The sequence below is a fragment of the Musa acuminata genome, chromosome BXJ2-2 (assembly GCF_036884655.1).
Source record: "Musa acuminata AAA Group cultivar baxijiao chromosome BXJ2-2, Cavendish_Baxijiao_AAA, whole genome shotgun sequence".
Lineage (NCBI taxonomy): Eukaryota > Viridiplantae > Streptophyta > Magnoliopsida > Zingiberales > Musaceae > Musa > Musa acuminata.
The window spans coordinates 12238856-12310944 of record NC_088339.1 but is presented as its reverse complement, the minus strand read 5'-3'; the positions used below and the strand labels follow the sequence as shown (position 1 = coordinate 12310944).

Below are 72089 nucleotides of genomic sequence, written 5' to 3'. Positions count from 1 at the left end.
CAGGAGAGTCCTAATTGAGAGGGACATTCTGTTAGGACTCTAGCTAGGAGAGTCCTAATTAAGAGGGGCATTCATGTAGGAGGTTTTTTCTTAGAGAAGAATTAGGAGTTGTAAGGGAATAGGAGTCTTGAGTAGGAGTCCTATTAGGAGTTAGGGTTTAGAAGCTCTATAAATAGCCATGTATTCCTTCTCTTTTCTTAAACAATAGATGAATATTTTCTGCAGCCTTTGAGCAGCAACTTGGAGGGAGGAACCCCCTATAGAGTTCCAAGGAGGCCGATCCCCTAAAGAGATCAACCCCAAGTTTAGAATCTACAAGGGTTCTAACACCTGGTATCAGAGCAACGTTCTTGGCATCTCACTGCCCTTCCACTGCCATCCATCAGCCCTCCACAACTGCCCAAAGCAATTCCCACAATTGCTTAAAAGATCGTCGCCGAATTCTGCCATCATCTCCACCACCGCGGATCATCCTTTGATCTCCCCGTGAATTGCAACAGGTTCTGGTTTCCTACCTTACTACTGCTGCAATTTAGTTATCCTTACTCGAAAATCCAAAAAAAAAAACTGTTCCTATATTGCTGCATAAACCTTTTGTCACAAAGTTTTCATCTCTACGACGAAAGATACATTGCAGAATTCCAGCCGCATAGTACCATCTGTTTGATCTTGCTACTATGCTTTTTCTATCCAAATTTCTATGAAATTTTTATGACATCTTTGAAACTTCCTAACAGCAGATTTCCCTTTGGTTTTTTCAAAAAATTCTCAATATAAACCATTGATCTTTTACGTCAAATCTGCTATACTTGAAAATCTACATTGTAAAATTTTAGCCGCATAGCACTATTTGTTTGATCTTGATACTATATTGTTTCTATCCAAATCTCTACGAAATTTTTATGATAGCTTTGACACTTCCTAACAGTGGATTTCCCTTTGGTTTCATCAAAATATTCTTAATATAAACCACTGATCTTTTACGTCCAATCTGTTATACCTAAAAATCTGTGCTGCAGATAATTTCAGCCGCATATTGTTGTCTTAACCCATCTATTTACAATCTTTTTTGAATGAAATTTCTTATACACTTCATAGATTATCTTGGCTTCCATCTAAGATTGATCTATTAAGAAATTCATCTCTAAAAACGATTTTATGTTACTGCAAATTTTTGTTGTAACCCGCTGAAATTTTTCGACGAGAATTCTGCAATCGCGACTTGCACCAATTTTCTTGATTAAATTAGATATCCTTGCTGTCATATAAACTGTGATTTTTCTATCAATTCCCTTCTCAATTCTCTCAAGTTTTTGGTGGAAATTACATCGAGAAACCGTTGTTTCTTCGACGAAAATTCTACTCTTACAAGATAGCACATGCTTGCTACAACTTCCACTGATTTCTATCAAACCTTTGCTACCATCTACCACAGATCCAAAACATTCATCCATAGCCCTAAAACTCTACCAAACCACACCTTCAAACTGCACCCAAAACAGCCACAAAACAAGCCTAAATCGTAGCCTACATCCATCGATCCACCAATCCTTTCAACCATCACTTCTCTCAACTATACATGCCTTTAACCTGACAACAAAAGAGAGATCTTAACATCATAGATTTGGAGGCATATACTATGGTATATAAGGAGGCAATCAATGCTAAATTCGAAGCCTTGGAGGCGTGAATGGAGGAAAAGATTCGGACGCTCTTTACCGAACTCAGATTGGGCCGACCACTAAGCCCGAAAAAATCATATCACGGAGAGAGCTTTGCCCAATCGCACCAGGCTCAAAGAGATGAGTTCCAAGGGAGGGGAGGCTCTATGATTGAACCCAACTATCCATGCATGAGAGTGGACTTCCCTAGATGGGAAGAAGGAGACCCGATTGGTTGGATCTCGCGCGCGAAGCGATATTTTCAGTACCATAAAATCGCGGATGCATCTATGGTGAAAATTACAGTTATACATCTTGAAGGGGATGCTATATAGTGGTTTGACTGGTTTGAACATACTTATGGAGTCCTTTCATGGCAACAATTCAAAGAAGGACTGCTGATCCGCTTCAGACCAACCGATTACGAGAATATTGATGGACAACTAGCAAAGATCCGACAAACTTCCACCATTCAGGAGTACCAAACCAGGTTTGAAAGGTTATCTAATCAAACTCATGATTGGTCTCAAAAACAGCTATTGAGGACCTTCATTGAGGGCTTGAAGCCATAGATCCTAGGAGAAGTTAAAGCGCGACAACCGTATACGCTTATGGCAGCCATCTCTTTCGCACGACATCAAGAGGAGAAATTGAACCATGAAGCTCGAAGGACTAGGGTCGCTCCTCAACCAGTAATATTGAAGCCCTTAGCCCCCCCTACTGTCGACCAAGTCCCTACACCAAAGAGGTTAACAAGAGAAGAGCTTCGGGAGCGATATGCGAAGGGGTTATGTTGGCATTGTGACGAGCCGTGGAGTCGTGAGCATCACTGTAGTAAAGGAGGACTTCTTATGATCGAACCGATAGAAGAAGAGGTCATTGAACATCCAAAAGAGAGCCTTGAACATGAAGAAGAAGATGCAGAAGAAGAGCCACAACCGACCGAAGTTACGGTACATACACTAGCTGGCTACTCAAACCCGCAAACGATGAAAGTTGGAGGCCTTCTCAAACAACAATCGATCACTATTCTCATCAACACGGGCAGCACTAATAACTTCCTAAATAGTATGGTTGTTGTCCATATAAACTTACCTATTGAGAATTGTAGCAGGTTTGTCGTTAAGGTCGCCAACGGACGGATTTTGAAGTGTGATCATAGGTGCCCGTAGGTGAAACTGTTGCTGTAGGACCAAGAGATAATTGCAGATTTCTTCCTCTTCCCTCTTGATGATCATGAGGCTATACTCAGAATTAAATGGTTGATGACATTAGGTGATATTTCTTAGAATTTTATGCAACTATTTATAAAATTTTACAGTAAGGAGAAACAGGTGATACTACATGGGAAACGTGAGGGCGACGTAACGATGATTTGCACACAACAAATGGAGAAGGTTTTGCATAAAGCATGCAGGGGCTTTTTGGTACAACTTGAGCAGCAAATTAAAGGAGAGCCAATAGAATTTGAAGTTCCAAACCTATTTCCTGTGCTTGCTGAATTTTCAGATATATTTGATGAGCCGCACAACCTACCTCTTACTCGTCGGTATGATCATTGTATAATGAATTTTCCAATCAAATCTCCAGCAAATACTCAGCCATATCGGTATCCACATCTCCAGAATGATGAAATAGAAAGGATTTTAAAAGAGATGCTTGAAACAAGAGTTATTCGGCCAAGTTATAACCTCTACTTTTCACCGGTGCTACTTGTACACAAGAAGGACGGAACATGGCGAATATACGTTGATTACCGAGCTCTCAATGGTATAACCATCAAGAACAAATACCTTATTCCAATAGCAGATGAATTGCTAGATGAAAGGGAGCACAAATCTTCACAAAGCTGGACCTTCGATCCGGGTATTATCAAATACGAGTGTATGAAGAAGTCATACCGAAAACCACCTTTTGAACACACAACGGCCACTACGAATTTTTACTTTCTTCAACAAAAGGTGAAATATCTTGGGCATATCATATCAGAGGACGGTGTGACGGTGGACCCCTTCAAAATTGAAGTAATGCAAAACTTGTCTACCCCAAGGAACATAAAATTGCTACATGGCTTTTTGGGTTTAACAGGCTACTACCGTAAGTTCGTGAAAAACTATGGAAATATCAGTGCACCACTTACTTCCTTACTGGAAAAAGATGTCTTCCAATGGTCGGAAAGAGCCTCCACTGCCTTCGACAAACTTAAGGCAGCCATAACGACGACGCCGGTGCTAGCGCTACCAGATTTCAACCGACCCTTCGTCATTAAAGCCAATGCATCTGGAGACAAAATGGGAGACGTTCTCATGCAAGTTGGTCGACCATTAACATACATTAGCAAGACATTGTCTCCCCCCTATCAAAACATGTTAACATATGATAAGGAGATGTTCGCCATTGTGCACGCAGCAACAAGGTGGAGATCATACTTGATCAGGTGATACTTTCAAATCAAGACCGACCATAAAAGCCTAAAATATCTCTTGGAGCAGAAGATATCTTCCCCCGAGCAGCAAAAATGGGTAACAAAACTTCTTGGATTTGATTATGAAATAACTTACAAAAGGTGGAAAGAGAATATTGTTGCAGATGCGCTTTCGCAGCTACCTGAGCAAGCTGAATTTTCGGTCGTTTTACTTCCAACCAGCGACTTCCTTGAGGATATTAAGATGGAATGGCAGGAAGATTCGGAGACCAGTAAGATACAAAAAAAATTAGAGGAAGCACCAAGCTCCGTGGCTCATTACAATCGGGACTCAAAAGAATTATGCTATAAGGGATGCATTGTGCTTGTGACAAATTCTACTTGCATCTTCAAGAGCAGATTTTGAACAAAGTTATTCCATATGCAGGGTACTAAATTGAAAAGGAGTACGACATATCACCCACAAATCAATAGCCAGACGAAAGTTTTAAATAGGTGCTTGGAGACAGCCCAAAGCCACCCACCAAATATGACTACCCAAAGAGAACTCCAAACCCAACCAAGTGCCATTATTGATCGACGGATCGTGACTCGACGACGACGACCTACTAATGAAGTGCTAATACAGTGGGCGAACCTACCAATAGAAGATGCCACTTGGGAAAACTATGACGACTTGAAGATCAAATTCCCAGAATTCACGAATCATCAGCCTCGAGGACAAGGCTGATTTGAAGAGAGCGGGTCTGTTAGGACTCTAGCTTAGAGAGTCCTAATTGAGAGAGATATTTATGTAAAACTGTTAGGACTCTAGCCAGGAGAGTCCTAATTGTGAGGGACATTCTGTTAGGACTCTAGCTAGGAGAGTCCTAATTGAGAGGGGCATTCATGTAGGAGGTTTTTTCTTAGAGAAGAAATAGGAGTTATAAGGGAATAGGAGTCTTGAGTAGGAGTCATATTAGGAGTTGGTTAGAAGTAAGAGTCTTAAGTAGGAGTCCTATTAGGAGTTAGGGTTTAGAAGCCCTATAAATAGCCATGTATTCCTTCTCTTTTCTTAAGCAATAGATGAATATTTTCTACAGCCTTTGAGCAGCAACTTGGAGGGAGGAACCCCTATAGAGTTCCAAGGAGGCCGATCCCCTAAAGAGATCAACCCCAAGTTTAGAATCTACAAGGGTTCTAACAGAAACTCTCTTAGGATTTAGGATCACTTCTTCCTAGTATTTAGAAGTTTGTCTAAAGGGAGAAGTGAGGTCTAAAAAGAGAGGCTTGTAAGGGTTGTCTCCAAAACCTATAAAAAGGAGAAAGAGTGTAAAAGGGTAGTTAATCTTTATCCAATGAAGGAAGATCGCTAGTGACTGTCGGTGGCCTCGACGGAAGAGGAATCGCGAGTGGATATAGGTCACGATGACCGAAATAATATAAAACTTAGTTTGCATTTCTATTCTTGCTATTTACCTTCACTGCAAACTCCCTTACTTCCTTTATGTCTACTATGCTTATGAATACGCTTTCAAAGTTAAGTGTTCCCTATACGGGCTTTGTCGATACAAGTTTTTATCGAACGAGATTTTCGAACCAACGTGATTTATCCGCTGCACTAATTCACCCCCCTCTTAGTGCCGACTCGATCCTAACAATCTCAGGAGAAGCAAAAGTGCTATCTTGCCTATCTCAAGAAGTAAATTTGTAAACTTGCACAACTCAACATGTTACTAGCTTGTATGTTGTAAAACTTGCATATCTCTAAAACTTGATAATTGCACTTCTCATTTTTGTTGATGAGAAAGGGGGAGAAGATATGAAGATATGAGAATCATACATGGTCGGATGTAATATATTTTGATATTTTGATATCATGATGATTTGAATAATGCATGCAAAACTTATGATAATGATGTATGCAATGCAATGATATGCATATAATGTGTTGTAAATATTCATGATGAAATATTGCTTTGACTTGAATTCTATCAATATGGCATATTAATAGGGGGAGTTAAGGTTAAATCTGTTATCAATTGATTGTCATCATAAAAAAGGGGGAGATTGTTGAATCTTGGATTTTTATGATTAAACTAATTGGTAGTGTTTATCTGATCTGCATTTTAAGTGACGTAGGAAGCTTCGATCAGGGAGAGATAATTAAAAGCAAGAAGAATCATGTTGGGTCAGAGTGGAACATTTCAGAAGATTAGACGTCGAGCCGGAGGATCGGTCGACGTATTGGCAGAAGGCTTCGGGTCATGAGTTCGAGCATTGGGCCAAGAAGAGCGGAATTGTGCCAAGGAAATCGAAGCTGCGGAGGTCAACTGGCTGATAGGGTAATAGGCTACAAGAAAGGATGATGCGCCGAAGAATCAAACGAAGCGTTGATGAACCAATGACATGATGGACAATATTTGATTAGCTTTATAATAATTGTCTAGATCGAAGTAGGTTTTAAACGTAATTGGGTTAGAATTTGGCCAATTCAATTAGGGACTAGTTGGGCCCAAGTATGGACTATGTTGGGCTAAGTGAAAGGCCCAAACAATAACCCAACAGATGGAACCATCGGTGGTATAGCCTCCGAGACTATGTCAACGGTGGTACCGCTAGTCGAGTTGGTGGTACCGCCTAAACTCAGTTTGGGCAGTGGTACCACCCAGACATAGTCTCCCAAGCAGTAGTACCGCAAGATTGGGCGGTGGTACTGCCTAGTGTTAGTGCTACAAGCGGCGGTACCACCCAGCACAGGCGGTGGTACAATCAGGACCCGGGAAACCCAGGATAGGACCCTTTTTGGTTCTATTTTTGAAGCTAATTGGGGTCTATAAATACCCCAGTTATTCCTTCATATTGTTAGGATCGGAGTGGCACTAAGAGGGGGGAGATGAATTAATGCAGTGGATTAAAACTTGTAAGTTTAAAATTGATTTCGTAAATGTGTAGAGATTTCGATTCAATGAAGGATGACTTAGCTAAAATAGCTCGAGTAAAGGAAGTCAAGAGTAGGGAGAAGAAAACCAAACAGTTTGCTACTAAGAAGATAAGTGGTTCAGAAAATTAAACGCACACATTCAAGGAACACCACAATGTAAAGTGGTTCGGTCAAATGACCTACATCCACTTATGAAGCCTTCTTTGATGAGGCTTCCAACTTCCACTAGCAAATCACTTTGAAGGGGAAGGACCAAATACCCCTCTTACAACCTTTTTACAAGTGGTTCACACTCTTACGGGTTTTTCAAAGAGAAAGAGGGAGGTGAACACTTAAGCTATTGGAAACAAGACTTTGCTAAAGCTTTTTCTCAATCTCTAACTTCTCAAAAAGGTGTTATCTCTGCTGAGAATTGAAGGGTATTTATAAGCCCCAAGAGCATTCAAATTTGGGCTTCAAATTTGAATTGCTTTTGGGTTTCCCGGTGCTGGCGGTGCCACTACCTGTTAGTGTCTGACACTGATAGTGTACTAACGGTGCCACCGCCAGACCTCTTAGGTTCTGAGCGGTGCCATTGCCCAGTCCGGCAGTGTACTGGCGATGCCACCGCCGGTCCTCTCGGGTTTTGGGTGGTGCCACCGCCCAGTCTAGCAGTGGACTAACGGTGCCACCGTCGGATCTCCCGGGTTCTAGGCAGTGCCACCGCCCAGTCCGGTAGTGTACTAGCGGTGCCACCGCCGGACCTCTTAGGCTCTAGGCAGTGCCACCACCCAGTCCGATGGTGCCACCGCCTAGTCCGGCGGTGCCACCACCTGGACTATTCCAGTTCACTGGTTGGGCTCCAAACTTGGCCCAAATTAGTCCAAACTCGGGCCCAATTGGCCCCTAACTGGGTTATAGGATTAACCCTTAATCCTAACCCAAATTATATGCAAACTATGAAATTGAGACATAGCCCTAAGCAAATTTTAACCAGCAACATCGAGTTTCCTTCCGGCGAGCTTTCTGGCGAACTTCCAGTGGACTTCCGATACACCCTCAGATTTCTTCCGGCGGACTCCCAGCAAGCTCCCTGTCTTGTAGCAAGTTCAATGAGTCTTTGGTAAGTATTCGAACCTTCTCGATGATCTCGTGAACCTCCAACGATATTTCCGGTGGACTCTCGAAAACTTTGGCAAGTCCCCAATTCTTTCTCGGTTGGTTCCGGCAACACTTCCGATGATTCTTCAGACTTTCGGTGAACTCTCGAACACCCATCGAACTTGACTCCGGTAAACTTGCTTTATGTCTTCATGCTATCATAGTTAATCCTGCACATGTAAAATACACTTCAATCTAGACAATTAATCCTAAGCATCTAATCAAGTTGTCCGGCATGTCATTGGTCCCTCGATGTTTCGTCCAATTCTTCGACGCATCATCCTCTCCTGCGGCCTATTGCCCAATTGGCCAGTTGACTCTGCAACTCCTATATCCTTAGCGTAATGTCCGCTCTTCTTGGCACGATGCCCGAATCCACGACTCGAAGCCTTTTGTCAATATGTCGACCGATCCACCGGCCCAACGTCCAATCTTCTGACATGTTCCTCCGGCCCAACATGATTTTCCTGCTTTAATTGTCTCATCTTGATTGAAGCATCCTGCGTCACTCAAAACACAGATTAAAACATAAATATATATTAATTTATTTCATCATCAAAATTTGAGATTCAACAATATCCCCCTTTTTGATGATTACAACCAATCAACGACGGAGTTAATCTTAACTCTCGGAGTTTAAACAAACTCCCCCTGTCAATATACCATATTGATATAAACTCTTAGATTCAAAAATCCAAGCAACATGTCATGATAAAATTATGATATATAATCAACATACTTTTCCCCCTTTGTCATCAATAAAAAGGAGAAGTACCATAATCAAGTGTTTGTGATATACAAGTTCAACTCATTGCATGAAAAACATAATATCTATTTTTATCATCATGCAAGTTTGCTATCATCATGGATATATATGGTAGTACGATAGCAAGTTTACAATATACAAGCTAGCAAAAATTTTTCAACATTTTAAGATACGCAAGCTAGTAATTTTGAGATGTTCAAGAAAGCAACTCTTGCTTCTTGAAATATAAGTTCTGCTAGATGTGCAAGTTAACTTTTTGCTTCTTGAGATAGGCAAGATATCACTCCTGCTTCTTGAAATATAAGTTTTGTTTGATGTGCAAGTTAACTTTTTGCTACTTGAGATAGGCAAGATAGCACTCCTTGATGATGTTCAAGATAGCAATTTCTTCTCTTTTGATAAGTGTAATTTTTGCTTTTTTTTTCTTGAATTGTGCAAGCTAGCAAATTAGCTTTCTAGTATGTTTTGCTTCCACTGTATCATTGTCAAAAAGAAGGGAATACCCTTTATGTTAATTTCTAAATTATGACAAAGGTAAATAGCATAGATGAAAATTCAAGTCTTAAATGTCAAAATAATTATTTTATCATGAATATTTCATCCTTCCGTGCATCATTATCATACGTTAAAGTATTGCATGTATAATACCAAATCATCATATATATTTTCAAAATATATAAAATCATATGATTCCAAATCATCATTTATATTATTTCAATCATTGTTTCAATCATCACTATAACTCATCATGCACAAAATGTAAAATCATCGAATATGATACAAACATTTATTTTCAAAATATTTATCACTATTTTCATGATAATAAAGTATTCATGATACCGAACATTAAATCAATATTTTTAAGTATTTTTCACTTTATGATTGTTGGTACCAAACATTTATCATTTAAAGCATTCATGATACACATCATATGCAATACATCACATACATCATCATAATAAAAAGTGTATGTATCATTACAAATCATCATAGTATTAATCTGTCAAATTGCATTGCATGATCATAACTTTTCTCATTTTATTATTGTAAATAAAAAAGAATAAGGGAAGAACAAAATAGTGTAAAATATTTTAATTATTTCAAGACATACAAGCCATAAATCCAACGACATCATGTTATGAAAGATAAGACCTCTTGAATTACAAAAAACATGATTTATTTTATCAAATCTTTTCTTTTTATAAAAAATAAAAATTATAGGTTTACAAAGAAGAGATCGTGATTAAAAAAAATCTCAAGTAGTAAATCCAAAAAATCAAGATCATGATTTGAATACAAACTCATTTAAATTCAAATCGTCAAATTTATCAAAATCTCAATATTACTATTAAGAGATTCAAAATGGTATACATAGATTTATCATAATAATCATCAAGATCAATAAGATAGAGAAAAATAATTTTTTAAAAATTTTTTTTTCTTTTTTTAGTTATTTTAATTTATATGATTTTATTTCATTTATGCCAAATAAAAATATGTATCATGTTTAAAACCGAAAGTGAAAGATTTATTATGACAAAGATCAATAAGACACTTTCATTATGGTAAAAATCAATAATCCATAAATCGCAAGATTCATCATGCATAATTTCAAATTATAAAACCATTAAACATGATTTCAAATCAATATGCTCAAGTTTTTTGTACGAAAACATGCATCATACTTAAAACCGAAAATATAACATTTCATCATGATAAAAATTGATAATACATAAATTACTTAAAAATCACCATGAATAATTTCAGTTTCACCGACGAGGTCACCGACGTCAACTAGAGGCCTTCCTTCAATAGGCGAAGGCCAACTGCCCTTTTACAGTTTCACTCCTTTTGACGGGCTCAGGAGACAACCCTTACAGAACCTTTCTCTCCTCTCTTTACAACTCAAGACTTGAAGAACAGAAAGAGGAGAACTTTTGGACTTTACACAAATTTGAGCTCTTAGAATCACAGAAAAGATCAAGAATTCGGTGTAGGTCTCTATCTTTTCAGTGCTGAATGGGTGGGGTATTTATAGGCCCCAACCCAGTTCAAATTTGGAGCTCAAAACGATCAAATCCCGGAATTCCGGGATCAGGCGGTTGCACCTCCTGACTAGAGAGGTTGCACCGCCTGGCAGAGCTCGAAGACTGAGCCTTTGGGCGGTGCTACCTCTGTCAGGGGCGGTTGCACCTCTCTGCCAGAGCTCGAAGACCGAGCTCAGGCGGTTGCACCGCCTGACTGGGGAGGTTGCACCGCCTGGCAGAGCTCGAAACTTGAGCTCTGGCGGTGCTACCTCCTGACAGAGGAGGTTGCACCGCCCAGTCTCGCTCGGAGACTGAGCCCTGGGCGGTTGCACCTCTTGGCTGGGGCGGTTGCACCTCCCAGCTTCGTTGGGAGAACCTCTCCTGGGCGGTGCCACCTCTTTCACTATTTCAGCTCACTTGGTTTGGCTCCAAACTTGGCCCAAACCAGTCCGAACTTGGGCCTAATTAGCCCCTACTTGGGTTATAGGATTAACACCTAATCCTAACCCTAATTAACGTGCTAACTATGATTTTAAAGATATTTTCTAAGCTATTACAAAGTCCACAAGTTAAGACTTCTTCTGGCGAGCTTCCGGCAAACTTCCGGCGGTCTTCCGATGAACTCTCGGAAACCATTCTGCGGACTCCCGGCAAGCTCCTAGACTTCACGATTTGATCTTAGCGAGTTCCAACGAGCTTCTTCGGCAAGCTCCGATCTTTCTCGGCGAGCTCCGCGAACTTCCAACGAACCTTCCGGCGAGCTTCCGAAAATCCTTCGGCAAGCTCCCAACTCATTCTCGGCTAGTTCCGGTAGCATTCCCGATGAACCTTCGGACTTCCGTCGAACTCTCGAACTTACAACAAATCCTTCGCGCTTGACTCCGACACTTTGTTTCGCTTTATGTCTTCATCGTTATCATAGTTAATCCTGCACAATTAAAGCAAAACTTCGATCGAGACAATTAATCCTAAGCAATTAACCAAGTTGTCCGGCATGTCATTGGTCCCTCGACGCTTCGTCTGATTCTTCGGCGCATCGTCCTCTCCTGCGGCCTATTGCCCAATCGGCCAATTGACTCCGCAACTTCGATATCCTTGGCACAATAACCGCTCTTCTTGGCCCGATGCCCGAGTCCACTGCCCGAAGCCTTCTGTCGATACGTCGACCGATCCACCGGCCCGACGTCCAATCTTCTGACATGTTCCTCCGGCACAACATGATTTTCCTGCTTTAATTGTCTCATCCTGATCAAAGCATCCTGCGTCACTCAAAACGCAGATTAAATCATAAACATATATCAAGTAGTTTCATCATCAAAATACGAGATTCAACAATCTCCCCCTTTTTGATGATGACAACTACTTGATGACGGAGCTAATCTTAACTCCCGGAGTTTAAACAAACTCCCCCTATCAATATGCCATATTGATAGAAACTCTTAGATTCAAAAATCTAAGCAACATGTCATCATAAACGGAGTTAACCTTAACTCCGAGAGTTTAAACAAACTCCCCCTATCAATATGCCATATTGATAGAAACTCTTAGATTCAAAAATCCAAGCAACATGTCATCAACATACTTCTCCCCCTTTGTTATCAACAAAAAGGAGAAGTACCACAATCAAGTGTTTGTGATGTAAGTTTTAACTCATTGCATGAAAAACATAATATCTATTGTTACCATCATGCAAGTTTGCTATCATCAAATGGTAAGATATCAACATGCAAAATTGCGATTCAATTTCTTGATATCTTAACATGATATGACATTCATAGCACCTATTCATATGAATGCTGCTTTTGATATCTCATCATAATATGGCATTCATAACATCTATTCATATTCATCAAATATGGCACTCATAGTATCAATTTATATATTTCTCCCCCTTTGTCATCAACAACAAGGAGACCGATATAAGCAAATTTTAAATATAAGTGCGATGCCATAAGTTGGTTTATGTCATTTTCCAACAGTGAGTGATAGGATACCAATTATGCAAACATCTCGAGGAAAGCATGACATGGAGATAGCTTTTATTGCTTCTTCCTTTTTATTTGTTATCTTTTTACATGAAGGAGGAAAGCTATATATGAAGTTCAAATTGATAAGATATTAAAGCACACTTCATTTTTGCAAGGATTAAGATATGTAAGTGAGTCAAATCCTTGTATGTAAAAATATCTTCCTTTTATAAGAGGGAATCATCAAATATGTTTCTCGAAAAATATTTTTCATATGATAAGTGCATTTGCTAGATGATTCCATATGTCAATGATGTGAATTAAACTTGATATGACATATGCTTGTTAAGTTTGGAAGAGGATAATGTATCAAGAAAATCCAATTGTTAGGATCAAGAAAATCCGAAAATAAAATTTGACACTTTCATACATTCGGATAGGGTTTTACTAGAGATATTCAATGACAATCATGAAGGTAAAACATGCTTATTATCATGGAAATTTTTGTATTCAAGCACATGATTTCCAACATGTAATCATGGTAAGTAATTGTGTAAAATTATTATGGCAATCAAGTGATTTGATCATTCAATCAAAAAAGTCCGAAAAATAATTTTAACACGTTTAATCATTCGGACATATTTTTGCCATAGTTTTTCAAATATAATCATGAAGATAAGGTATGCTCATCATCATGGTAGTATGATAGCAAGTTTACCATATTCAAGCTAGCAAAAATTTTCTACATTTTAAGGCCCGCAAGCTAGCAATTTTGAGATGTTCAAGAAAGCAACTCTTGCTTCTTGAAATATAAGTTTTGCTAGCTGTGCAAGTTAACTTTTTGCTTCTTGAGATAGGCAAGATAGCATTCCTTGGTGATGTTCAATATAGCTAAGTTCTACATCATGCAAGCTAGTGAATTTTATAACATTTTAGAACATGCATAATCACCAAAGCATCATAAATTTTAATGATGTGCAAAATTACAAATTTTGCATGATTGCATTTGTGTGTCTTGAGATTTGCAAGATAGCACTTCTTGGTGATGTTCAAGATAACAATTTCTTCTCTTTTGAGAAGTGCAATTTTTGCTTTCTTCTTGAATTGTGCAAGCTAGCTATCTCCCCTTTTGTCATTGTCAAAAAGAAGGGAAAAACCCTTTACATCACTTTTTAAATCATGACAAAGGTTAGTATCAATCTCATTTGTGCATCATTATATTTTCAAATTAAAACATGCACATTTTCAAAACATATAAACTCATTATTATATGCATGATTCCAAATCATCATTCATATTATTTCAATCATTGTTTCACTCATCATTATAGCTTATCATGCATAATATGTAAAACCATCTAACATGATATAAACATTTATTTATTTAATTTTTTTTTTTTTAAACATTCATGATACACATCATACATTATCATAATAAAAAGCATATGCATCATTCCAAATCATAAATATTTCAAATCATCATGGTATTAATTTGTCACATTGCATCCTACCATGCATGATCGAAACTTCTCATTTGCATACATCAATATAAATTCATGAATATCTCATGCATTCATATCATCACTTGAGGAATATTGAAAAGAAATAATTGGGTGATGAGATAAATATTTCATGAGTATAAAGAATTGCATAAAAATCATATCAGGGAATACAAGTCACAATCATTCAAGAGAAAAATCAAGATCATGATTTTAATAAAACTCATTTCAAATTTGAATCATCAAAATCATTTTTATGGCTCACAAAATTTATAACATAAATAGATTCATGATTTCATTGATAATATATTTTTCCCTTTTTAAGTGTTTCATTTTAAGTGGTTGATTTCATGTTAGCATGCCTTTTCATTTATGAAAACATGCATCAATTTTTTTTAAAGCCACTGTTATTATCATGAAAATCGATAATCAAGAATCATCATACATAATTTCAAAAATATATACTCATTAATCATAACTTCAAATTAAACATGATTTCATACACTCAAAATCGAGAAATAACAATGGAAATCAACATGATACACATTATTACTTCTCAACCACATATAGCATGATTTCATAAGGTATTTTTAATCAAAATCATTTTGTTTATCATAAACATGCAATTTTCATGATTATTTTCAAAATTACTAGAATGATAAGCATGATTCCTAATTGTTTGTATTTTCATTATAAAATTATTAAACATGTAATTTTCAAGAAAATTAAAAAAGGAGAAATGCTTTATGAAAAGCATCATGTAATTTCAAAGTAAATTAAAGGCATTTTGATTACCTCAGCGTCGAAAGGCGTAAAGGCGTAGTTTGCCACCTCGCCTTTGTTGATTTTCTCCTCGTCTTCGGAGGAGCTCGATTCATCCCAGTTTTTGTTCTTCTTCTTGCGTTCAAAGCAAGTAGTTCCGTTCTTTTTACTTTTTAATTTTTGTTTCATTTGTAGTTTAAGTTCACCATCACTTGAGCTTATGCTCGAGTGATCTTCAAATGTTCTATGTCCCAAATCCTTCCTGTTCTTTGGAAGGTGGTTCTCAAGTTCTTCACGTGCATTGCACGTCATTTCATATGTGATCAATGAACCAATTAGTTCTTCAAGTGGAAATTGGTTCAAGTTTTTCGATTCTTGAATAGCAGTTACTTTTGAATCCCAAGTTTTAGAAAGTGAGCGCAAAACTTTGTTAACGAGTTCAAAGTCCGAAAAGCTTTTACCAAGTGATTTTAAACCATTGACGACATCCGTAAAACGGGTGTACATGTCAACAACGGTTTCGCTTGGTTTCATATGAAAAAGCTCGAAATCATGCAGTAAAATTTTAACTTTCGAGTCTTTGACTCTACTAGTTCCCTCGTGCGTGATTTCAAGAGTGCGCCAAATATCGAAAGTCGTTTCGCACAAAAAAACCCGATTGAACTCATTTTTGTCCAAAGCGCAAAATAAGGCATTCATAGCCTTTGCGTTTAAAGAAAAATACTTCTTCTCTAAATCAGACCATTCGTTCATCGGTTTAGAGGGAAGTTGAAAATCATTTTCAACGATATTCCATAAATCCAGATTTAGAGAAATCAAGAAAACTCTCATTCGAGTTTTCCAATAAGTGTAGTCCAATCCGTTAAAGAACGGTGGACGAAAGACCGAAAAGCCCTCTTGAAGAGCCATTTCTCTCGGGTGTAAATCTGAAATGAGAAATACCCCGCTCTGATACCAATTGTTAGGATCGAGAGCACTAAGAGGGGGGGGGTGAATTAGTGCAGCGGAAATCATTCAGCGATTAAAAACGAAAGCTGCGTTCGTTCGATAAAAACTATTTTGATGCAAAAGCCAATTCTAAGATTACTTATGATTAAGTGCAGTTTATGTCGAAACACAGTTTGCGTCTAAGCGCAATTTACGCAGTTTGCGTCTAAATGCAATTTGCGTCTAAATGCAGTTTGCGTCTAAATGCAGATTGCGTCTAAGCACAATTTGCATCTAAGCGCAGTTTGCGTCTAAGCTTAGATTGCGTCTAAGCGCAGTTTGCGTCTAAGCGCAGATTGCGTCTAAGCGCAGTTTGCGTCTAAACACAATTTGCGTCTAAGCGCAATTTACGTCTAAACTCAGATTGCGTCTAAGCACAGTTTGCGTCTAAGCGCAGTTTGCGTCTAAACGCAGATTGCGTCTAAGCGCAGAAGGCAGTTTGCAGTTATAAATGGAATCAAAACGTAAACGTAAACTGCAAAGAAACTCGTTCGTAAAAGCGCAGAAGATAGTTTGCAGTTATAAATAGAATCAAAACATAAATGTAAACTGCAATGTAAGGATCGTACAAAAACACCGATTTACGTCTGAATGCAGATTCGAAAAGATCAGAACTTAGAAACTTGTTCGTAAAAGTGCAGAGAGCAGTAGCTATGTAGGAGGTTTGCAGTAATGATAAAGTGCTCAAAATAAAAGCAAACCAGAGATTTAGAGTGGTTCGGTTAGTCTTGACCTACTCCACTTTTAGCTTCCTCCACCGACGAGGTCACCGACGTCAACTAGAGGCCTTCCTTCAATAGGCGAAGGCCAACTGCCCTTTTACAGTTTCACTCCTTTTGACGGGCTCAGGAGACAACCCTTACAGAACCTTTCTCTCCTCTCTTTACAACTCAAGACTTGAAGAACAGAAAGAGAACTTTTGGACTTTACATAAATTTGAGCTCTTAGAATCACAGAAAAGATCAAGAATTCGGTGTAGGTCTCTATCTTTTCAGTGCTGAATGGGTGGGGTATTTATAGGCCCCAACCCAGTTCAAATTTGGAGCTCAAAACGATCAAATCCCGGAATTCCGGGATCAGGCAATTGCACCTCCTGACTGGAGAGGTTGCACCACCTGGCAGAGCTCGAAGACTGAGCCTCTGGGCGGTGCTACCTCTGTCAGGGGCGGTTGCACCTCTCTGCCAGAGCTCGAAGACCGAGCTCAGGCGGTTGCACCGCCTGACTGGGGAGGTTGCACCGCCTGGCAGAGCTCGAAACTTGAGCTCTGGCGGTGCTACCTCCTGACAGAGGAGGTTGCACCGCCCAGTCTCGCTCGGAGACTGAGCCCTGGGCGATTGCACCTCTTGGCTGGGGCGGTTGCACCTCCCAGCTTCGTTGGGAGAACCTCTCCTGGGCGGTGCCACCTCTTTCACTATTTCAGCTCACTTGGTTTGGCTCCAAACTTGGCCCAAACCAGTCCGAACTTGGGCCTAATTGGCCCCTACTTGGGTTATAGGATTAACACCTAATCCTAACCCTAATTAACGTGCTAACTATGATTTTAAAGACATTTTCTAAGCTATTACAAAGTCCGCAAGTCAAGACTTCTTCTGGCGAGCTTCCGGCAAACTTCCGGTGGTCTTCCGATGAACTCTCGGAAACCATTCTGCGGACTCCCGGCAAGCTCCTAGACTTCACGATTTGATCTTAGCGAGTTTCAACGAGCTTCTTCGGCAAGCTCCGATCTTTCTCGGCGAGCTCCGCGAACTTCCAACGAACCTTCCGGCGAGCTTCCGAAAATCCTTCGGCAAGCTCCCAACTCATTCTCGGCTAGTTCCGGTAGCATTCCCGATGAACCTTCGGACTTCCGTCGAACTCTCGAACTTGCAACAAATCCTTCGCGCTTGACTCCGACACTTTGTTTCGCTTTATGTCTTCGTCGTTATCATAGTTAATCCTACACAATTAAAGCAAAACTTCGATCGAGACAATTAATCCTAAGCAATTAACCAAGTTGTCCGGCATGTCATTGGTCCCTCGACGCTTCGTCTGATTCTTCGGCGCATCGTCCTCTCCTGCGGCCTATTGCCCAATCGGCCAATTGACTCCGCAACTTCGATATCTTTGGCACAATAACCGCTCTTCTTGGCCCGATGCCCGAGTCCACTGCCCGAAGCCTTCTGTCGATACGTCGACCGATCCACCGGCCCGACGTCCAATCTTATGACATGTTCCTCCGGCACAACATGATTTTCCTGCTTTAATTGTCTCATCCTGATCAAAGCATCCTACGTCACTCAAAACGCAGATTAAATCATAAACATATATCAAGTAGTTTCATCATCAAAATACGAGATTCAACAATTAAAACATAATTTTAAAATATTTAATATTTTTATTACATAATTTCATCATTATGCATCATCATATTTTTAAATTCGAACATGCACAATTTCAAAATCATACATTTCATTTTTCATGCATGATACAAATAAATAAATCATCATTATGAGCATATCATACATGATATTCAAGCATTCATGATACATCATTTTGGCAACATGATCATAGCTTTTCAATTGATGGTATCTAAATGTCAAAGTTCATTACATCCTATCATGCATGATTATTAACTTCTCATTTATATTTCATGCATAATTTCATTTCATCACATTAGGAACATCAAGAAGAATTAATTAGGTGATGAGATAAATATTTCATGAATACACAGAATTGTATTAAAATCATATCATGAGTGTTTCATGCATTCATATCATCACATGAAGAATATCAAAAAGAATTTTGGTGATGAGATACATAAATAGTGAACATAAATTTTGAATATCAAGAGATATATTATGATTCTTTTTTAATAACTCAAATAGTGAAAAGAAAGAATCATAATAGACAATCTTGATTTATAAAATAAATTTTTAAGTTATAATTTTTAAAAATCAAGATAAAAATCGTGGTTAGATGAAACTCATTCAAATCATCAAAATCATCAAAATCACTTTTAAGATTATCAAATAGATTTATTAAAGTCAATAAGATAGAGAAAAAGAATTTTTAAGAAAAATATTTTTCTCTTTTTAGTTGTTTCAATTTATGTGATTGATTTTATATTAGCATCCTCAAATATTTGTTCTTATGTTAAAACCATGCATCAACATTTAGGATCAAAAAATAAATTTCGTCATGAAAACCATCAAGATCAATAAACCACAAAAATCATCATGTATAACTTTAAAATCTTATACATAAAATCATCAAATCATGGTATCAAAATTTCAATATTTTCATTACAACTTTATGCATCATTAAGTATACAATCGTCAAGCATGACACTTACACTATTTCATATAAGCATGTCTATTTCATTTATGTCAAATCAAAACATGCATCATCATTTTTTTAACCGAAAAAGCCACTTTTATTATCGTGAAAATCAATAATCCATAAATCACAAAAATTATTATGTATTATTTCGAAAGAAAACTCATTAAGCATAATCATTATGCATTACTTCAAATCAAACATAATTTCATTTATTTTCAACATATTCATCATGATAGGACATTCAAGACAAAAAAATCATTAAACATAAAGCATATTCATCAATCATTGTTTCATTGAGCATAAGGTATTTTCAACCAAAATCATTTTGTTATTTGTTGTAGTCATGCATTTTTCTTTTTAGGTGAATCTATCTTTTCATGCTTAGTTTTCCATACAAAAGCCATGCATCATCATTAAGCATGATATTAAACTTCTTAATATTTTCATTAAGACATCAAGCATGGTTTCAATCAAAATTGGAAATCATCAAGATATACATTTTTTCTTCTTAAGAAAAATATACATATGATCATTATATTTAAATCTAACATTTTATTCCATTAAATAAAACATATAATTATTATTATTATTTTTAAAATTACGATCATGATCATATTTTTATATTTTTAATTTTTTAAACATGTAATTTTTATGAAAAATAATTATTCTAAAAAAAGAAAATGCATCATGGAAAACATTAAGTAATTTTAAAATAAATTAAGGGGGTTTCGATTACCTCATCATTGAAAGCAGTTAAGGTGTAGTTTGTCACCTCGCCTTTTTTTATTTTCTCCTCGTCTTTAGAGGAGCTCGATTCATCCCAATTTTTGTTCTTCTTCTTGCGTTCAAAGCAAGTAATTCCGTTCTTTTTGCTTTTTAATTTTTGTTTCATTTGGAGTTTAAGTTCACCATCACTTGAGCTTATGCTCGAGTGGTCTTCAAATGTTCTATGTCCCAAATCCTTCCTGTTCTTTGGAAGGTTGTTCTCGAGTTTCCTTTTTGCCATATTGTTCATTTTGTAAGTCATTAAAGACCCAATAAGATCTTCGAGAGGAAATATTTTAAGGTTCTTGACCTCTTGAATGGTCGTAACTTTTGGATCTCAACTCTTTGGAAGGGATCTTAAAATTTTAGTTACTAGTTCAAAGTTAGAAAAACCTTTACCAAAAGCTTTGAGTCTATTGATGACATCCGTGAAACGGGTGTACATGTCTCCGATGGACTCATTTGGTTTTATTCAGAAAAGTTCATAAGAATGCACAAGAATATTGATTTTAGACTCTTTCACTCGGCTAGTGCCTTCATGAGTGACCTCAAGAGTTCTCCAAATATCAAAAGCCAAATCACAAATCAAAACGCGATTAAATTCATTTTTGTCAAGTGCACAAAGCAAGGCATTCATAGCCTGTGTTTAAAGCAAAAACCTTCTTCTCCGATTCATCCCATTCGCTCATCGGAGAAGATTTTTGAAATCCATTTTCGATAATATTCCAAAGCTCAAAATCCATGGAAATAAGGAAGATCCTCATACAAGTCTTCCAATACGTGTAATCCGACCTATTAAATATAGGCAGACATGTAATAAAGTGACCATCTTGCATGCCGGAGTAAGCCATCTCTCTTGGGTATTAAACCAAATATGAGAGTGAGCCTCGCTCTGATACCAATTGTTAGGATCGGAGCAGCACTAGGGGGGGGGTGAATTAGTGGGGGGGGGGGGGGGGGGGGGGGGTGAATTAGTGCAGCGAATTAAAACTCGTAAGTTTGAAATCGATTTCGTAAATGTGTAGAGATTTCGATTCGATGAAAGATGACTTAACTAAAATAGCTCGAGTAAAGGAAGTCAAGAGTAGGGAGAAAAAAACTGAACAGTTTACTGCTAAGAAGATAAGTGGTTCAAAAAATTAAATACTTATACATTCAAGGAACACCACAATGTAAAGTGGTTCGGTCAAATAACCTACATCCACTTGTGAAGCCTTCTTTGATGAGGCTCTCAACTTCCACTAGCAAATCAATTTGAAGGGGAAGGACCAAATACCCCTCTTATAACCTTTTTACAAGTGGTTCACACTCTTACAAATTTTTCAAAGAGAAAGAGGGAGGTGAACACTTAAGCTATTGAAAACAAGACTTTGCTAAAGCTTTTTCTTAATCTCTAACTTCTCAAAAATGTGTTATCTCTACTGAGAATTGAGGGGTATTTATAAGCCTCAAGAGGATTCAAATTTGGGCTCTAAATTTGAATTGCTTTTGGGTTTCCCGGTGCTGGCGGTGCCACCGCTTGTCAATGGCGGTGCCACTGCCTGTCAGTATCTGACATTGACAATGTACTGGAGGTGCCACCGCCAGACCTCTCGGGTTCTAGGCGGTGCCACCGCCCAGTCCGGCAGTGTACTAGCAGTGCTACCGCCGGTCCTCTCGGGTTTTGGGCGGTGCCACTACCTAGTCCAGCGGTGTATTGGCGGTGCCACCGCCCAGTCCGGTAATGTACTGGTGGTGCCACCGTCGGATCTCTCAGGTTCTGGTCGGTGCCACCGCCCAGTCCGGCAGTGCCACTTCCTGGACTATTCCAACTCACTGGTTGGGCTCCAAACTTGGCCCAAGCCAGTCCAAACTCGGGCCCAATTGGCTCCTAACCGGGTTATAGAATTAACCCTTTATCATAACCCAAATTATATGCAAACTAGGAAATTGAGATATAGCCCTAAGCAAATTTTAACCCGCAACGTCGAGTTTCCTTTCGGCGAACTTCCAACGGACTTCCGATACACCCTCGGATTTCTTCCAATGGACTCCCAGTAGGCTCCCGGTCTTTGGCGAGTTCAACGAGTCTTTGGCAAGTATCCGAACCTTCTTGGTGATCTTCGCGAACCTCCGACGATCATTCCAGCGGACTTCCAAAAACTTCGGCAAGTCCTCGATTCTTTCTCGGTTGGTTCCGGTAACACTTCCGATGATTCTTCAAACTTTCGACGGACTCTCGAACACCCATTGAACTTGCCTCCGGTAAACTTGCTTTATGTCTTCATGCTATCGTAGTTAATCCTGCATATGTAAAACATACTTCGATCTAGACAATTAATCCTAAACATCTAATTAAGTTGTCCGGCATGTCATTGGTCCCTCGACGTTTCGTCCGATTCTTCGGCGCATCGTCCTCTCCTGCGACCTATTGCTAATCGGCCAGTTGACTCCGCAACTCCGATGTCCTTGGCGCAATATCCGCTCTTCTTGGCCCGATGGCTGAATCCATGACTCAAAGCCTTCTGTCGATACGTCAACCGATCCACTGGCCCGACGTCCAATCTTCTGACATGTTCCTCCGGCCCAATATGATTTTCCTGCTTTAATTGTCTCATCTTGATCGAAGCATCTTATGTCACTCAAAATGCAGATTAAAACATAAACACATATTGATTGGTTTCATCATCATAATTCGAGATTCAACATATGTAACAACAAGAAAGTTGAGCAAAACTATGTGATTCTAAAGTTGTAAACCCTATTCGAAAATTGAGTTCCCTCCTCCTAAAGCTTAGAGAGAGTTTTAAGGGAGGTGTGTAAGGGATACCTTATAAAAGAGGGTTATAAAAGGTTATCTCCTAAACCTATAAAAAGGAGAAGAGAGGTATAAAAGGATAGTTGATCTTCACCCATTGAAAGAAGATCGTTAGTGGATGTCGATGGCCTCGAAGAAGAGTAATCAGCGGAGTGGATGTAGGTCACGACGATCAAATCATTATAAAAATCTGATTTACATTTATATTTGAGAAATTTACCTTTACTGCAAACTATTTTACTTGCCTACTACTTCCACTACATATACGAATGAGATTTTAAGTTGATGCCGATGGCCTCGAAGAAGAGTAATCAGCGGAGTGGATGTAGATCACGACGATCAAATCATTATAAAAATCTGATTTACATTTATATTTGAGAAATTTACCTTTACTGCAAACTGTTTTACTTGCCTACTACTTCCACTACATATACGAATGAGATTTTAAGTGGATGCCGATGGCCTCGAAGAAGAGTAATCAGCGGAGTGGATGTAGATCACGACGATCAAATCATTATAAAAATCTGATTTACATTTATATTTGAGAAATTTACCTTTACTGCAAACTGTTTTACTTGCCTACTACTTCCACTACATATACGAATGAGATTTTAAGTTATCTTTCTGATATGAAATTGGTTTTTATCGAAATAAAGATTTTTTAAAATCAATTTTTTATCCGTTGTACTAATTCACCCCCACCCCCCCTCTTAGTGCCGACTCGATCCTAACAGAGTCTTGGTTGTCAAGGCAACCCCTACGATTAGGAAACCTTAGTCGCTAGGGGTACCCCCTATAGCCAGGAAACCTAGCTACAAGGGTTGCCTTCCCCTCGGCCAAGAGCACCCTTACTGCCTTTGGCTAGGTCGACAGTAGCAAGATGTGCTCTCAGCCAAGGCTGCAAGCAACCTTCTGCTAAACTATAGGGCAGCAATAGTTGCTGCCCCTTTTTCCTCTATTTTGCGATAATAATTTTGGTGACAAAATATTGATCTAAAGCACTTTTTAGCAGGGAGAAGATGTGCCGTCCATATCTCAAAATTATGATAAATATTATAGCAATCGCGTAAAAATAATTCAACGTGATTGAATACAACACATAGTTTATAAATCAATCTTTCACACGAACAACTTGGTTCTGATACCACTATTGAGACATCTGGGGTGACATCACATGCACAATGAAAAAATAAAAAATAAAAATCTTAAATTTTTACATAGTTCCTTGACGTCATGAGAAGATTGATCAATGAATCAAGGCCGTTATGATAGGTATATGAAGTGGCTTGGATAACACAAAATACCTGCACTTGTCTAAATTGCTTCCTATGTTTGATATGGAACCTTATGATAGTTACAATTCTGTTTGGTCATCCTTATCAACATTCATATATTGTATATCAGGATATTGTCAGAATTATTCTTTTGTGTATACGTACTAATACTTAAAGAGAGAATATAAAAACTATTTCGATATGAAGTAGATATCATTTCTAGATATGTTTCTACCCAGAATGTGGTAGACCATGATCATGTTTTATAGTTTTGTTTGTCTAGTTTTCACTCTTTTTAAATAGGGATATTTGAAATCATATTCTGAGTAATTACAGATATCTTGCACAAAGTTCTTTGTGGCACAACAATAATCAAAGAATTTGACTGTTATGACCTCGATAAAATAAGTCAAACTCTCTATTGACTAGTTTTAAGCTCAAGTTTTATCCTTAGATTCAATGGTTGCGAGAAGAAAATTTTAGTTATTGATAATTATCGATTATTTGGTATAAGTATTTCAAATTCATATAAACAATTTTGCACCAAAAAAAGTCTGCTCCAAATAAATTACAACTTTCGCAACTATTCTTCTAAAATCTAAGAGGATTCTTAAAGATTAATCATCGTAATCCATGGAACTTTAACTGGGTTCGTTATGTTTCTGTATCATGGCTATTGCACAAAGACCTCCCATGTTTATGGCCCGTGATGCATGAAGATTACCGGGAATTAATAATAAATACGGTATATTTTAGGGGCTGAATATAAAAATGAAATTAAACAAAACATGTCAATGGTATGAAGGTTTTTACGGGTTAATAACAACAATAGAGTACATATTAGGGGCAGGGCAACTGTAACCTTAAAAACAGGGCAACTCGGCGGAAGTTTCTGTTTGTTGTCGCACTGGTGGAAAATGGAGGCGGAGAAGGAGAAGCCGGAAATCGTGTGGAAGGCGGAGAAGCTGGTGGCTGCGACCATGGGAGAGCGCGACGCGTCCCACGACGCCGCCCACGCATTTAGGGTGCGCGGCCTCGCCCTCTCCCTCGCCAAAGAAGAGGCCTTGTCTGGCCCCTCCTTAGAAATAGTAAGAATTTATCTTCCCATTCTCTTCTCCTATTTCTTCTTGTCCTTTAGCAATTTCATCCCGTCAAGAAACGATACGATGATGGAACATTAAGCACAAAGCTTGTTTCCAATCTGTTTGTGCTGGTCGTTCGAAAGTTTCATTTTTATGATGGTTCGAAGAATGTTCTTATTATGGCCCGAAAGTTCGCCTTTTTATCTCACTGTGTTGTTCCCTCGTCCAATTGTTGTTCTTGTTGATTTGACACATAGGGTTTCGTGAGATACGAAATATTTCACAATTTGATTTTTCCTAGTGTTTCTTCTGTGCAGTCGTTCTGCATTGGAAAATCAGTTAAAGTTTGATTACTATCAGGAGGTAGGCTTTATTTTTGTGCATTCAGGACTTGAGGATGATCGAGTAACGCCACAAAATTACCGGTTGATTACTTTTGAGGGTAAACCTCTTATGGGTTGTTCTTGTTCTTGTTGATTTGACACATAGGGTTTCGTGAGATACGAAATATTTCACAATTTGATTTTTCCTAGTGTTTCTTCTGTGCAGTCGTTCTGCATTGGAATATCAGTTAAAGTTTGATTACTATCAGGAGGTAGGCTTTATTTTTGTGCATTCAGGACTTGAGGATGATCGAGTAACGCCACAAAATTACCGGTTGATTACTTTTGAGGGTAAACCTCTTATGGGTTGTTCTTGTTCTTGTTGATTTGACACATAGGGTTTCGTGAGATACGAAATATTTCACAATTTGATTTTTCCTAGTGTTTCTTCTGTGCAGTCGTTCTGCATTGGAATATCAGTTAAAGTTTGATTACTATCAGGAGGTAGGCTTTATTTTTGTGCATTCAGGACTTGAGGATGATCGAGTAACGCCACAAAATTACCGGTTGATTACTTTTGAGGGTAAACCTCTTATGGGTTGTTCTTGTTCTTGTTGATTTGACACATAGGGTTTCGTGAGATACGAAATATTTCACAATTTGATTTTTCCTAGTGTTTCTTCTGTGCAGTCGTTCTGCATTGGAATATCAGTTAAAGTTTGATTACTATCAGGAGGTAGGCTTTATTTTTGTGCATTCAGGACTTGAGGATGATCGAGTAACGCCACAAAATTACCGGTTGATTACTTTTGAGGGTAAACCTCTTATGGGTTGTTCTTGTTCTTGTTGATTTGACACATAGGGTTTCGTGAGATACGAAATATTTCACAATTTGATTTTTCCTAGTGTTTCTTCTGTGCAGTCGTTCTGCATTGGAATATCAGTTAAAGTTTGATTACTATCAGGAGGTAGGCTTTATTTTTGTGCATTCAGGACTTGAGGATGATCGAGTAACGCCACAAAATTACCGGTTGATTACTTTTGAGGGTAAACCTCTTATGGGTTGTTCTTGTTCTTGTTGATTTGACACATAGGGTTTCGTGAGATACGAAATATTTCACAATTTGATTTTTCCTAGTGTTTCTTCTGTGCAGTCGTTCTGCATTGGAATATCAGTTAAAGTTTGATTACTATCAGGAGGTAGGCTTTATTTTTGTGCATTCAGGACTTGAGGATGATCGAGTAACGCCACAAAATTACCGGTTGATTACTTTTGAGGGTAAACCTCTTATGGGTTGTTCTTGTTCTTGTTGATTTGACACATAGGGTTTCGTGAGATACGAAATATTTCACAATTTGATTTTTCCTAGTGTTTCTTCTGTGCAGTCGTTCTGCATTGGAATATCAGTTAAAGTTTGATTACTATCAGGAGGTAGGCTTTATTTTTGTGCATTCAGGACTTGAGGATGATCGAGTAACGCCACAAAATTACCGGTTGATTACTTTTGAGGGTAAACCTCTTATGGGTTGTTCTTGTTCTTGTTGATTTGACACATAGGGTTTCGTGAGATACGAAATATTTCACAATTTGATTTTTCCTAGTGTTTCTTCTGTGCAGTCGTTCTGCATTGGAATATCAGTTAAAGTTTGATTACTATCAGGAGGTAGGCTTTATTTTTGTGCATTCAGGACTTGAGGATGATCGAGTAACGCCACAAAATTGCCGGTTGATTACTTTTGAGGGTAAACCTCTTATGGGTTGTTCTTGTTCTTGTTGATTTGACACATAGGGTTTCGTGAGATACGAAATATTTCACAATTTGATTTTTCCTAGTGTTTCTTCTGTGCAGTCGTTCTGCATTGGAATATCAGTTAAAGTTTGATTACTATCAGGAGGTAGGCTTTATTTTTGTGCATTCAGGACTTGAGGATGATCGAGTAACGCCACAAAATTACCGGTTGATTACTTTTGAGGGTAAACCTCTTATGGGTTGCAACGCAAATGAACGATGCATCGCTTCCTTTGATGTTGGAGTGCCTGGCTCATCTTGCTGTTGAACTTGTTATGTCCGACCAATTAGAAACTGTACCATATTGGAAGAGAAGCAGGAAACTGATTCCATTTAGGATTGTGCTGTTGGTTCCAAATTAAAAAGAACTCCAAATTGTTTCTTTCATGTCTCTGCACTTACTTGGTCCCTTATCTTTTTCCTGTATGTGCTACCACATATGCACAATAGATGCAGAAATTAACATGGAGGTGCATTGTTGTGCAAATTTGGAGCATAGAGAATGTTGCTGTTTTTCTTGAATCTTGATCCTAAATCTCTAAAGCTATGATCTTTTGGCTTTTGATTAGGTGGAACTTGCTGCTCTTCTTCATGACATAGGTAATGGTTATTTTTCTCTTACTGATTTTGGAGAATATTGTCTTTTATCATTTAATTAAATTTGATATTCATGTGAGTACTCTTTCTACTGCAGGAGATTACAAGTACGGCAAGTGGGTACTGCTACTTTTGCCACATGTCTAAATAGTTTACCCTTTATTGTGATTCTGTTTTTAGTTGATATTCTTGAATTATGATCAGGTTGCCGATTGTATATTTCACAATAATAGTCAGATTTGTAATTTTGGAGTTCTGTTTATCTTGGTATACTTGAACTTGATTTCACCTTTGTTAGTCAGTGAGATGATGAGTTTCCTAATCTTGTAAATTCTTTTTGCAAATTTTTAATTTTCTCTGTTTTCGGTGTCAAGTTTTGTACTTCAAGTTCAAATATTGCAGGGATTTGACTGAGGATACCACCACTGTAGAGAAGTTTCTTGAGGAAGAGGGACTAGAAGAAAGCAAAAGAGAAAAGATTCTTGCTATCATTAGGCACGTGGGTGAGCTTTCTTGAATGTGAATATATGTTGTATTTCGACATTCTTTTCCCCATATAACACTTCTCAATACAAGCTTATATCATATTGGCTTTGTACATTCAGCACAGAACATGCTATGCAACTAATGTTTTGTATTTGATAGTCTCTCCATAATGTCTTCAAATTGCTTGGTTGATTGGAATTGGGCATCAACATGAACTGATGACATGACATCCTAAATACATGTAACAAATTTTGTATTTGCACTATCCTAATAGAAAAAGTATGTTGTTCATCAATGCATACAGGAGCAACATTCTCGAAGATAAACTTTTTGTTGGAAAAATGCAGGTCTAGTTTGATCTTTTTTTGTCAGATTGTTGTATATTGCTAGATAATCCCATAGATACGATTTCTCCACTGAGATATTAGAAGCTAGATATTCAAATGTCATTTGGTGGAAATAGTAATGAACATCTATGTGCTTTGAGCAGAAAAAGAGGTTTGAAATGTGGAAAAGATATTCACATTGCCTTGAAGGTAAATTATCTGAAAGGGCCTCTTCCATCTTTGATTAGAAGAAAGAAAGGATCAATCTTGTAGTATCCATTATGCTCGTTGCTACTCTATCGATTAACGAACTTTATAACTTCAGATTGCAACTTATTTTAACATGAGTTGAGAAAATTGCTACTCAAACAAAGGCATGAAGTTACCTACTGAAAACAAAAGATGAAAAGGGGAAAATTTGTAAAAAAGGCAAAGAACTCTACTAAAAGAGAAATTGGAAAATGAAAAGAAAATGGGAGAAATGTAAAATATTGAATATTATCTCTATGATGGACAGAAGCCAATATGAAAGTAGCAATTGTTATATAAGGTTATAATGCATGAACTTCTTTAGAATGTGGTCCATTGGAAGCATGGATTAAAAACAGTTATGGCTTGTGGATCGCTCGATATGATTACAATATTGATTGGAATCCAACACAATTTCTTAACACACTATCATAGATTGTTGGCAGTGAAGGTGTTCGATGTAATATCCATGCTTTTTAGTTTGTTTAACAGTTTGCAGTAGGCTTGATAGCCCCATTTGGTTGGGTTATAGCCATTTTTTGCTTGTGATAGCAACTTGCATGTGGTCTACCCAAAAATGAAGCCTCTATCTAACCTGCAACATCTAGAGATTTCCTAGAGTAGAGATATGACCAAAACGTCAGCTATGTTAGCACCCTAGAACCCCTAGGTGGCATAGGGCTGGATGTGGTTCCGGGGTAGTATTAGATTAATACCATAATTTTAATTAAGAGCAATTTTGTACTTTAGCTTAATGAGAGGAACCTAGAGTTAGTTAGCCCCCTCCTCTTATTCTTACAGCCAATATCCCCTTCTCCCTTATCGTGATAGAGAGTGTGACTATCAAGGAAGACAAGGATAACGTTAGGGCATCAACCACAAGAGGATCCGAATCTTTGACTTTTCCCAGTCTTATGTAGATGTCGATATGTTCCTTTGCTTTTCTTTCTTGCATCTAAAATTATTGTGCTTTCCTATCGTCTAGATTCTATTCTTGTTCAACGATCTCGATGAATTTAGATTAAATAATATGTTGAAATTTGTTGGGGAAGAAAAGAGAATACTTAATTGTATTGAAGAGAAAATTGCAATATATATTGAAAGTTTTGGATATAGTTCTCTCTTTCGCAAAGAGAGTTTTCTATAGAAAATTCTAGATCTAAACTTAGGTTTCTAATTTAGATAGTTTTGTCCACTAATATTCAGTTTTAGGCACAATGACCTATCAAAATTACACATAAACTGCATTATAAAGTTAAAATTACTCCTCAACACCCCTGCTTAATTTATAATTTTGAGATGCCTCTTGAACTTCTCAAATTTCTCTAATGTGACTACGAGGAAATCTAAAGGTTGATCAGTTGTACTGATGAACTTCAAATATATCTCATCTTTTTTCACCAAGCCTCTAATGAAGTGGTGACAAAGTTCAATGTGTTTTGACCTTGTACAAAAAATAGGATTTTTTGTCATTGCATTTGAAGACATTGTCACAATAAATGGTTATTGGTTGTACTTGTAGTTGATGCAAATATGAGAGTATTCTTCTCAACCAAATAGCTTCATATTGTGTATTCGTAGCAGCAATATATTCGGCTTCAACAGAGGACAATGATATTAACTTTTGCTTCTTTAAGCTCCATGATATCACCTTTGTACCTAAGCTGAAAAGATAACTATAATACATTTTTTAGTCTTCTATAGAATTAGCCCATTCACTATCTGTATAGCCAATTAACTTGTTATCTTTTTCTTTCTTATATTTGATGCCTTGCCTTGCATCTTGCTTTCTTGAAGATATCTTAATATTCTTTTAGCTACTGCATAATGTATTTTGCTATAATCATTCGTGAGCCTTGGAAACCATACTCGCAACATGTAAAATATTAGGTCCTTTTAAAGAGTGTTGTATCAACCATTTCAATTTCATCAAAATGATGTAGCTTTTCATTTAAAGTCATGGGAGTAAAAGTTGGTTTATGTATCGCCCGGGCTGGTATTAAACAGGTGGTATGTACCGGTCTGAGTGCCAATCGGTACGTGGGCTGCCCCCGGTCTAGTTCGTCATATAAAAGGGGAACCCTAAATCCTTAATAATTTTCATGTTGCCTCTGCTTCTCATGAAGTTGTGGTTGATGCCTTCGCTTCTCTTTGCGACTTTTCATCGTGATCGATGGCTTCACTTCTCACGCAGGCCGCTATCGACAACTTTTGCTTACCACCACCTTGCTGCACGCCACTATGCACGATCTTTTCCCTAATTACTTCTCAAGTATGCTTGGTGAACAAAGATGAGATATGTTTGAATTTCATTAATACAAGTGATCAACCAACATATTTCCTCACCAAAGCAGTCACATTAGAGAAATTTGAGAAGTTCAAGAAACATATTAAAGTTACAAACAAAAAAAGGGTTTTGAGGAGTAAATTATAATTTCATAATGTAGGTTGTATGCAATTTTGATAGACAATTGTTCCTAAAACTGAATATTAGTAGGCAAAACTACCTAGATTAGAAGCCTAAGTTTACATCTAAAATTTTTTGAAAGAGAGAACTCTATCAAAACTCTTAATCTATGTTGCACTCTCTCTCCAATGCAATGAAGTATTCTCATCTTTTATGTATCTAAAAGGATTAGATACACGAAGGAATCTTTTTAATGCACATGAAACTTACAAACATGCAACCCTTGTTATTTTAGTCACATTGGCACTAAAACATAACATAAAGCAGAGGCAAGAAGATTTCTAAATTCTAATATAAATAATGAAAAGTTTTTTTTGGTGAAGGTTGTTGTGGTACTTGATTAATAACAATAATTTTTTTTGCTTTTATAATTTGCAAAACAACTAAAACTAGCTCATGTAAGGAGGTAGTAGAGGATAGTGATTTAAAAAGGCGCTCGGGCGAGGCGAGGCGGGGCCCGAGTGCCTCGCTTCATTTCCAGGCGGGGCGCTTCAAAGAGGCGCCACCTGGGTGCTCGCCCAAGTAACTTCTAAAGATGCAAGTAACTCGTTAATTAATGCTGTACCTAAAATGAGTTAGTAATTTTTAATTAATCTTGTTCTATTGATCGTAGGTCACAATCAACCAAGTAACTTCTAAAGATACAAGTAAATGCTTAATGTCTATGGATTTGAGGTGCTAGTCGAATGATAATTAATAAGCTATAATGGAGTTATTTATAAATATAGTTATGATTGGATGAGAAAAGAAGTAGAATGATAAGGTAGAATAATTTGGAACATATACTTGATTAGTGAGTAGTGATTTAAATATATGCTCGGGCGAGGCGAGGCCCGAGAGCCTCATGTGTGGATCAAACGACATGCTTCAATGAGGCGTCGCTTGGGCGCTCACCCGAACTTGGGAGTCGGGCGCTTTGGGCTAGCACGTTGTCACAGACAAAATTCTAAACAGGATGTTTGATGTAATGCTTACGTATGTCCGTGTCTTTTGGTTCGATCATGCTTTGCACTGCATGTAGAGGGACGGTCGAAGGTTTAACAACCCCATTTAGTTGGGTTTGGTGATCGTTTTAGGCTTGTAAATAAATGTTGTGTCATATGGACACTTGTGAGAGATACTCGGTCTGTGGTGAACTATTTTGACTTTTTGTTGTGCAACCGTTCAGAGCTTGTAAAGTCTATTTGTAATATGCATTGACTATGAAGTGTTTTATGAAATGCTTGCCTGTGAATCCCGAGTAAGGCGCTTTCTATAACCTATTTTCTCTTTTGTAGGTCCTGAGGGACCATGGGAGGTTTCGGGGAGGCTGACCTTTGCGGATGGATATGCAAGGGTGCCGCACTACTTAGGCAAAACCTGCTAAGTCCATGATAAATGATATCAGTGCGGGACAAGCATTCGTAGAAACACTTGGCATACAAACATGGGGGACCTAGTGGGGCTGTGTTGAGGGCAGCCAACACGCGCGACCGTTTGGGGGAAAATGGGGATGAAGATGTAGGGAAAAGAAGTCGCTCAGAGAAGCGGGCATCTGAGATTGATATTCAGAGGAATGGCCAACCCTTCGTGTAAGAGGCACCACGAGAACAAGCTTGGAAGAATGCGTAGAGCACAAAGGTTGGGATGGTTGAGTTCGAGCTATGGCTCGACGTCGACAACCATACTTGATGGTGCTCAAGGCAAGCGAGGCACTTGGTAACGGATGAGACCATGCAATGTGGAATGGGTTGCTCGGCGACCGAAAGAGTTGTGCCAAGCTTACAGAGGTGAGGGGAATTGCTAACTCGAAGAATTCGGTACTCATGTAAGGGCTTGTATGCGGACGATGGAATGTTCGTGGCCATCCCAAGGCGATCGAAACTCGGCGCCATAGAGCATTGGAACTTTCTCTTCGACACAAGAAGGACATGTCCGTAGGAGGCTGAAGTGTGCAGCAAGTTCAGCATGTTGCTAGGCCTTGAGTGGTGCAGCGGGGGTCTTATTGACGTGGAGTCGCAATCTAGCAAGTGCGTTTGCAGGAGGCAAAACAATGCACAGTTTGTTCAGCAAATCAGAGTAGTTCAAGGGGATGGTGGTCTCCGAAACTTTCATAGGGAAGGAAACGAAGAGAGATGTTGCTCCAACGGGATAGATATCTAAGAGGGATAAGTCCCGGCTCTCTAGAGGGAGAATCATGTGCAATGGGCTGTACATGTTGAGGAGGAATACCTTAAAAACAACAACTCCACGAAGCTCAATGGATCGAGCAAGCGCTGAGGAGTCGTCGCATGATCTCGCTTTAGAGAATACATTGGTGGATGCATTGCAAGATCAAGTGAGGGAGCGACCCAAGACAACACAAATGAAGGCACACTTGGAGTCGATATGAAGATCAGACTTAACGAAGAGCTGACCCGTGGAATGGTGGGTGCGAGGGCCACTATCAACTCAATGTAAAACGAGGAGCGAAGCAACTTGAGTGTAACTTGGCGAAGTACTTAAGTCGCATAAAGGGAGCCGGCATAGAAGATGAAACATTGAGCGGAGGCACAGAGCTTTCCTTGGACAGAGATCAAGGACATGAACTCTTGTAGAGGCAAGAGCAGGATCATGTCGTTCCATGGGTCCTTCATTCTGATGGAGCGGGCTCATCCTACATGGTGCTAAAGACAAAGGGAGCTTCGACGCACATGTACCTTACCTTAGAGAAGCATTTGACGGAGGAATTGAGGCGACTCAACTTGCGGAGGCGAAGTTGGGATCAGAAGGCCTTGGCATGAGGCAAGAGGATGTAGAGGCGGGTACTCTTGAAGAATATGCCATAGTGCTGTCATTCAAGTTGCCATGAAGGAAGCGGTGCGCAGCGGAGATTGTGCTGGTAGGGGCAGAGGCCCAGGATCCAGACAATGGTACACTAATTTCAGCGAAGTTGGTGGACTTTGGGAGCTACTAGGCGATAGACTGTCCTAGAGCTGTGTTTCGTTTGAGTGTGACCCGAGAGCGGGTGGACGAATGTCGATTGCTAAAAGAGCAAACAAAATCGAAGGTGGAAGAGACCCTGCGATGTGTTGGCAGAGGCCACACATGGAGGGATCACAATCCGAGTTCTTCCCATAAGGATCGGAATACAATGGAGATGTCATCAGGATGCAACATGGTGCAGCGGATCGTGGTGGAACAATTCGTGGCAATGCGATACACACGAATCTAGCCCTGTGAGGGACTATGCCATACAGAGGTATGATCGGGAGCTACTGGGAGCTCCACTTCGGTGAACAACATGACGACAAGAAGGGCTATGGATTCAAGGAGTGAAGGCCATGGTATCGCAGAGGCGGGTCTTCCGTGCGTGCAGTGAATTTTGCATCGGATGAAAACCTTGGTCATCAGCATATGAGGGCTATGTAACACCGAGAGAAAAGTTCGAATGCAAGTACTAGTGAGTCCCATGGGAGGGACTTGATCATGCAGAGGTATGATCGAAGCAATTGGAGAGTTGTACTGCTCCAGAGCCTATATTCACTTAAGGGAGCCCGGCAAGTCAAAGGACAAGGTCGAGTAAGCGAACGTTGCTACTAAGGAAGCTAAGGAGAACATAATCGGTGCAAACCCTACAACATGATAGCAGAGGCCATGCATGAGAGTTGCAGTCTGTCTTTCATTGACCAAGGGGAACTGCTTCGAGAACACATAGGTGTTGAAGTAGGGGGTTGAAAGGGGCGAGGAAGCGATGATGAGTCTAGAGGGACTTAGCTACCCAAAATCAAGCATCGGTTAAGATGAAGGTGAATTCGAAGGAGTGCCATAGTGCCACAGAGGCAGATTTACCGATCGTGAAGAAAGGGATGCAGATGTGAGGCGATGGATAGTAGGGCCATAGGCATGGCAGCGTCATGGTACCGCAGAGGCCGGACTTTCGTGAAGTCATCGATCCCTTGCTTTCATGGAGGGAGAGCACTTGGTCGTGAAAGGGGCCGAGGTGGAGCATGCAGAGGTAAACCTCAAGTACTGAGACAAGGCTGAAGGGCAGAGGCTAAGGAACTTCGTAAGACCGGTGTCAACGAGCTTCTCATAAAGATAGCCGAAAGTGAAGGACGTCGGGTCGTGCAAGAGTACACGACTAAGGAACGAAGCAGGCAGTACGCGGTGCTGTACCTTTGCTACTCAGGGGAGTAGGCGATAGGGTTGATGGAGAAGGCGATACAATCCTAGAGGCGACCAAAACTACAAGAGACTTGCTCCAAGTTGGGGTGAAAACTTCCTGCATTCCAAAAGTTCGATGGCGTTGAGAAGGTAAATTACAATAACTAACTCAATGTAAGGAGTATAAACACTTCGAGTGCTTCAGAAGTGTGAACAAAGAGCAGACGAAGGTCAGTAACCAGCTCGATACATGGAGTACAACCCTCGAGGAGGCGGGTGAAGTCAGGTAACCTTTGCCTTCTCAACTCTTAAGAGAATGGGTGAAATCGAATACCCCAATTCTCTTATCTATCCAGCAGAGGAGCTCTGCATAGGTTTAAAGATCCTTCGAAGATAATGGAAGACAATAGTTGTCAAATCTTCACCAATGGTGATCAGTGCTACTGAGAGTAGATTATCCGTTTCATTTCCCAACAGAATGCCAATCGAAAGCGGAAGTGATGCAAATCTACTTGGAAGTGACAACTAAGTGAAAGAAGAGTCGATGGATAAATTTTATGGAGGAAGGACCCAAAACTTCAAAAGTTTATGAGGCGATGCTTGTTAAAGCTCCAATAAGCATCCACCCAATTTAAGCAGCATGAGACATTTGAGAGACTGGCGCATTAGTAAGGATGGTCTTTTCCTTTATTTGAAGAATCCGTAGGAACCAACAGGGATCAACACAACTCAGCCAACCCCACACTAGAGTCAGTCATTGGTGAGTTGAAGTAGCATGGCGGATCAAAAGTTCGACTACTCAATAACAACAGTGGAGAGCCGTTGGGAGCTAAGAGGCGCATTGCAACTAGAGCAGAAGATTGAAGACTCAGCAAAGGCGAGGAGTTGCAGTGTCGGCAAAGGCTTCGACGAGGACGTCAAAGGAATAAGTGGGGGAGAATGTCACGGACAAAATTCTAATCAGGATGTTTGATGTAATGCTTGTATGTCCGTGTCCTTTGGTTTGTTCATGCTTTGCATAGCATGTAAAGGGACGGTCGAAGGCTTAACAACTCTATTTAGTTGGGTTTGGTGGTCGTTTTAGGCTTGTAAATAAAGGTTATGTCATGTGAACACTTGTAAGAGATATTCAGTCTGTAGTGGACCATTTTGACCCTTTGTTGTGCAATCTGTTAGAACTTGTAAAGTCTATTTGTAATTTGCATTGGCTATGAAGTGTTTTCTGAAATGTTTGCTTGTAGATTCCGAGTGAGGCGCTTTCTCTAACTCGTTTTCTCTTTTGTAGGTCCTAAGGGACCATGAGAGGTTTCGGGGAGGCTGATCTTTGCGGATGGACACGCAAGGGTGCCGCACGACTTAGGCAAAACCAACTAAGTCCGTGATAGCGCGGTTCAAATAAGGCAACCGAACCAGACTTAAAAGTCAGGTTCGGTTCAACAGTAGCTAGTAACGTAGTTTCTTATCCTTAGAAGCCACCCTTCACGCTCGCGCGACCCCGAGCCAACTCTAGTGTTGCTTCTGCCTCCACCATTGATACTTTTTGCTGTTGCCTCCGTTGTAGACACAGCGGACTGAGCCTTCCTCTATCGTCGACGGACGGGTCCGACGGCCTAGCAAGAGCCCGTAGCTCCCTTCCGTTGCTGTTTCGTGTGTATTTCCTTCCATTGTCCAAGGAGAGGACCGTTGGTTCCTCCGCCATCGACGGACGCCCCTTTGGAGCTTTCACTACTGCTGTTCGCAGCTTTCGCCATTGTCACTGTTGCCGTTCGCAGTGCTACCGCAGCTGTCTTAAACTAATCCTCCACTGCTGCTGTTGCCAGCTTCTTACCGCTACCTTCGCACCGTTGCTGCCATTGTCCATTATCAGTTCCCTTTTATCCCCCTCTTTTACTGTTAATAGTTCTTTTCTCTCCCTCTAAGTCTTGTTAACAATAAGTCATATACTGTTAATAGCAGATTTTTAAGTTAATATCATATTTTTATTTAAATAATTATATTTTTTTTAATTATATTATATATTTTTTAATTATAATATTTAAGAACACCTTGCTTCACTCGGGCGAGCACCTAGTGCCTCAGTCATTTTGGAACCTTGGCGCCTTTTGATGCCTAATGCTTTTAAATCACTGTTAGTGAGTAAGTTGAATAGGGATTACCCAATGATCATCGTTTTAGGTACTAGACTTGTTTTGGTGATTTGGTTATATTGGTATATACAAGTCAGTATTGATGTATCATGTGTTGATACGTTAGTATGTACCAATGTTTCGGAGAGGAAGAAAATGAGAGAGAAGAGGAACGAGTGGTGGAAGAACAAAGGAGGAAGAAAGAAGAAGGGGAGGCAATGGAGAAAGAAGGGGAAGCAGCGGAGGAGGAAGAAGGAAGAAGTCAGAGTGATGAGGGAGGAGAAGAAGAAAATTGGAGAGATGGAGGAAAAAGAAGGAAGAAAACAGAGCGGTGGAGGAGGAAGAAGAAGATGAAGCTATAGAGGAGGAAGAGAAGAAGAAATTAGAGGAGAAGAGGATGGCGTGTACGGGAGGGGGAAACGATAGTGAACGAGCTGGTAATGTCCCATGGTGGCAATGACAAAATGTATGAGAGAGATAAAAGGTTTTGTTAAGCTAGCATTGGTATCAGGAGTGAAAGTTGAAAGATTATTTGAGGTAAAAATGGATTTGGTAATTAATCATTGTTGTAAGAGATGTATTAATTTTTAAGGAAAAAGATATACAACTTTGTGAAAATGACTTTATCTCATGCATGATTTGATCTTCTTGAATCTCGAGTTAGGTCATATTGACCTGTGATGGAGAGCTTATTAGTTATGATTAAGCTCATTTAGCAAATCACCCAATTAAACACCCTTGAGGCCTAACTTTGCCAAATGTGAGATTATAAGGGTCAATTTCTCTTGCATCTTTTATTATTTGGCAGAAAAAGAAAGGTTCTATTCCTTTCTTTTTGTTGTCAAAGTTGTCCTATAATTCCTCCATGAATGATCTAGTTTTGGTTTGCTATTAATGGAAATAAGAAGGGTTGCTTTTATTAATCAAGTACTATAATCTCCTTGCCTCTACTTTATGCTATCATTTAGTGCCAACGTGACCTAAAAATAAGAGAGGTTGTATGTTTGCAAGTATTATATGCATTAAGAAGATTCCTTCTTGTATATAATCCTATTAGAAAATCTATCATCATCTAACAGTCATAGCATGTAATTTAATCTAAATTTACTGTGATCATAGAACAAAAATAAGTCTAGATGATAAGTAAAATAATTTTAGATGTAAGAAAGGCAAAGGGAACAAATCCCTATATCATGATATCTATAGAAGATAGGGTAAAGCTAAAGATTCATATGTACCTTTGTGTAGGTTATGTCTTAACGTCATCCTTTTGTCTTACTTGATAGTCACGCTCTTAATCACGATTATGGAGGACGGGGCTAGGTGGCTAATCCTAACCTAGCTTCCTCACATTAAGTTAAAGTATAACATTGTCGCTAATTAAAATTAGCGTACGACTTATGGCATTTGTGTGTCGGTATTTGTGTGCGACGAATTGCCTTGGATCCTTTGTCAAGCTATTGTCTAGAGCTTGCGAATTCTACCTTTGTACTTTGCATTGTCTATGAAGTGTTTGCTCTAGTATTTACTTATGGGATTAAGTTTATGTTTTAATGGAGCAACAATGATATTTTGCTTGTATGTTCGCTTGTTTAATAATTAGTGTTCTTTCCTTGCATTTAACAAGGTTACGGGGAGACTAACCCTTGGTGGACAAATATCACAAGGGTGGATGAATATCATAAGGGTGGACAAATATCATAGGGGTGTACGACTTAGGCAAATCTAACTAAGGCACAGGGCATGGTATTAAAACGGGACAAGCACACAAGTGGGACCTAGCGGGGCGACATAAAGGGTAGAGTATTGTTTTGGGGAAACAATCATAGAGATTTGGGGAATCTAGTTGCTTAATGTAGTCGGCATCTGAAAATGGAATTTAGAGGATTTGTGCGAGAGGCATCACGGGGACAAGTGAGCTAGGAAGAATATGTGTGCCACAAAGGTTAGGGTGGTTGAGTTTGAGCTACAATTTGATGTCGTCAACCTAACTTGATGGTGCTTAATGCAAGAGAGGACACTTAGGAAAGGAGACCATGTGAATCGGGGATGGGTTGATCGGTGACTAAAAAAAGTTTGTGTTAGGCTTGCATTAGTAAATGGAATTGTCGACTTAAAGAATTTGGTATTTAGTTAATAACTTGTTTACAAATAGGGTGTCTATGGCTATCCTAGGGTGACCGGAACTCAATATCATACACCATGAAAATTTTTTATTCTGCATGATAGGAAAATATACGTCTATGAGACTAAAATCTATGCTAACCTTATGGGCCAGTGGAAGGACAATACAATATTTTATTCTATGTAAGATGGAGTATTCTCAAGACATGTTCATCTTTGAAACTTACTTTCAAGAGAAGTATGCAAAAGAAATGTTGCTTCAATAGGACAAGTCCTTGGAGGTTGTCTTAAAAATTGGCGAATGATTCATGTGCAACAGGCCACACATTTCATGGAAATATCTCAAGATAAAAGCTCTATAAAGATTAAAGGAGGTTGGAATCGAGTAAGCGGCAAGGATCCATCATAAGATCTCGCATGCGGTGGAACATTGTTGAGGAGAACATTGGGCATAATAGAGGGTTGATCGATGCAATGGTGGATGCAAGGGCCACCACCATTTTAATGCATACCGAGGTTCGAAGCAACTTGGGTAGAACTTGGTGAAGAACTCGAGCCTCATAGAGGGAGTCTATATAAAAGATGGAATGTAGAGTGGAAGTACCAATTTTATAGAACTTTCCTTGATGAAGGTTAGGGACATAAACACTTGGCCAAAGAGCAAAATCATGTTGTTCCTTAGTTTCCTTTTTTTGGTGGGGAAGACTCATCTTATGCGGTACCAAAGTCGACGAGGAGCTTTGAGGCACACAGCTTATATTGGTGAGGTGATTGATGGAAGGACTAAAATAGGCGATTGATTTAACTTTTAGCAGGAAGTTAGAGTAAGAAGACCTTGACATGGGGCAGATAGATGCTCATGAAGAATATATAGTAGCATTACCATTTGTGCTATCACAAGAGAAGTGATGCATGGTGAAGATTGTGCTAGAGGCAAAGACCCAATATCAAGACATTGGTGCAGTAATTGTTAATGAAGTCAACAAAACATCGAGAGCTACTAAGCGATGGATTGACCTAGAGCTCCCTTTCATTCATGGATGACCCGATTCCATGTGATAGATTAGGTGGATTTTGGTTAATTGCTAACAAGTGAACACAATTAGAAGTTTGGAGCTACACAAGAAAGGTTGTAGTCTCATCAGAGACTTGATCATATGGACGTATGATTATAGTTATTGGATGGTGGACCTCTCTAGAGCTTATATTTACTCGAGAGAGCCTGACACAATCAGTGGATAAGGCTTGATATGCGAACATTGCTACTAAAGACTCAATGGAGAACAAAATTGACGCAAGCCCTGCAATATGATGATGGAGGCCATGCATGGGTGTTGTAGCATGTCTTTCAATCAAATAGAGGTGAATTATTTGGAGAGCGCAAAGGTGTTGACGTAGATAGTTGAAAGGGGTGACGAGTCCACAGGGACTTGGTTACCCAAAGTCAAGTGCTAGTTAAAATTAAGGTGGACTCAAAGGGAGTGCCATGATGCCATAATGGTAGATCTATCGATCGTTAAGAGAAGAGAAGGGATGCATATGTGAGGTGATGGATAAAAGAGCCGTGGGCACGAGGGATTCCAAAGAATGATAAAGTTGATACAGTCCTAGAGACAACTAGATATATCACTAGACTTGCTCCAATTGGGGTGAAATTTTGTTATTTCAAGGCAACACATCTTGAATTTTGGAAGTTCAATGGCAAAGAGGATGTAACCAACTTAGCATGAAGTTTAATGACAAAGAGGAGGTAGCCAACTCAGCATAAGAAGTACAACACTTTTAGTTCTTGAGGAAGGCAAAAGCTAAGAGCAAGCCAAGGTGAAGGTGAAGGTGAAGGTAACCAACTCAGCACAAGAAGTGTGAACAAAGAGCAGGCCAAGGCGAAGGCTAGTAATCGGCTTGATGCATAGAGTACAACACTTGAGGTAGTTAGCAAAGTCAAATAAACTTGACCTTAACTTTTGAGAGAATGAGTGAAATCGAATGCTTCATTTCTCTTAATTATATAGTATAGGAGCTTTGCATATTTTTAAAGACTCTTCGAAGAGTACATAGAAGACAACAATTATTAAATCCTTACTTGTGGTAATTGGTTCTACCGAAGGTAGCTTACCGCTTCATTTCCCACTATAGTAACGTCAAAAAGATCGAAAAATGGAGGTAGTGCGAACCTACTTAGAGATGGTGGCTATGCAAAAGAAAATTCGTTAGGCAAATTTATGAAGTATAAGGTCTTAAAGTTTTAAATTGTGCGTGACAATGCTCGTTAAAGCTCCAATAAACATATATTTAGTTTTTTCGATACAAGATGTTCGATGGACTAGCACTTAACAGAGAAGGCACATTTCCTTCATCAAAGGGGATTCATAGGTTTCGGTGTCTAATATTCAAATTAGAGTCATTGGTGACTCGAAGCAGTAGTAGCGAATTAAAGTTGACTACTCAACAGTAGTGTCGAGACCAGGTGGGAGTCGGTAGGTGCATTGTCACTAAAGGAGTACTAAGGATGCAAGAAAGGAGATGTAGCATCCGTAAACGCTTCGATGAGGACATTGAAGGAATAATTGGGGAAGAATGTACAGACTACAAACTAATCGTAGCAAAGGTGTTTGATGTAATGTATATGTTTGTTCATGCTTTAGGCAGCATGTAAAGCGCTTCAATAGACTTGGGAATCACATTTTAGATGGTTTTTGTGGTTGTTTCTTGTTTGTGATTGCATGTCACATGCGATCATCGGGTGAAGGCAAAACTATCCAAAAACGGCTCTAGCCTACAACTTGTTAGATTTTCCTTAATCAGAGATGCGGTCCAAAATTTCAGCCATCTCAGCATCGTAGAACCACGGGTGGAACAAAATTGCATGGGGCCCTGAAGTAGTGTTGGGCCGTCGCTTGGTTTCATCGAAGTGTTGGATGGGCACTTGTGCATGTGGTACTTTGCGGATTGGCTGCCTTGGTTCTTTTGTGGTGTGCTTGTTCAAAGTTTGTGAAGTTTGTATCTGTAGTTTGCATTGCCTCTAAAATGTTTGATCTAATGTCTATTTGTGGGATCCTGAGTGTATGCATCGATGAAGTGACGATGGTAGCTTGCCTGTGCATTCGCTTGTTCCCTAACCAGTTTTTTGCCCCTATGGACTACCCGAGGTTATGGGGAGGCTGTCCTTTTGCGGATGAATATTGAACTTAGACAAGGCCATATGCTTACCAACCGAAATCAAGCTTACCGCCTAATATGTTGACTATATCTGGCCTAGCTACCCCTATGGCCCTATCATTTTCAGAAAATTTTTCCAGACAACTCTTTTTTTATGCTTTCCTCCCATGCTCTCTCCCTCTATCATTCTCTCTCTTTCATGCATCTCCCTCTCCTCTCCTAGCAACATTGCTTCTGCAACCCTGCTATGTCATCTTAGTCATCACCCCTCGGCATTGCGGTCACTTCGTTGCCGTTGCCGTTGCCCCACTTCATTGCCATTGTCATCGCTTTGTTTGCCTTCACTATTCCTCCTCCATCTCCTTCTTACCTTCTCCTTCACCACCGCCTTCTCTTCCTCTTTTCTTCTCCCTGTCCTCTCCTCTTCTAGCTCCTTTTTCTCTTCCTCCTCTGCTCCTCTCCCTCCCTCTCTCCTTTTCTCTGTCTCCTCCTCCCCTCCTCTTCTCTCCCTCCTCTTAGTTTTAGCAGTACCAACTTGAATGGGGTGCTGATATGGCAGTCTGTAACAAACATCATATTGGTCTGGCTGCTGGCAGCCAAGATTTAAGACTTTGCATGGGACAAGTACAAGTGGAATTCCCAGCTTTCCAAGAAGCAAAAGATTCGGGCCTTCATAATTTTGTACCATCTCTCAGAACTGAAGTTCGTATCATCCAACTTGGGATTTGAGTTTTTTGGTAATCCCTATAGTCATCCAGATAATCCCTTATATTGTCATTTAGCATATTCTTGTTCTGTGCTTTTTCTCTTTATTGATATTCGGTTTAGGTTTATCACTCTGCAAATTGGCTTTATATTCTTGTTTCCCATGTACTCACTCTGTGCCTGTTCTCCTTGTTGATGTTCAGTTGTAAATATTGGTTTATTTCTCTGTGAAGTTGCTAATAATGATGGTCTTTTTTTCCGCTAATTATTGTCAACTACACTAGCATGCAGAATATATGTCAATGTTATTATGTTTTCTTCAATTTCAGGATTTAAAAATGAAGTTGCATCTACATCATCTCCTGATTCTTCTCTAGAATTCTGCATTGTTCAAGACGCTGACCGACTTGATGCAATTGGTGCTATTGGTAAATTCCTTATATTTACGAGTTAGTACATCCTCTGTATGTTGATAGTGGAGGCAATGCCTTTGATCAAACTGACATAATCATGGAAAACACATATCCTTGCTTTTTTTTTTTTTTTTTCTGCTTCAGTCTTTTTGTTTTGCTTATAGAGCTGCAAGATGTAGAAAGATTATTTATGCATACAAAGGAGAATTAAGTGGAAAGGAGACACAAGAGGTAATCAAGTCAGCAAGGATTGCCTGTTGGTCATGATGCACCAGCTGTTCCCTGGGTCGCATGTCATACTTGCATGGTGTCTCTTGCAATGTTGAATGACTTGATACATACAAGGGCACACCATTAGTGGACCTTCTCTAGTAGTTTATGTGTCCCAGTTGAGTGTTATGTTGCAGAGTGATGTTAAATTGCATGTTCATTATTGTAAGAAATAAATAGAGGAATTAAGAATCAAAGAGAAAGGAATAAGGACAGGATCGTAGGAAGGAGATTGAATTAGATGGTGGCAGTGGGAAGAAAAGTTGGTTGAATTAGATGCAGTCATTAAATTTTGTTTCTTGAATGACAACTGGTAGCATCTATTAAACTGTTTTTTAAACAAATCTGCAAGAAACTGTTTATTGCAAAAGAATTTGCTAGAAACTTCCAACTCTATATTGATCTGCTTTCTAAACAAATCTTCAAGGGGAACTTTTTATTGCATCCACACATGTAAACTATTATGTCTCACAGATCAGTGGTGGCAAAATTGAAAGTGAAATGTCTGCCCACGAACTAGTTTTGATCTACTTATATAATGGCATGCTTCCTTGTCAACTTTGCCTAAATCCCATCATGGTTCTTGATGCTCACTTCATATCTTTTGTTGGAAATGTTTTGATCTGTTAAATTGCAACATAACATATTTTTTCAGTTGAGAAATCATAGAATATTGGCTAAGATGTTTTCAGTTATATATCTTTCACATCACTGCTCACCTTCTGTTTTTCAATTATAGTATTACAATCCTTTAGAAATCTTTATTTTGATGTAACAACTTCTTGGTCCTTCCTATGTTTTTTTTTAGAATTTAATGTGACATCAGTCAGTCAGATAATTGCATTAGATGAACAATGGAGGTAAAGCCCCACAGTTCTGTGACTAGTGTGCATGCTTTGGAAACAAAAGTAACTTGGAAGCTTTCTCTATTCACTTGATTTCAGGAATTGCTCGGTGTTTCACATATGGTGGAAGTAAGAACCATATACTCTATGATCCTGAGATACCACCAAGGCAGGGTTTAACAAAAGAGAAGTATATGATGAAAGATGGAAAACAGACTTCAGTAAATCATTTTCATGAGAAGCTTTTCAAACTGAAGGATTTGATGAAAACAAAGGTATTGAAACTAGAAGTTTAATAATTGAAATTTGTTCTACTATTCAGAAATTATTTCATCAATCAACATAATACTGCATATGCAAACACGGTAGGGATCTTAATCCTTGAAGCAAATTCAACTCTATTCTGCCTGCTATTTTATATTTCATTCTAGGTCCAAATTTCTTATGCCTGGATACATTTATAAATAATCAAACTGGAACACGTATGCATTCTTAGATAAGGAAAGTGTTCTGTAATTAAGCTCCCACTAGCTTTCTCTTTTGATTTTCAGATCATTGTTTTGCCTCATTACTGTCATCGTTTACCAGATTGTCAAGGTTTCCATGTACATGTGCGTTGGACCTTTAAAGAAAAACCAAGATTCTAAACTTATGCTTCAATGTATTAAATATAATTGTCATCTAACATTGGCATTTCTCTTTTAATTTATTTTAGGCTGGTAAAAATAGAGCAGAGAAAAGAAACAAGTTCATGGAGGACTTCTTAGCAGAGTTCTACGAGGAATGGAGTGGGAGCTCTTGAACTGCTATTCTCCTGTGGTACTTTGTATACCTCTGGTTTGAAAACACTGCAGATCGATACAAAAATACTGTAACTAATTGTTTTTCGGAGTTGAATTCTATATATGAAATTCTATACCTGATATTGTTGCCTAGAGGAGGCTAAATTTTGTTAGGCTATGGTGAATGTTTCATATTCATATCGTGCTGATCAAAAGTTTTTGTATTTCACTATATTAGATTATTGGCCATTATAGTTTGTGCACTTAAATTCTTTGGTGCTGTCGTAACCAATAAACATATTAGATCGTAAAACTTTAATAAATTAATCAACAATCATCAAAGTGATGATTAGGCTCTTAATTAACACATTATTTTTGGACTATTTCTTTAATCATCATGTATTTTATATCGATATGTTTGGAACCATTAGTGTATTTATCATTCTTATAAATGAAGATTATACATTTTCAATTAGAGGGATGATTTTTGTGTTGAATCATATATTTTGATAATGAAATTAATTGATAAAGTTATAATCTAATCTTCGTTTGAGTAATGTAGGATTATCTTCGATCATGAAAAGATAATTTGATTGAAGTATGATGAATCAAATGTTGGGTCGGAGTAGAACATATCAAAAGATTAGACGTTGGGTCGGAGGATTAGTTGACGTAACGGAAGGACTTCGTGTCATGAGTTCAGACATCGGGTCGTAGGATCAAACATCGCGCCAACGAGATTGGATATTGTGGAATGTCAACATGTCGATTGAGTAATACATCGAAGAAGAGGATGATGCGTCGAATGATCGGACGAAGCGTCGGATGAACGAATGACATGCCAGACAACATAGTATTCTTGTCTTGTAATCATGTGTGTCTATATCGAAATAGTTTGTTTAATTGAGTCGGTTTTGGGGGGTAACCGTGCCAACTCAATTAGGGGCTCATTGGGCCTGAGTTGGGGTTGAGTTGGGCTCTTTGGAAGGCATATTCAGTGACCTAGGGTTAGGTCAAGCGGTGGCACCGCCAGGTCAGGCGGTGGAATCGCTTGTGAAATAGTGTACGTCTCCGAGAAACTTGAGCGGTGGTACTACCGGTGTCAGGTGGTGGTACCGCCCAGACTGCGCGGTGGTATCGCCTAGCGTTAGTCTGGTAGATGATGGTACCCACCCAGACTACGTGATGGTATTGCTAGTTGTCAGCCTGACAAAGGGTGGTACCGCCTAGTAATGGCAGTGGTATTGTAAGGACCCGAGAAATCCGGGATGAGACTTTTTTTTGGCTCTATATTTGAAGCTATTTAGGGGCTATAAAAACCCTACTCTTTTCTGCTTGGGGTAGCAAGAAATAGAGTGAAAAAGGGAAAAGTATACTTGAGAAAAAAGTTGGAAACTCTCTTAAGTTAGGAGTGAGGTCTAAAAGAGAAGTGTATGTTGAATCTCGTATTTTGATGACGAAACTACTTGATATATGTTTATGATTTAATCTGCGTTTTGAGTGACGCAGGATGCTTCGATCAGGATGAGATAATTAAAGCAGGAAAAATCATGTTGTGCCGGAGGAACATGTCAGAAGATTGGACGTCGGGCCGGTGGATCGGTCGACGTATCGACAGAAGGCTTCGGGTCATGGACTCGGGCATCGGGCCAAGAAGAGCGGGTATTGTGCCAAGGATATCGGAGTTACAGAGTCAACTGGCCGATTGGGCAATAGGCCGCAGGAGAGGACGATGCACCGAAGAATCGGATGAAGCGTCGAGGGACCAATGACATGCCGGACAACTTGGTTAATTGCTTAGGATTAATTGTCTCGATCGAAGTTTTGTTTTAAGTGTGCAGGATTAACTACGATGACAGTAAGATATGTAGCAGGAGTTGCGCCGGAGTCAAGACAATGATCACGTTGGGAGTTCGAGAGTTCGACGGAAGTTCGGACAGTCGTCGGAGGTTCTACGGGAACAAATCTGAGAAGTCCATGAGCTTGCCAAAGAAGCTCGTCGGAACTCGCAAAGTGGATCGTCGCAAGTCCAGGAGTTTTCCGGAAGTCCGCAGGAGCATCACCGAGGGTTCATCGGATGATCGACGGAAGTTCGCCGGAAGAAGCGATTGACGCACCGGAGCAAGTTGCAGTAAATGTCTCAGGAAATATCATAGTTAGCACAATGATTAAGTTGGAAATGGGAGGTGATCCCATTAACTTAATCTTGGGGCAATTGGGCCCCTAAAAAACCCAAATTGGGCCGAATGGATCAACCCATTCGGACCCTGATTTCTGGCAGGCGGTTGAACCGCCCAAGCCAGGAGGTGGCACCGCCTGGGCTAAGTCTCCGAGCGAGACTGGGCGGTGCAACCGCCCCAGCCAGGAGGTGGCACCGCTTGGGCTCAATCTCCGAGCGAGATTGGGCGGTGCAACCTCCCATGACAGAGGTGGCACCGCTTGGGCTCGGTCTCCGAGCTCTGGCTGAGCGGTACAACCGCCTCAGTCAGGAGGTGGCACCGCCTGAGCTCGGTCTTCGAGCTTTGGTAGGAGGTGCAATCGCCCCTGACAGGAGGTGGCACCGCCTAGAGGCTCAGTCTTCGAGCTCTGCCAGGTGGTGCAACCGCTCCAGTCAGGAGGTGCAACCGCTAGATCCTGGAATTCCGGGAATTGACAGTTTTGAGCTCCAAATTCAAACTGGGTTGGGGCCTATTAATACCCCACCCATTCAGCACTGAAAAGGCACTCAATATACACCGAAATCCTGATCTTGTTCTGTGATTTTTAGAGTTCAAAATTGTTGTAAAGGCCAAAAGTTCTTCTCCCTCTTTTCTTCCAAGTTCTGAGCTTTAAAGAGAGGAGAGAAAATTCTGTAAGGGTTGTCTCCTAAGCCCGTCAAAAGGAGTGAAACTGTAAAAGGGTGGTTGGCCTTCGCCTATTGAAGGACTGCCTCTAGTTGACGTCGGTGACCTTGTCGGTAGAGGAAGCCAAAAGTGGAGTAGGTCAAGATTGACCAAACCACTCTAAATCTCGGTTTGCATTTACCTTGAGCATATTATCTTTACTGCAAACCTCCTCTAAAGCTTACTGCTTTCTGCACATATACGATCGGGTTTCAAGCTTTGCACTTTCCGAATCGGCGTTTAGACGTAAAACAGTTTCATCGTACGATCATCATATTTCTGTTTGCGTTTACGTTTTGATTTCTATCACAACTGTAATCTTCCTTTATATCCTTGCTTAAACTGCATCTCGCTTAATCAAGTGATTTACGAATCAGCATTTAGACGTAAAACAGTTTTTTTGTACGAATATCATACTTCAGTTTGCGCCTGCTATCTGATTAGAATCATAACTGCAAACTGCATTTATATCTCTGCTGCATCTCGTTTAAACAAAAGTTAAAGTGATTTACGAATCGACTTTCTTACCAAAATCACTTTTAATGAACGAACGCAGATTTTATTTTTCGTAGAAGGTTTTCCGCTGCACTAATTCACCCCCGCCTCTTAGTGCTCTTGATCCTAACAATTGGTATCAGAGCCCGGTATTTCTCATTTCGGATTTACACCCGAGAGAAATGGCTCTTCATGGCTTTCAAGAGGGCTTATCGGTTGTTCGTCCACAGTTGTTTAACGGATTGGATTACACTTATTGGAAAACTCGAATGAGAGTTTTCTTGATTTATATGAATTTGGATTTATGGAATATCGTTGAAAACAATTTTCAACTTCCCTCTAAACCGATGAACGAATGGTCGGATTTGGAGAAGAAGTATTTTTTTTTAAACGCAAAGGCTATGAATGTCTTATTTTGCGCTTTGGACAAAAATGAGTTCAATCGGATTTTTATGTGCGAAACGGCTTTTGATATTTGGCGAACACTTGAAATCACGCACGAGGGAACTAGTAGAGTCAAAGACTCGAAAGTTAACATTTTATTGCATGATTTTGAGCTTTTTCGAATGCAACCAAGCGAGACTATAGGCAACATGTACACTCGTTTCATGGATGTCATCAATAATCTAAGAGTTCTTGGTAAATCTTTTTCGACTTTTGATCTTGTAAGCAAGATCTTAAGATCCCTTTTAAAAAGGTGGGATCCTAAAATAACGGTAATACAAGAAACAAAAGATTTAAATATTTTTCCACTTGAAGAACTTATCAGTTCATTGATGACATATGAAATGGTGCACAATGCACATGATGAACATAATGAACAAAACAACCTTCCAAAGAACAGGAAGGATTTTGGACATAGAAAATTTGAAGACCACTCGACCATAAGCTCAAGTGATGGTGAACTTAAACTACAAATGAAACAAAAATTAAAAAGCAAAAAGAATGGAACTACTTACTTTGAACGCAAGAAGAAGAGCACAAAGTAGGATGAATCAAGGTCCTCCGAAGACGAGGAGAAAATCAAGAAATGCGAGGTGGCAAACTACGCCTTAACGACATTCAACGATGAGGTAATCGAAAGCCCCTTAATTTGTTTTTAAATTACTTGATGTTTTTCATGATGCATTTTCTTTTTTTAGAATAATTATTTTTCTTGAATATTACATATTAAAAAAAATATTTGAAAATGCAAGAATATGATCATGCTTGTAATTTGAAAATAATAATGAAAATTACATGTTTCATGTTAATGAAATAAAATGTTAGATTTAAATCTATTGAACATATGTATGTTTTTCTTAAGAAGAAAAAATGTGTATTTTGATTATTTCTGATTTTGATTAAAACCATGCTTAATGTCTTAATGAAAATATTAAGAAGTTTAATATCATGCTATATGTGGTTAAGAAGTAATAATGTGTATCATGTTGATTTCCATTGTTATTTCTCGATTTTGATTACATAAAATAATGCTTGAAGAAATGCATAATGATGTAATATTAAATATTTTGATACTATGATTGATAATTTTATGCATGAAATTTTAAGTTATACATGAAGATTAGCATGTGTTATTTTCATGAGTGTATTTGAAAAACATAAGGCAAAAATGTGTCCGAATGCATGAATTTATTAAAATCATTTTTCAGACGTCCTTAATTCACTCACTAAATTACTATAATGAGAACTTTACACTATTACATGCCTTAATAATATGTTGAAAATTATGTGTTTTGGATACAAAAATTTCCATGATCATGAGCATGTTTTATCTTCATGATTGTGTTTGAAAATCTATAGCAAAACCATGTCCAAATGCATGAAAGTGTTAAATATTATTTTTCTTGATCCTAACAATTGAAAATCCAAAAATATCATTGATTTTTGACATATGGAATCAACTAGCAAATGCATCTCTCATAGACTTATCATTGTGAAAAATATCTTTCGAGAAATGGATTTGATGATTCCTACTTATATCTTTAGAGAAATAGTTTTACGTGCAAGGATTTGATTCACAGACATATCTTGATCCCTGTAAAAATGAAGTGTGCTTTAATATCCTATCAATTTTAACTTCATTCAAGTAAGCTCACTAGTGACTTTCCTCCTTCATGCAAAAAAGATAATAACAAATAAAGAGGAAGAAGTAATGAAAGCTATCTCCTTGTCATGTTTTCCTTAAGGTATTTGTATAATTGATATCCTATCACTCATTGTTGAAAAATGACATAAACCTAGTTATGGCATGAATCATTACCGCACTTACGTTTAAAACTTGCTTATATCGTTCTCCTTTTTGTTGATGACAAAGGGGGAGAAAAATATTGAATTGATACTATGAGTACTATATTTGAATGAGAAATAGATGAAATGCTATGATTGCTAAATACTTGAAATGTTTGAATCATGTTAAGATATTAATAACTTGCATCGTAATTTTACTTGCTGATATCTTGCCATGTGATGAAATGCTATGATTTGTTGCTAAAATGATGCATGAAATACTTATTCTTTTTATTATGATGTATGTGATGTATTGCATATGATGTAAATGATTATTAAAATTGCCTTAATTTGAATTCAAGGTTTATCTCAATTATGGAATTTTGAAATAAGAATGATTACTCACATTTGTCATGATTTAGAAATTGACATAAAGGGTCTTCCCTTCTTTTTGACAATGACAAAGGGGGAGATAGCTGGCTTACACAATTCAAGAAGAAAGCAAAAATTGCACTTATCAAAAGAGAAGAAATTGCTATCTTGAACATCACCGAGAATTGCTAGATTGAAATCTTAAGAAATGCAAAAATGTGCTATCTTGCTTATCTCAAGATGCAAAACATGCTAACTTGCACTTTGCAATGGAAGCAAAATTGCTAGCTCAAACTTTGCAAAGGAAGCAAGAAATTGCTCTTCTCCAAAGAGAAGCAAAGATTGCTAACTTGCATATTTCTAGAAGCAAAAGTGCTATCTTACCTATCACAAAGAAAAGCAAATATGCCAACTTGCATATCTTTGAATTTGTAATCTTGTATGTTGTAAAACTTGCCTATCTAAAACTTGATAGCTTGAATGTTCTAAGCATGATGTAACACTTGCTAAATTTTCTAGCTTCAAAACTGCATGATGATAAAACTTGATATTCTGTTTTTTATGCAATGAGTTAAACTTATATTCCAAATACAAGAATAGTTGGACTTCTCCTTTTTGTTGATGATAAAGGGGGAGAAGTATGATGTTATGCATAAGTCTATGCTTAAGTTCATGATGACGTGTTGCAAGTATTCATGATGAACATTGCAATGACTTGAATTCAGTTTGAATTCAAGGTTCTATCAATATGGCATATTGATAGGGGGAGTTTGTTTAAACTCTGGGAGTTAAGGATAACTCCGTCATCAAGTAGTTGTCATCATAAAAAATGGGGAGATTGTTGAATCTCGTATTTTGATGATGAAACCATTTGATATTTATTTATGTTTTAATCTGCGTTTTGAGTGACGCAGGATGCTCCGATCAAGATGAGACAATTAAAGTAGGAAAAATAATGTTGTACTGGAGGAACATGTCAGAAGATTGGACATCGGGCCGGTGGATCGATCGACGTATCGACAGAAGGCTTCGAGTCGTGGACTCGGGCATCGGGCCAAGAAGAGCGGGTATTGTGCCAAGGATATCAGAGTTGCGGAGTCAACTGGCCGATTGGGCAATAGGCAGCAGGAGAGGACGATGCGCAGAAGAATCGGACGAAGCGTCGAGGGACCAATGACATGCCAGACAAATTGGTTAATTACTTTGGATTAATTGTCTCGATCGAAGTTTTGTTTTACATGTGCAGGATTAACTACGATGAAAGTAAGACATGCAGTAGGAGTTGCGTCGGAGTCAAGACTATGATCACGTTGGGAGTTCGAGAATTTGATGGAAGTTCGGACGGTCGTCGGAGGTTCTGCGGGAACAAATCGGAGAAGTCCAGGAGTGTCACTTTGCAAAAATGTGCTATCTTGCCTATCTCAAGATGCAAAACATGCTAACTTGCACTTTGCAATGGAAGCAAAATTGCTAGCTCAAACTTTGCAAAGGAAGCAAGAAATTGCTCTTCTCCAAAGAGAAGCAAAGATTGCTAACTTGCATATTTCTAGAAGCAAAAGTGCTATCTTACCTATCACAAAGAAAAGCAAATATGCCAACTTGCATATCTTTGAATTTGTAATCTTGTATGTTGTAAAACTTGCCTATCTAAAACTTGATAGCTTGAATGTTCTAAGCATGATGTAACACTTGCTAAATTTTCTAGCTTCAAAACTGCATGATGATAAAACTTGATATTCTGTTTTTCATGCAATGAGTTAAACTTATATTCCAAATACAAGAATAGTTGGACTTCTCCTTTTTGTTGATGATAAAGGGGGAGAAGTATGATGTTATGCATAAGTCTATGCTTAAGTTCATGATGACGTGTTGCAAGTATTCATGATGAACATTGCAATGACTTGAATTCAGTTTGAATTCAAGGTTCTATCAATATGGCATATTGATAGGGGGAGTTTGTTTAAACTTTGGGAGTTAAGGATAACTCCGTCATCAAGTAGTTGTCATCATCAAAAATGGGGAGATTGTTGAATCTCGTATTTTGATGATGAAACCATTTGATATTTATTTATGTTTTAATCTGCGTTTTGAGTGACGCAGGATGCTCCGATCAAGATGAGACAATTAAAGTAGGAAAAATAATGTTGTACTGGAGGAACATGTCAGAAGATTGGACATCGGGCCGGTGGATCGATCGACGTATCGACAGAAGGCTTCGAGTCGTGGACTCGGGCATCGGGCCAAGAAGAGCGGGTATTGTGCCAAGGATATCAGAGTTGCAGAGTCAACTGGCCGATTGGGCAATAGGCCGCAGGAGAGGACGATGCGCAGAAGAATCGGACGAAGCGTCGAGGGACCAATGACATGCCAGACAAATTGGTTAATTACTTTGGATTAATTGTCTCGATCGAAGTTTTGTTTTACATGTGCAGGATTAACTACGATGAAAGTAAGACATGCAGTAGGAGTTGCGTCGGAGTCAAGACTATGATCACGTTGGGAGTTCGAGAATTTGATGGAAGTTCGGACGGTCGTCGGAGGTTCTGCGGGAACAAATCCGAGAAGTCCAGGAGTGTCACATCCTGAATTTTTTTTTTATTATTATTTTTATTTCTATACAGGCCAAATAGATAAACATCTATAACCATTTATTACAATTCATTTATTTATCAAATTACAAATAAAAAAGTAAACATAGTGATGTTAACTTCAAGAGTCATCCAAGTGGCTCTACCTAGCGGTAGAGGAAGGTCCGTTCTCCACTAGAATCCGATTTAGTACTAGAGAGAGGCTGCTCTAAAAATCAAAAACAAAGAAAATTCAGCAACGCTGAGTAGGAACCCCAAAAGTCAAATCAAGATGAATACATGTTCAAAATTCAATCAATCATCTCATTGGCGTATATCACATACCCGAAGGAGCACTCCCCCAACAGCGGATGGAGAGGCTTTATCATACGGGATGAGTTTGTGTTCTCCCAACAACGGATGGAAGCAAACTCATATCACACTCCCAACAGCGGATGGAGTGGTGTCCCACACCCGCCAAAGTGGGGACACGTTCCTCCCAACAGTAGATGGAGGAACCATCCAGCCGCCACGTCTGACGACCCGCTAATCCCCGAAGGGAATCGCCCTACCTACCCTTGGCAGGGAAATAATATAATCTCACACTAGTCATGTCCATATAGAGATGAAATAACACATTTAAACATTTTTTTCAAATATCATCAATACCAAATAATACAAATTAGCCCTCAATTGACTTGAACTCTAGTTCAATTGATCCAATTGAACTCAATTTACTAGGACCTAACTGAACCGATCTCTAATCCTTATTTAATTGGTCTGGAACCACCCTAGACTAGTATAATTTGGATTAGATTAGGTTTAATTTAGGTTAAACTAACTTGAATAAGTCAATCAATTTGGAATCACCCTGAATTGATCTAGACTAATCTAGCCTAGTTTAGTTCAATCAATACCTGGGCTTAAATCCAACAATAATATTGAGCTAGATTAAGCCAGCTCATCTACTAGTCATGTGCATTATACATGACTGGGTATGCATCACACAAAGCTGGCCCAGCCTTGGCCCATGGACTGGTCATGTGCATCGCATGTGACCGCCCATGATGGTTAGGCTGGGTTAGCCTATGGGCCCAGGGCCTGATCCGTGGGTTGGGCCTGGCCTACGGGCTGGGCCTGGTCTACTGATTAGGCCTAGCCAATAGGCTGTGGCCTGACCTATGGGTTGGGCTTGGCCTGTGAGCAATTTCAATCCAAATAATATATAATTTCATACCGCAACATATATTCATTAGCAATATAAACAAAAAACATAATAACGCATTGAATGATAGACAAGGAGATAAGCTTTAAAACAAGGAAATAACATTCTAATTTAAATAGAAATCATAATACATTAAAAGATATAAACTTTAATATAATGAAATAACCTTCTAAATTCACATAAAAATCATGCTTTCAATACATATAAAATTTCAACATATTCTAGTCAAATTCTAAATCATTCAGAATAGCATATTTTAAATTTCAAATTAATGAATATCACAAAAGATTTTAGATAACATATTTTAATCTAATAATATTTTAATCCAGATAAGATTAAAGATAAATAGTAATATCAGGAAATATCAGATAAAAAATATAAATTTTTAACATCTTTAAATCTACAATAAAAACTTAATCATTGGTCAGCATTATACAAGTGATTACTTTAATGTAATAATAAAAAATTTAACATTTAAAGAATTGATAAACATATTTCAAACTACAAGCTTTCAACATTCAAAGAATCAAAATAAAAACTAAAACTTTTAAATTTAAGAAAGGCAGGGAAACCTACCTCTTGTCAACAGGGTGTAACTCCTCGTTCCTCCCACTGCCAGGCTCGACTAGGTGAGGAACGAAGGAGAGAAATCACTCCCTTTAAATAGGAGGAGGTGAGCCTCTATTAAAGGAAATAAATATTTAATTTTCGTATTTATTTAATATAAATTATTTTCATTTAATATACTAACAAATATGATATCATCATATTTGGAATACTTACTAGTTATTTCCTTAATTCATATTAACAAACAAGGAAGTAGATTAAGATTTCCTTAAATTATAATAACAAGTAAGGAAAGAAAATCAATTCCTAACTTAAATATTTAGTGTGATTATAAGGAGCTTGCCAAAGAAGCTCGTCGGAACTTGCCAAGTGGATCGTCGCAAGTCCAGGAGTTTGCCAGAAGTCCGCAGGAGCATCACCGAGGGTTCATCGGATGATCAACGGAAGCACGTCGAAAGCTCGTCGGAAGAAGCGATTGATGCACCGAAGCAAGTTGTAGTAAATGTCTTAAGAAATTCGTAGTTAGCACGATGATTAAGTTAGAAATGGGAGGTGATCCCATTAACTTAATCTTGGAGCAATTGGGCCCTTGACAGACCCAAATTGGGCCAAACGGATCAGCCAATTCGGACCTAGATTACTTGGCCAGAGGTGGCACCGCCCAGGTCGGTAGTGGCATCGCCCAGGGCTCAGTCTCCGAGCTCTGGTTGGGCGGTGCAACCGCCTCTGAGAGAGATGCAATCAATTGATCTCGGTCTCCGAGCTCTGGCTGGGCGGTGCAACTGCCCCAATCAGGCGGTGGCACCGCCTGAGCTTAGTCTCCGAGCTTTGGCAGGAGATGCAACCACCCTTGACAAGAGGTGATACCGCCCAGAGGCTCAGTCTTTGAGCTCTGCCAAGCGGTGCAACCGCCAGACCCCGGAATTTCGGGAATTGACAGTTTTAAGCTCGAAATTCAAATTGGGTTAGGGCCTATAAATACCCCACCCTTTCAGTAATGAAAGGGTAACCCAAAGGCACCGAAAGCTTGGTCTTACTCTGTGATTTTAGAGCTCAAAAGTGTTGTAAAGACTAGAAGTTCTCCTCCCTCTTTTCTTTCAAGTTTTGATCTTTCCATAGAAGAGAGATAAGTTTGTAAGGGTTGTCTCCTAAGCCCGTTAAAAGGAGTGAAATTGTAAAAGAGTGTTGGCCTTCGCCTATTGAAAGAAGGCCTCTAGTGGACGTCGGTGATCTCGTCGGTGGAGGAAGCCAAAAGTGGATGTAGGTCAAGATTGACCGAACCACTCTAAATCTCAGTTTGCATTTACTTTAAGCGTATTATCTTTATTACAAACCTCCTCAATAGCTTACTGCCTTCTGTGCATTTATGATCGTGTTTCAAAGTTCAGTATTTTCCGAATTGGTGTTTAGACATAAATCAGTTTTATCGTACAAACATCATATTTCAGTTTACGCATACATTCTAATTTCTATCATAACTGCAAACTGCCTTCATAGACTTGCATTAACTGCATCTTGCTTGATCACAAGTTAAAGTGATTTACGAATCGGCTTTTCTACCAAAATCGCTCTTATCGTACGAACGCAGTTTTAATCGTCAAAAGTTTTCCGCTGCACTAATTCAACCCCCCCCCCCCTCTTAGTGCTCTTGATCCTAACAATTGGTATCAGAGCCTGGTATTTCTCATTTCAGATTTACACCCAAGAGAAATGACTCTTCATTGCTTTCAAGAGGGCTTATCGATTGTTCGTCCATAGTTGTTTAACGGATTGGACTACACTTACTGGAAAACTCGAATGAGAGTTTTCTTGATTTATATGAATTTGGATTTTTGGAATATTATTGAAAACAATTTTCAACTTCCCTCTAAACTGATGAACGAATGGTCGGATTTGGAGAAGAAGTATTTTTCTTTAAACGCAAAGGCTATTAATGCCTTAGTTTGCACTTTGGACAAAAATGAGTTCAATCGGATTTTTATGTGCGAAACAATTTTTGATATTTGGCGAACACTTGAAATCACGCACGAGGGAACTAGTAGAGTCAAAGACTCGAAAGTTAACATTTTATTACATGATTTTGAGCTTTTTCGAATGCAACCAAGCGAGACTATAGGTGACATGTACACCCGTTTCACGGATGTCGTCAATAATCAAAGAGTTCTTGGTAAATATTTTTTGACTTTTGATCTCGTAAGCAAGATCTTAAGATCTCTTTCAAAAAGGTAGGATCCTAAAATAATGGTAATACAAGAAACAAAAGATTTAAATATTTTTCCACTTGAAGAACTTATCGGTTCATTGATGACATATGAAATGGTGCACAATGCACATGATGAACATAATGAATAAAACAACCTTCCAAAGAATAGGAAGGATTTTGGACATAGAACATTTGAACACCACTCGAGCATAAGCTCAAGTGATGGTGAACTTAAACTACAAATGAAACAAAGATTAAAAAGCAAAAAGAACGGAACTACTTACTTTGAATACAAGAAGAACAACACAAAGTGGGATGAATCGAGCTCCTCCGAAGATGAGGAGAAAATCAAGAAAGGCGAGGTGGCAAACTATGCCTTAACGGCATTCAACGATGAGGTAATCGAAACCCCCTTAATTTGTTTTGAAATTACTTGATGTTTTCATGATGCATTTTTTTTTAGAATAATTATTTTTCTTGAAAATTGCATATTAAAAAAAATATTTGAAAATGCAAGAATATGATCATTCTCGTAATTTGAAAATAATAATAAAAATTACAAGTTTCATGTTAATGAAATAAAATGTTAGATTTAAATCTAATGATCCTATGTATGTTTTTCTTAAGAAGAAAAAATGTGTATTTTGATTATTTCTGATTTTGATTAAAACCATGCTTAATGTCTTAATGAAAATATTAAGAAGTTTAATATCATGCTATATGTGGTTAAGAAGTAATAATGTTTATCATGTTGATTTCCATTGTTATTTCTCGATTTTGATTAAATAAAATCATGCTTGAAGAAATGCATAATGATGTAATATTAAATATTTTGATACTATGATTGATAATTTTATGCATGAAATTTTAAGTTATACATGATGATAAGCATGTATTATTTTCATGAGTGTATTTGAAAACCATATGGCAAAAATGTGTCCGAATGCATGAACTTATTAAAATCATTTTTCAGACGTCCTTAATTCACTCACTAAATTGCTATAATGAGAACTTTACACTATTACATGCCTTAATAATATGTTGGAAATTATGTGTTTTGGATACAAAAATTTTCATGATCATGAGCATGTTTTATCTTCATGATTGTGTTTGAAAATCTATAGCAAAACCATGTCCGAATGCATGAAAGTGTTAAATTTCATTTTTCTTGATCCTAACAATTGAAAATCCAAAAATATCATTGATTTTTGACATATGGAATCAACTAGCAAATGCATCTCTCATAGACTTATCTTATGAAAAATATCTTTCGAGAAATGGATTTGATGATTCCTTCTTATATCTTTAGAGAAATAGTTTTACGTGCAAGGATTTGATTCACACAGATATCTTGATCCTTGGAAAAATGAAGTGTGCTTTAATATCCTATCAATTTTAACTTCATTCAAGTAAGCTCACTAGTGACTTTCTTCCTTCATGCAAAAAAGATAATAACAAATAAAGAGGAAGAAGTAATGAAAGCTATCTCTAAGTCATGTTTTCCTTAAGTTATTTGTAAAATTGATATCCTATCACTTATGGTTGAAAAATGACATAAACCTAGTTGTGGCATGAATCATTACCGCGCTTACATTTAAAACTTGTTTATATCGTTCTCCTTTTTGTTGTTGACAAAGGGGGAGAAAAATATGAATTGATACTATGAGTACTATATTTGAATGAGAAATAGATGAAATGCTATGATTGCTAAATACTTGAAATATTTGAATCATGTTAAGATATCAATAACTTGCATCGTAATTTTATTTGCTGATATCTTGCCATGTGATAAAATGCTATGATTTATTGCTAAAATGATGCATGTAATACTTATGCTTTTTATTATGATGTATGTAATGTATTGCATATGGTGTAAATGATGATTAAAATTGCCTTAATTTGAATTCAAGGTTTATCTTAATTATGAAATTTTGAAATAAGAATGATTACTCACCTTTGTCATGATTTAGAAATTGACATAAAGGGTCTTCCCTTCTTTTTGACAATGACAAAGGGGGAGATAGCTGGCTTGCACAATTCAAGTAGAAAGCAAAAATTGCACTTCTCAAAAGAGAAGAAATTGCTATCTTGAACATCACCGAGAATTGCTAGATTGAAATCTCAAGAAAATGTAAAAATATGCTATCTTGCCTATCTCAAGATGCAAAACATGCTAACTTGCACTTTGCAATGGAAGCAAAATTGCTAGCTCAAACTTTGCAAGGGAAGCAAGAAATTGCTCATCTCAAAAAAGAAGCAAAGATTGCTAACTTGCATATTTCTAGAAGCAAAAGTGCTATCTTACCTATCGCAGAGAAAAGCAAATATGTCAACTTGCATATCTTTGAATTTGCTATCTTGTATGTTGTAAAGCTTGCATATCTAAAACATGATAGCTTGAATGTTCTATGCATGATGTAACATTTGCTAAATTTTTTAGCTTCAAAACTACATGATGATAAAACTTGATATTCTGTTTTTCATGCAATGAGTTAAACTTATATTCCAAACACAAGAATAGTTGGACTTCTCCTTTTTGTTGATGACAAAGGGGGAGAAGTATGATGTTATGCATAAGTCTATGCATAAGTTCATGATGACGTGTTGCAAGTATTCATGATGAACATTGCAATGACTTGAATTCAGTTTGAATTCAAGGTCCTATCAATATGACATATTGATAGAGGGAGTTTGTTTAAACTCCAGGAGTTAAGGATAACTTCGTCATCAAGTAGTTGTCATAATCAAAAAGGGGGAGATCGTTGAATCTCGTATTTTGATGATGAAACCACTTGATATATGTTTATGTTTTAATCAGTGTTTTGAGTGACGTAGGATGCTCCGATCAGGATGAGACAATTAAAGCAGTAAAAATCATGTTGTGTTGGAGGAACATGTCAGAAGATTGGACGTCGGGCCGGTGGATCGGTCGACGTATCGACAAAAGGCTTCGGGTCGTGGACTCGGGCATCGAGCCAAGAAGAGCGGGTATTGTGCCAAGGATATCGGAGTTGCAGAGTCAACTGGCCGATTGGGCAATAGGCCGCAGGAAAGGACGATGCGCGGAAGAATCGGATGAAGCGTCGAGGGACCAATGACATGCCGGACAACTTGGTTAATTGCTTAGGATTAATTGTCTCCATCGAAGTTTTGTTTTACATGTGTGGGACTAACTACGATGAAAGTAAGACATGCAGCAGGAGTTGCGCTGGAGTCAAGACTATGATCACGTTGGGAGTTCGAGAATTCGACGGAAGTTCGGACGGTCGTCGGAGGTTCTGCGGGAACAAATCCGAGAATTCCAGGAGCTTGCCAAAGAAGCTCGTCGGAACTTGCCAAGTAGATCGTCGCAAGTCCAGGAGTTTGCCGGAAGTCTGCAAAAGCATCACCGAGGGTTCATCGGATGATCGACGGAAGCTCGCCGGAAGAAGCGATTGACGCACCGAAGCAAGTTGCAGTAAATGTCTTAAGATTACTTGGGCCGAATGGATTAGCCCATTCGGACCTAGATTACTTGGCTAGAGGTGGCACTGCCTGGTTTGGCGGTGGCACCGCCCAGGGCTCAGTCTCCGAGCTCTAGCTGGGCGGTGCAACCACCTCTAACCGAGGTGCAACCGCTTGAGCTCGGTCTCCGAGCTCTGGCAGGAGGTGCAACCACCCCTTACAAGAGGTGATACCGCCTAGAGGCTCAGTCTTCGAGCTCTGCCAGGCGGTGCAACCGCTAGACCCCGGAATTCCGGGAATTGACAGTTTTGAGCTCGAAATTCAAATTGGGTTGGGGCCTATAAATACCCCACCCTTTCAGCAATGAAAGGGTAACCCAAAGGCACCGAAAGCTTGATCTTACTCTATGATTTTAGAGCTCAAAAGTGTTGTAAAGTCTAGAAGTTCTCCTCCCTCTTTTCTTCCAAGTTTTGATCTTTCAAGAGAGGAGAGAAAAGTTTGTAAGGGTTGTCTCCTAAGCCCGTCAAAAGGAGTGAAACTGTAAAAGGGTGGTTGGCCTTCACCTATTGAAGGAAGGCCTCTAGTGGACGTCAGTGATCTCGTCGGTGGAGGAAGCCAAAAGTGGATGTAGGTAAAGATTGACCGAACCACTCTAAATCTCGATTTGCATTTACTTTGAGCATATTTTCTTTACTACAAACCTCCTCAATAGCTTACTGCCTTCTGCACATTTACGATCGTGTTTCAAAGTTTAGTATTTTCCGAATCGACGTTTAGACGTAAATCAGTTTTATCGTACGAACATCATATTTTAAGTTTACACATACATTCTAATTTCCATCATAACTGCAAACTGCCTTCATAGACTTGCTTTAACTGCATCTTGCTTGATCACAAGTTAAAGTGATTTACGAATCGGCTTTTCCACCGAAATCGCTCTTATCGTACGAACGTAGTTTTAATCGTCGAAAGTTTTCCGCTGCCCTAATTCACCCCCCCCCCCCCCCCCCTCTTAGTGCTCTTGATCCTAACAATTAGATTATACATTAGGGGAGATTGTGAATAACTCTCAAGATAGAAGTTATCTTAAAGATGATATGTCTATGCCTATTCGAAATGTGAATCATAGTATTCATTCCTATGGGAATGGGAATAAAAAACAAGAGATGTGGATGAATGGAAGTTTAACTTCTATGAAAGCACTTCGCGTGATTTAATTGATTTATTTTATTCATTTCCTACATGCAGAGGAAGAGGACATTAATTTCAAATAAAATAAAAATAGGTTTACTCTACCCATTTTTACCTTCCAAGATAGATTAACTAATTTAAAAAAAATAAAAAAAAATTATATTGACATGTATTTTTATTGGCCAATCAGAATTACATTCTAAGACCAATAATTGTCTCAAAAGATCCAATATACACATATTATTGGACCCTTTAAATAAGAGTCAAGAAGATCCTATGAGAATTGAATATGTTCACATAGAAGATGTAAAAGAGATATTGGACACTCTACCAAAGCATTTCACAATTGATTTACCTAAGAATAAGTTTTCATTTTAAATCCATTACAATTATTTCATCTTCTTTTTCTAATAAAAATAGAAAGAAAAATTTGTAAAGAAAGAAGAAATTTATTTTTAATCTTTTTGGCACAATATGTATTTTCATGAAATAATCATAATCAAATTAATGTATCAAAGAATAGTAACTTTGAAGTCACTATTCTTAGATACTTATATCCAGGTATTTCACAGTTGAATTAAGTTAAAAAATACTTAAAGTTAGCGATTTATCAATTGATAATGTTGCCCCAATACCTAACCAAAGAGCTGCTAATCAAAAAGTCTATTGTAGCTCTTGGATGATGAAATAGATTTTAATATTTATTAATATTCTTAGAAAAAAGTGCTGTCAATAATCTCATTGGTATTGAAACCATTAAAAAAAACACCTAATAACTTATTGGGCATTGTATGGAGTATTTATAATACGGAACGAAGTACCATTTGGGTAATATTTTCAAAGCCTACATTAATGGTTCTAGAATTACCAAGCCTATGCAATAGTAGCTAGAATTGCTACTGAAATATCATTGGGCCATGCGGGTTCTCCATAATAATTATGCCCTATCTCTATAGCCATTTTATGTCTTAATATAGTATTATTTGATACGACGTATTTTGGCCCCAAGATACGTCACAGCTGAAGCCACACGTCAAGTCAGAACCGTACCAAGAAGCTATTCCACATGTCCCATCCCAAGAGCTCGGTCATAAGTGTCGTCCCATCCCTCGAGAGTCAGCGGCCACGCCGAACCGACATGCTATTAACCCTCGTACAATAGTATAAAGCCCCTGGTCAGCATCCGTCCAGAGGTGAGAGGAGGGAAGAAAAATAGAAAACAATCCACCCACTACTGACTTGCTCATCGAAGGGGCCAAAGTCGGGGATCACCCGACGAGGGCCATTTCTGCAGGCGAATGACCACTCGCGAGCTGTGAGCGTCTCAACCCAAGGGTCGCCATCCAACGCGCAAGGACGAGTCGTCAATCGACCGGAGCCCGACCAATGCTAATAAGCATCCCTTCCCGAGGGCACGACCACCTCGTCATCCAGCTCACTCGATAGAAGGCTCCCGACATTGACCCGTGGACCAAACCGTGCTAACTCATCAGCCATGGTATACTTGTTCACTAACACTTTGGCGCTAGAAGAAGGGACATTTCGTAGAAGCATGTAGTAGAAGCTCTCCTCGAGGGAGAACCACCGACCGTTCTCCCCTCCATCGAGCCTGGAAATCGATCCCTCCCCACCCTCGGAGATGGGGGGATCCCGGCCTCAACGCCAGATCGCTACTGGCACCTTTTCAATGACCCATGGTTGTCACCCCTCGAACTAACCACGGGACCCTCGACTGTGACACCCGAGGCATTCCTCAGCCTGACCAAACAAGTGCAAGCCATGGTGGGCATGATGCAGACGCTCGCTCCGTTCATTCCTCAGATCATGTGGGTAGCGGCTCCCCCAACTGACCCGACCCGATAGAGGCCGAGTGGGTAGCAAGTCGAGATGGGGGAAGCCCGAGAGCAAGCGACGGACCTGAGAGGTCCGCCCGAGCAGAGCATACCCGCACCCTGCTAAGTCACACTACCCCACTTCGAGCTTGACACCATATCGTTTGACTTGGCGGACGACTCGCTCAGGGCCCAGTTGTCCTGAGTCAACCAATGCTTGGACGAGTTCTAGCGCGAGTTCCAAAAATCACCGAGCGAGTCTAGCAAAGGTGGCTCAGGCAGGTCCCCTTTCACACAGGAAGTACAGGACAAGTCGGTACCCCTCAACTTTAGGTTGTCGGCATTGGATACATATGACGGCGGCTCCGATGCCACGGAGCATGTCGCCACATTTCAGGCTCAGATGGCCCTCTATGGCACCTCTGATGCATTGATGTGCCGGGCATTTCCGACCACCCTGAGGGGACCGGTACGAACGTGGTTCAGCCGACTGCGCCAATCTTTGGTCTTGTCCTTTGACCAGCTCACCAGGGAGTTCGAGCAGAACTTCCTCACCAGCGTGCGACCTAGGCCTTTAACGACCACCCTGCGAACTTCCTCTTAATATATTATCGTTCTAGTCAAGTTTTTTTGTTATTGGGATAGGTGAATTCTTATTGATCCACCCCCCGAAGGAACCAAATATGATAATTTTTCATCATTCGACTCGAGCAAGAATGAAATGAATGGTAAAAATAGATCCGTATAAAATCTACTTTTCATACATATCTCCACATATCATATATAATGACTCTATGTAAGAAAAGATTTACTAAATTCTATTTTCCAGGGTTGCAACTAATTTAGTTCTTATAGGTAAATGCTCGATATCCAAGTCGGCTTATAAATTTGATCATAATAAAGTGTTTTTTTCGATTGTCTCATATTTTTTTATTGGTGTTTATCCCCCTAATATCTTGATTTTTTTACGTACAAAATATTTACTTATTACTAATAAAGTCCAACCTATGTTCTTCCTTAGATCTCTTATTTCACTCTCATAGTGTTATAGATTTGGATAGATGAAGAGGAAATGAATATGTTTCCATACTGTAAATTAGGAAGTGGAATAAATATAATATTGAATCATCAGAGCATATCAATAACAAATGAAACATTTCGGAGCTTATTAACGGTGTATGAAATGTTTCGGAGTATATCAATGACAAATGGAATATTTCGGAACATATCAATGGCATATGGAATATTTCAAAGCATATCAATGGCGTAGGAACATTTCAGAGGCATAGGGAGCATCTCAGAACATATCAATAGCATAGGAAATATTTCAGAATATATCAACGACATATGAACCATTTCAAAGCATATCAAAGAATGAATATGAAACAAAAGCTGAAACGTCGTATTTGACATTGCATTCATATCTTTCTTATCCAAAGGCAAACTTACTCCAAATTCTTAAAATAAGCTAACGAAAGAAAGGTTTATGAGTCTATATTCAGATCAAATAAGTTTTGTCCAAATCAGAGGTTAGTGCATAAATTTATAACCATAACAAGGTAGAAAGGTCAGAATCTCGAATGTTTCATAGATTCAAATCGTTATGTCTAAACAGGAGATATATCAAATGCAAGGCTAGAACAATTCAAAGTTCCTCATATTTAAAGCAAATGTAGAGATAAAATTGTAGTAAGGAAAGGTTAGGACACTTGCAATAGGAAAGATTAGAAAGCGTGTAATAGGAAGGATCGGAACACTTGCAATAGAAAGGATCGGAACACTTGCAATAGAAAAGATTAGAAAGCTTGCAATAGGAAGGAGGAATGGGAATAAGAAACAAGAGATGTAGATGAATGGAAGTTTAACTTCTATTGAAACACTTCTCGTGATTTAATTGATTTATTTTATTCATTTCCTACATGCAGAGGAAGAGGACATTAATTTCAAATAAAATAAAAATAGATTTACTCTACCCATTTTTGCCTTCCAAGATAGATTAACTAATCTAAAAAAAACATTATATTGACATGTATTTTTATTGACCGATCAGAATTACATTCTAAGACCAATAATTGTCTCAAAAGATCCAATATACACATCTTATTGGGATCCTAGGCCGTGACACCCGAGGCATTCGTCAGCCTGACCAAATAATTGCAAGCCATGGTAGGCATGATGCAGATGCTCGCTCCGCTCATTCCTCAAATCGTGTGGCTAGCGACTCCCCCAACTGACTCGACCCGACAGAGGCCGAGTGGGTTCCAAGTCGAGATGGGGGAAAGCCCGAGAGTAAGCGACGGACCCGAGAGGTTCGCCCGAACAGAGCATACCCGCACCCTGCTAAGTCACACTACCCTACTTCGAGCCTGATACCATATCGTTTGACTTGGTGGACGACTTGCTCAAGGCCCAATTGTCCTGGGTCAACCAATGCCTGGACGAGTTCTAGCGTGAGTTCCAAATATCACCGAGCGAGTCTAGTGAAGGCGGCTCAGGTAGGTCCCATTTCACACAGGAAGTACAGGACAAGTCGGTACCCCTCAACTTCAGGCTATCGGTATAGGAGACATATGACGGCGGCTCCGATCCCGCGGAGCATATCTCCGCATTTCGGGCTCAGATGGCCCTCCATGACACCTCTGATGCATTGATGTGCCGGGCATTTCCAACCACCTTGAGGGGACCGGTACAAGCGTGGTTCAACCGATTACACCAATCTTTGGTCTTGTCCTTTGACCAGCTCACCAGGGAGTTCGAGCAGAACTTCCTCACCAACGTGCGACCTAGGCCTTCCATGGCCACCTTGCGAACTTCCTCTTAATATAGTATCGTTCTAGTCAAGGTTTTTTGTTATTGGGATAGGTGAATTCTTATGGATCCACCCCCTGAAGGAACCAAATATGATAATTTTTTATCATTCGGCTCGAGCAAGAACGAAATGAATGGCAAAAATAGATCCGTATAAAATCTACTTTTCATACATATCTTCACGTATCATATATAATGACTCTATGTAAGAAATGATTTACTAAATTCTAATTTCTAGGGTTGCAACTATTTATCGCAACTAATTTAGTTCTTATAGGTAAACGCTCGATATCCAAGTCGGCTTATAAATTTGATCATAATCAAGTGTTTTTTGGATTGCCTCATATTTTTTTATTGGTGTTTATCCCCCTAATATCTTAATTTTTTTACATACAAAATATTTACTTGTTACTAATAAAGTCCAACCTATGTTCTACCTTAGATCTCTTATTTCACTCTGATAGTGTTATAGATTTGGATCGATGAAGAGGAAATGAATATGTTTCCATACTGTAAATAAGGAAGTGGAATAAATAGAATATCGAATCATCCCACCTCACTTATTTTATTCTATAGGATCTAACGAAGCATGTTCATGCATAACATGATTTAGATATGATCATAAAAAAAGTTCTCCTCAAATAAATCGACCTGTCCTCTACAACATAGGGTGCTTACGTGGTATTTAAAAGTGAAGATACATTGGGTTATGAATTCAAATGTTAGGGATAAAATCAATCGTTTTAGTGACAATCATAAGTCATCCTCTCTTTGAAAAATTCATTTCTAACTATTCGTATCAAATAAAGAATATAACACTTCCAAGTTGAAGAAAAGTATTCAAATAAATAACATGTCTTATTTTTTCAATAATCCATATTTATAGCAATGAAATATTATTGGATATTTCATCTGCCTTTGGATATTATATGATGAATTACATCTGCCTTTGTTCAAGGCAAACATTTTAATCTGCCAAGCTTCAGGACATCATAGGTTATGCCATTAAACCATGAGTTGTAGAAAGCATCTCAACTCATGGTTTGGCTCTCTGATAAGCACACTCCTCTAGCCCAACACCATTCACAGGTAGATCATCTTCAGGGAAGGGGCAATGCGTTATACGATCTGGATATTCCGGAATCTGCGCACAGGGAGTGGGCGTCACGTGACTCGATACGCCCTCCACGTCGGTGCAGTTCCAAATCGGCTTCTTCGACTTCACCACCTCCGCCGTCACATTGTAGATGCATATTCCGGTGAAGGGCGCGCCGGGAATCCCCTCCAGCTTCGCGGCCATGGTCACGTTCTCGGCCACCACGTTGCTGTAACTGATATTCTGCACCACCGGAATGGCTTTCGGATCAAATTTGTCGTCCGGGTGCTGCCCGTAGGTGCCCGTCATCCAGAAGACCCACTTCATTGTGTGCAGATTCATTCTTCTCACGAATATGTCCTTCACGTAAGCTCCCCTTCCGATGGTCGTCTTGATCCTGACGCCGGATTCGGAGTGGATGGCCGTGATGTCTTCGGCCCGGACATCTTGGATTCCTCCCGACATCTCGCTTCCCAGGGCGATGACAGCGCTCGTGGGGGAGATGCAGGTGAGCCGTCTGATCACTATGTGTTTGCTTGACATGTTGAATGCAATCCCGTACTCATCCCAACCGCTTTTAATGGCGATGCAGTCATCGCCTGAGACTATGTAGCAGTCCTCAATGCGGACATTGGAGGATGAGTCTGCGAAGAAGAGAGAAACCACCAAAAAGAATCAATCGAAACAGCAACATAGAATCTACAACCCAAGTAAATGTAGGTACGATATCCACCTGGATCGATCCCATCAGTGTTGGGAGAGTTGACCGGTGCAAGAATTGTGATGCCTGAGACGATTACGTGGCTGCACAGTGCATTCATTCACGTTAACATCAGATTGTAACAATAGAATGGAAAGCAAAAGAAGCCTTCAAGTGTTCTGAAAGTAGATTATTAATATAAACCTGCTGTACACTGGATGGACATTCCACGATGGAGAGTTAACCAATGTAATGTTGGAAATCAGCACTTGTTTGCAGTACATCAATTCAATGAGGTATCCACTGTTGGGCTGATGGCCCATATTCAGCCCATGTGGGCTTTATCAGCCCACAGCTCACACCCCGTCTTAACCTAACCTTAATTAAGATTAGGGGGGTGTGGTGGCTGCGTTTTAGAGGCAGATTAAAGCTATAAAAAGGCAGCAACGAGGCAGATCTTTGCAGCGACGAGATTCCAAAGAGAAGAAGGAGAACAAGGCAGAAGAGGAAGAGAAAGAAAGGGAAGAAGACAAGGACAACGCAGAGAGACTGTTCACAATCATCTAGCAATGTTCTCATCTCAGGTTAGATCAAATCTACAGTAGGCTCTTGCTGTGATTACTTGGGAGGTTTTAGATATTGTGGGCAGTAACGTGATCCTTGTATCCCAGTTATTCTCTTGTGGTTGTTGCTTGGGTTTTGGGCAAGAGATTGAGATTTGTATATTCATTATTCTCATAGTGGATTATCTCTAGTTTGCCCCGTGGTTTTTACCCTTCACATTGAAGGGGTTTTCCACGTATATCTTGGTGTTCTGTTTGATTGTGTTTCCATTTTATTCCGCTACGTATTTTGGTCTTCTAGTATTTGTTCCTATACAAAGGTTATTCCTGTTTATATCCCCATCAACTGGTATCAGAGCGGGGTTTTGGTGATTTAATTTTTGCATTTGAACATAGAGGCCAGTAATATTTCTCGCATGATTAGTTTGAATGGAAATAATTGGATGATATGGAAACCAAGAATGGAAGATCTCTTGTATTGCAAAGATTTGTATGGACCTTTGCAAGGGGATAGTGCAAAACTTACAACTATGATAGATGATGAGTGGAAGAGGTTAGATCGAAAAACAATTGGATTTATTAGACAGTGGCTTGATGATAGTGTATTTCACCATGTTTCTACTGAAATTTCTGTATATTCTCTTTGGAAAAAATTGGAAAGTCTCTATGAAAGAAAAACAGCTGGCAACAAAGCTTTTTTGATCAGAAAACTTGTGAACCTAAAATATAGAGAGGGTGCTTCTATTGCTGAGCATTTGAATGAAATGCAGAGTATTACTAACCGGTTATCCTCTATAAGAATGTCTCTTGATGATGAGTTGCAGGCATTGTTACTTCTCAGTTCATTACCAGAAAGTTGGGAGACACTGGTGGTTTCCCTTAGTAATTCTGCGCCAGATGGTATTGTCACTATGAGTCAAGTAACAAGCAGTTTGTTGAATGAGGAGTTGAGAAGAAAGAGTTCGGCAACATCTCAGAATGATTCACAGGCACTTATCTCAGAGAACAGAGGAAGGTCAAAGTCTAGAAGCAGTTCACGAAACCCAATTAGCTACACAGATCTATGTTATATAAGCTGCAGTTGAAATCTAACTTGTTCTCCCAAGTTTGTAGCATTAATAGAGTTTTGCTGCCTTCACGAAACCCAATTAGCTACACAGATCTACGAGGTTTAGTCAAAAAGAAAACACTGAGAGATTGGATGACAGTACTCTTTCCTAGAAAATATCAAAGAGAGAGTTTGTGTTTTGAGAGTCTAAATAGCAGTTTTGTGTTAGAAAGTCATCCGCCTAACTTTTAGACTGATGGTGGAGCCTAAAATTAATGTAAGGGTAAGGTCCACACTGCATTCCATTCTTATGCTGGTTTCCTCGCATCCTTTCCTACCTTAAAGTTCTTACACTCAGAAAAAATGCCGTTCTCAATTAAAACTTATTAAGGGTAAGGTCCACACTTAGTAATCTTCAAGATCTTGAAATTTGAAAGGAAATTTTTTATGTGGATTCTAATCCAAGATTATTGATGTTCAGATATGACATACAAGAGAAATAATAATAATAATAATAATAATAATAATAATAATAAAACAAAACAAATATTACTGTTTTCTTAATTTGAGAGATCAAAGTAGAGATACTAAATAGTCAAAAATCTACCATACAAATTGTAATTATTTCAGAAATTAATATTATCAAGACAAATTTAGATTTGTAGTAGCTTAGTTCACTTCTTTTCC

The 72089-nt window shown here is 38.9% G+C and overlaps 2 protein-coding genes across 2 annotated transcripts; one reads left to right on the top strand and one right to left on the bottom strand.

Moving 5' to 3' along the window:
• The first annotated feature begins 25162 nt into the window (after window positions 1–25162).
• On the top strand, window positions 25163–46333 carry LOC135586824 (uncharacterized). The gene is made up of 7 exons (XM_065094876.1): window positions 25163–25399; window positions 28076–28106; window positions 28201–28219; window positions 28506–28606; window positions 44200–44298; window positions 45498–45673; window positions 46114–46333. The coding sequence occupies exons 1-7, from the start codon at window positions 25229–25231 to the stop codon at window positions 46198–46200; spliced, it is 684 nt and encodes a 227-aa protein (XP_064950948.1). The 5' UTR covers window positions 25163–25228; the 3' UTR covers window positions 46201–46333.
• A 22698-nt stretch (window positions 46334–69031) lies between these two features.
• On the bottom strand, window positions 69032–70114 carry LOC135604762 (probable polygalacturonase). Its single transcript, XM_065094414.1, has 3 exons — window positions 69996–70114; window positions 69825–69895; window positions 69032–69735 (listed from the first exon to the last, which is right to left on the bottom strand). The coding sequence occupies exons 1-3, from the start codon at window positions 70112–70114 to the stop codon at window positions 69032–69034; spliced, it is 894 nt and encodes a 297-aa protein (XP_064950486.1).
• Between the last annotated feature and the right edge of the window lie 1975 nt (window positions 70115–72089).

What these genes read in the sequence shown, in the direction of transcription:
- LOC135586824 (XM_065094876.1), top strand. Translation starts at nt 25,229, where the DNA reads ATGGAGGCGGAGAAGGAGAAGCCGGAAATCGTGTGGAAGGCGGAGAAG. An exon ending in CTGGCCCCTCCTTAGAAATA is followed by an intron (nt 25,400 to 28,075) that starts GTAAGAATTTAT and finishes GCTTTTGATTAG; the next exon opens with GTGGAACTTGCTGCTCTTCT. An exon ending in AGGATTTGATGAAAACAAAG is followed by an intron (nt 45,674 to 46,113) that starts GTATTGAAACTA and finishes AATTTATTTTAG; the next exon opens with GCTGGTAAAAATAGAGCAGA.
- LOC135604762 (XM_065094414.1), bottom strand. Translation starts at nt 70,114, where the DNA reads ATGGGCCATCAGCCCAACAGTGGATACCTCATTGAATTGATGTACTGC. An exon ending in GTCCATCCAGTGTACAGCAG is followed by an intron (nt 69,896 to 69,995) that starts GTTTATATTAAT and finishes TGCACTGTGCAG; the next exon opens with CCACGTAATCGTCTCAGGCA. An exon ending in CACTGATGGGATCGATCCAG is followed by an intron (nt 69,736 to 69,824) that starts GTGGATATCGTA and finishes TCTTCTTCGCAG; the next exon opens with ACTCATCCTCCAATGTCCGC.